This window comes from Protomyctophum bolini (assembly GCF_963924005.1).
Source record: "Protomyctophum bolini genome assembly, chromosome: 18".
NCBI lineage: Eukaryota > Metazoa > Chordata > Actinopteri > Myctophiformes > Myctophidae > Protomyctophum > Protomyctophum bolini.
In genome coordinates this window covers 11,003,727-11,075,588 of record NC_137879.1, presented here as the reverse complement: position 1 = coordinate 11,075,588, position 71,862 = coordinate 11,003,727, and the positions used below count along the sequence as shown (strand labels likewise).

The 71,862-nt window shown below is 42.5% G+C and overlaps 5 protein-coding genes across 5 annotated transcripts; 2 read left to right on the top strand and 3 right to left on the bottom strand.

The window, feature by feature from the left end:
• Window positions 1-3,116: 3,116 nt before the first annotated feature.
• On the bottom strand, window positions 3,117-17,298 carry LOC308332615 (annexin A4-like). The gene is made up of 16 exons (XM_080788598.1): window positions 17,054-17,298; window positions 13,864-14,022; window positions 13,137-13,350; window positions 12,902-12,951; window positions 11,041-11,295; window positions 10,811-10,898; window positions 10,620-10,714; window positions 10,339-10,452; window positions 9,639-9,729; window positions 8,621-8,700; window positions 8,405-8,461; window positions 8,212-8,305; window positions 8,017-8,112; window positions 7,130-7,188; window positions 6,077-6,199; window positions 3,117-4,476 (listed from the first exon to the last, which is right to left on the bottom strand). The coding sequence occupies exons 2-16, from the start codon at window positions 14,011-14,013 to the stop codon at window positions 4,417-4,419; spliced, it is 1,626 nt and encodes a 541-aa protein (XP_080644724.1). The 5' UTR covers window positions 14,014-14,022; window positions 17,054-17,298; the 3' UTR covers window positions 3,117-4,416.
• Window positions 17,299-22,287: 4,989 nt separating this feature from the next.
• On the top strand, window positions 22,288-37,989 carry LOC308332617 (zinc finger CCHC domain-containing protein 24-like). Its single transcript, XM_080788601.1, has 4 exons — window positions 22,288-22,804; window positions 25,168-25,365; window positions 35,086-35,250; window positions 36,639-37,989. Exons 1-4 carry the CDS (start codon window positions 22,586-22,588, stop codon window positions 36,750-36,752), a joined length of 696 nt encoding a protein of 231 aa, XP_080644727.1. The 5' UTR covers window positions 22,288-22,585; the 3' UTR covers window positions 36,753-37,989.
• A 343-nt stretch (window positions 37,990-38,332) lies between these two features.
• LOC308332830 (peptidyl-prolyl cis-trans isomerase-like) lies at window positions 38,333-42,516 on the bottom strand. The gene is made up of 6 exons (XM_080788937.1): window positions 42,275-42,516; window positions 42,066-42,096; window positions 41,299-41,387; window positions 41,045-41,171; window positions 39,064-39,139; window positions 38,333-38,627 (listed from the first exon to the last, which is right to left on the bottom strand). The coding sequence occupies exons 1-6, from the start codon at window positions 42,416-42,418 to the stop codon at window positions 38,495-38,497; spliced, it is 600 nt and encodes a 199-aa protein (XP_080645063.1). The 5' UTR covers window positions 42,419-42,516; the 3' UTR covers window positions 38,333-38,494.
• Window positions 42,517-46,939: 4,423 nt separating this feature from the next.
• Window positions 46,940-50,841, bottom strand: LOC308332618 (peptidyl-prolyl cis-trans isomerase A-like). The gene is made up of 6 exons (XM_080788602.1): window positions 50,588-50,841; window positions 50,369-50,399; window positions 50,181-50,269; window positions 49,957-50,053; window positions 48,101-48,176; window positions 46,940-47,416 (listed from the first exon to the last, which is right to left on the bottom strand). Exons 1-6 carry the CDS (start codon window positions 50,738-50,740, stop codon window positions 47,281-47,283), a joined length of 582 nt encoding a protein of 193 aa, XP_080644728.1. The 5' UTR covers window positions 50,741-50,841; the 3' UTR covers window positions 46,940-47,280.
• A 5,522-nt stretch (window positions 50,842-56,363) lies between these two features.
• Window positions 56,364-60,625, top strand: LOC308333156 (aurora kinase B-like; the record flags this gene model as incomplete). The annotated part of the gene is made up of 6 exons (XM_080789351.1): window positions 56,364-56,389; window positions 56,733-56,921; window positions 57,965-58,103; window positions 59,054-59,202; window positions 59,425-59,599; window positions 60,464-60,625. 6 exons carry the CDS (start codon window positions 56,364-56,366, stop codon window positions 60,623-60,625), a joined length of 840 nt encoding a protein of 279 aa, XP_080645477.1.
• Between the last annotated feature and the right edge of the window lie 11,237 nt (window positions 60,626-71,862).

The window sequence follows — 71,862 nt, the reverse complement described above, 5'->3', positions numbered from 1 at the left end:
TGTTTTGGAATGAGATACTTGCCAATAAGAAGCATAAATTAGCCTGATAGAACAATTGACTTTCAACAGAAAAAGACAACACATCATATTTTCAGTATGAATGCATGGGGGCTTATAGGATGTGAGGGCCCCGGTGTGAGCCCACATACAGCTCATCATCACAGACTGACAGCTGGCCCCAGCGTACGTCCGCCACAACAACTGATGACACAGGGGCTTAAACCACTGGTTTATTGCAGTGGTTCCCAAATTGTGGTCCTGGGACCTTGAGGGAGTTCCAGGGGGTCCCCAGCTAAATAGTTTGGAACCAAATGGACCCTTGTGGGTCTGTAACTCTGAGTGTACAAATGGAACCAACTTTGTACACTCTCAGAGTTAAATTAACATTGATTTTACAATGTAAATTGGCGGACCCCCCCCCCCCCCCCCATCACAAGTCTGAAAATATGTTGTGCCAGGGGGACCCCGTACAAGATTTTGTTGTTACAAATAGCAGATCTACAACCTAGATGTGTAGGTTTGAAATGGTTGAACTGATTAACAAATTTACGCTGGAACCAGCGCAAGGACCCCCTGGGTCACACTCTACCACTGGTGTAAAGTGCACACCCTGCAGCTCTAACAGCTCAGCTATAGTCAAGCCAAGGCCACTCAATAATAATCAACAGTCAAGATATCAGGATCTGCTGGAAATCAAATTTGATCTACCCATGAGTGTAAGCAAAAACAATGACAACCATTTTTTGCGTAGGTAGGCCTATACTGTAGTGACTTGCAAAAAGGACATGAATACCATCGTAGAATATTTATCTCTTGTTGTTGCTGATGTTTTTTCAATTGTTTAAGTGAGCCTCATTAAAAGTAAATTAACTCCCCACAAGGCCAGTAGGCCACAACACAAAACAAAAACAACTACGCCTGAGAGAAACAACAGAGCTAAGACTAGATATTGCTATTTATAGCTCTGTTCCAATGAACTGCAAACTTCAAACCTTTTCCCCTCCACAGATTATGGAGCAACAATACACATGCAGCACAGCACTTATGTAAGCCATATTGCTTCCATCTTTTGTTCATGGAGGTTCAGTTTTAGATCCTTCCAATGAGTTGGGTTGACGTGTTCACTGCATTCATAATCATTACATTTAATTACTGTAAGCTACTTGAATGCAATTTTGAGGTATTATTTTTTGAGGTGTTATTTTACTTTGGTTGGTAGGCCTACGTATTTCCATTTTTTATACTTCACTAAATCTCAGACTCTCAGACGGACAATCGATTATTATAGCCCATCTTTCTACAAACTCACAAGACATTGTTACGCCGTGTGAACTTGTAGATCTGCTATTTTTGAAAGGGTCAGTTTGAGTTTGAGTACTTTTACTATGCATTAAGCATTATGTTGATGCCAATTAAAATATGCCTAATGGTGCCCAAATATATACCTGTTTTGTTCTTTCACTCTAGTAACATTTTTAATAAAGGCATTTTTATATTGTGTATCGTTACTTTTTCTTAAGTAAAAATACTCAGTAGTAGACAGTAGGTCAAGGAGGACAAAATGGAACTTGATTTGAAATGCAAATCTCTCATGTGAGCTCCCAATAAAGAATCCTACCTACTATGAAATGGCTATTAGTGGTACAAAATGACAAATTAATCAATCTGGGCTCAAGGCACAAACAATTTAGTGAATCAATCAAAATCTAAAAAATAAAACAAATCACTATAGTTGGTAAAACAGTGAATACATTCCAATTCTAAATCAAAACTTAATGTTGAACAAGCAATCAAACCATCTACATACAAATGCAATTTGTACGTGAGCTCAGGGAGCCCTCTGCTGGAAAACACAGAGCAGTAAAATGCTGTAAATGAAAATGCCATAATTGCAATATTGAGATGAACAATACTGTATGTAACGATTGAAATTTGTACATATATTGTTCCCAGTGTAAATAAGAGAGATATGTTGTACACTGGCTATAGGATTCCTATACAGGCTTTGGGCCTTCAGCATAAAGAAGCTCTCCTCCCCGAGCTGCAGTCGCCTATACTGAAGAGCCTGGCTGCTCCTCTCCTGGACACTACTGGATGTCTGTCGTCCCCCCCACCCCCCTCGCCCCTTTATGTGTTCAATGTTCACATTTTTTAAATCAATTTAAATGTTTCAATTCAATTTTGTAGATTTTGTAAATTCCTGTATAAATGTGTAAATATGTAAATAATCAGTTTTATATTCCCATTAAAATGTGTTATTGTATTTGCAGCCTTTTAATGTTTGACCACCAGGGGTTTCAGCAGTTCTTGCACTTCTCTCTAAATATGGCTTAATGTCTGAAGTATAAGTAATCTAAACCTTAGACTTGCGTATGTCTGAGATTAAAGCGCAAATAATACAAATATTTAAAGGCATTTTGCTCAGGTCAAAGCGAGGTGTAAAGTTTTTGAATTGGGGTTGACAACCAGAGATTGCCAGGTGCACAGACAATGCAAACTAGCATCTCTCAGGTCTCATTACGGAAATATGATTTTCCTGAGTGACTTAAATAAGTAAGGTAAGCGACACATTGTGCACTTGTGATATTAATCTTAATGATGAGTAATCAGAATCTGCAAAGTAACCTGTCAATTGTAGTACAATTTACCCTGAGGTGTAGTGGAGCAGGAATATAAATGAATCCAGTCATCTGTCATCTCTGGCAGGTGTTTGTAATCTTGAATCTAATCAGTCAGAGCATGTTAGTTCAGTAATGGGGAGATCCAATCAGCAGAGAACTAGATGGCATGATTCCATATTTAGATGCTGTTTAGAAGAGTAGTGGTTCTCAAAGTGGAATCCGGGTTCCTGAGGATGTAACTCTTGAGTGTACACATGGAACCAAAAGTAAGTTTGAGAACCACTTTCTGAGAATCCTGGAAATGCCAAATGTACATTTAGGCAAATCCTTATCTGCTCTCAGCCAGTAGATGGCACCAACACAACACTAGAAAAATTTTTTATTGTGGTATTGAGACTGAGACTGTGTTGCTCTGGTCCATAGCTCAGTCTAATGCCGCTGCAATCCCAACATAGAATCATGCTTATGCAAATACATCACTCCAGTTCACACACACTATGTCAGAGCATTTTATTGAAATGAGTTACAGGTTCATATTGCAGTATAGGCTACATCATCACAACTATGAAATGGCAATTATTAGTGGTACAAAATGACAAATGAATCAAGTTGGGCTCAAGCCAGGCATGAACCATGTAGTGAATCATACTGAATGTAAAAAAAATAAAACAAATCACTAGTTAGTAAAACAGTGAATACATTCCAATTCTAAATCAAAACTTCATGTTGAACAAGCAATCAAACCATCTACATACAAATTCAATTGGTATGATGAGCTCAGGGAGCCCTCTGCTGGCAAACACACAGACCAGTAAAATGCTGTATAAATGAAAACGCCATACTTGCAATATTGAGATGAACAAAATGTAACGATTGAATTTTGTACAATATTGATTCCAGCGTGAATAAGAGAGATATGTTGTGGCTATAGGATTCCTATACAGGCTTTGGGCCTTCAGCATATTCAATACAAGGCAACATTGTGTCAATGAAAGCTGCTGAACATTGACTGAAATATAGATGGCGGTTTAAACAGAATATGCTAAAGAAAATAAAAGCTATAAAAGAAGGTGCTAATTTTTGCAAACGGGACTAAAGCTGTGGTCCGTTAGTTGACACAGAGGCACTTTAAAATTTGTCATTAAACTCTCTCTATATATATAATATCTCGGTGGGCGGCCGGAAACCACCTAACTCCAAAATGTTCATTTTTCAGGAAATAAAGAAAACCATATAGGTATATATTTTTTTAAACAAAGCAATACTGCCTCATCAAAGTAGGTATTATTTGTGACTTTATATATCACTTTTACTTGCATGAGAGGGGGAGAGGTGGTGGGGTTAGCTGCTTTAGCAGTTTGAGGTTCCAATGGAGGTTTTGTCAGAAGCACTTTAATACTTTTCATTGGTTCAATAATCTTTTTAACCAACACAGATGTACAGGGTGTTCAATAGCGTTGATTTATGAAGAAAAAAAATCTAAAACCTCAAAAATGGAGTTAGGTGGTTTCCGACCATGACAGTGACGAATCTTGGCAAACATCTAGCATTATGCAGTAGCACAAAGATTGTACGTGTGTGGAAATGTAGTTAGTTTTGTTCCACTGACATGACACTGACTGATTGTCCCAAGAAGAGGAAAGTGATATACATATTGTGAACTATAACATGCGCGACGGGCTGGTGCTATAAGGACATGGCAAACAACGGTTAAACTATGAAGCATGTAATACGTTGTCCTTATATGGCCGTGGTTATTTCCTCCTTCATGTGTGGCGTGTGTGTGTGTGTGTGTTTAGTCACTTCCACCGCACAGCTTCAGCAGCAGCTTCTTGTAGTCTCCAGAGGTGTCACCCTATTGGGAAGAGAGAGCGGTAAGCAATTTATTATACATTTATGTTTCAATATGTCCGTTGACAAATGTGTCCGTGGCAGGACTTGGCCTTGTCCGTGGCAAATTCTAGATTTTGTTTTTACACACCATCATAATGTTCTTATTTTGCTCATGGGCCGGGGGCTATACTGGGGACGGAACCGTACCGTGGGCGGAGCGGGACGGAAGATAGGTGGCTCCATGGATAACCCGCGCTCGGTGTAGCCTGGTTCCATTGATTATAGTAGCAGAATCCCGCGGACTCCTTCCGCGGCCAGTGTAACCCAGCCGTAAGACACCAGTCAGTCTCCAGGTTTTATTCAGAATATGTATGACACCGATTTACCATGACACTACTGTATGTATGGCACATAAGGAGTCCACTATAGGACTAAGGACAGCGGTTCTCAAACGTTGTATTTTCAAGACTTTAGACCTAGCTCTTCATGTCTTTGTTCCAACCTCGCGTCCCTCACTCACAGGTGTCATTTTGAAGCGATGTCAATTACTTATGACATGTAATGTAAATATGACAGCGAGTGGGATCACTGGTAATGGATTGCATGTCCTGTTGTGTTGTTGTATGTTGTGTTATCTCTACATAGTATTCAATCAATCCAAAATAGGAAAAGATAACACTTATGCCATATCAGAATATAAATTCCTAATGATATCAAGTTTCATAACACCATATTGACTACTTTGTCATAACACCTCCTCCACACTGCCAGCGATGCGATCGAGCGAATGCTGAAATTGCATTAGAATACCGGTACATGTTTTTCAATGAGACTGTCCTGACATACCATGGGCGGAAGTGGTTAAGAGTGTCTTTGGTTATGGTCTTTATAAATATTGAACCAATGAAAAGTATCAAGAAGAGCTTGTGTTAAATTACAACTGCATTGGAACACTTATTTTCAAGTTCCTGAGAAGTAAAAATACAATATGCTTAGTTTTGACAGTTTTATTAAATACTCCTCAGGTAAAAGGACCAGATAGGCAAACTACTGGTAATAGAATCACAAGGGGATCAGCAGCTGGCAACCTCAAGGTAGCAAAGTGCAACACCACATTTGGTCAGTCATCTTCAAATGGGAAGCCTGGATCAACGAGAGGTCTTCTACAGGTCTTCTCAAGAGGGGCGCGACAACGCAAGGGTAAAAAAAAAAAGCTAAACAGAATCCAGGTCTGATGAGTCGCGTGCAGGAAACGAGCACGTGCACAACAAATTCATGGGACCGCGCCCACGTAAATACGCTTGCGTTGTCGCACCACGACTGCTCCGCGCACAAACGCAGGTCTCATTGAAAATGAACTATAGGCGTGTTAAATCGCTTCACATTTGAAAGGCCCTTTACTCAGTAAAAGGGATACACTTGTGGAATGCCCTACCAACTGAAATAAAAAGACTAACTAAAATATTTAATGAAAAGGTTAAACACTGGTTGAAGTCAGGTCAGAGGTGCGAACACTCATGTTAAGCACATTTTAAAATGTTGGATGTAATTTGGGAATGTTTTGTAGTTTTACTTTAGATTAGAGTTTGTAGCTTTTGTATATGCCTAGAGAGCATACGTACCGAGATGGCGGTGTAGAGAGACTTGCCGTAGACCCTCACATACTCCTGCCTGATGTCCAGCATGTCCACCTCGGAGCGGGTCACCATGATACGGATGAGTGTCCTGTCTTTGGTCCCCGCGCCCTGTTAGCATCAATAAATAGGGGGTGCATACATTTGTTAGACATACTAACAGTCCGACAGCCATTAGTCCAACAACACCGTCGCTCCAGACATGCGTGGCCGGTTAAAACTACACCGTGGCCGGTTTAAAACTCACCCGTGGCGGGTTAAAACTAACCCGCGACTCCCGACATGTGTGGCAGGTTACAACTAACCTGTGGCAGGTTAAAACTAACCCGTGGCTTCCTGTGAGGTTATGTTTAGGGTTGAGTGTTGGGTAGGGTGTCGGACTCATGACTGTAGGACTGTTAGCACGTCGGACAAAACACATAAAATACTACCCCATAAAATACTACACATTATTGTCCTGTCTTTGGTCCCCGCTCCCTGTTAGCATAAATACTACACATTACTGTACTCAAAGCAGGGTCCAAACCCCCAGGGGTCTTTGAGGGGGTTCCAGCCGAGCAAAAGTAGTTAGCAAAAGTAACATAGCATCTAAGTCACTTGAATCCTATTTTATACTTAGGCAAATCCAAAAATAGCAGATCGATAAGTTTACAACATGTCGAGAATGCGACGTGGCTCTGAGCTTGTACTATGGATCGGGGGGAAAAAACACATCACATAACTTATGAGGGTCCCTTTCACAAAATCTTTTCAGAAACTGATCCACGGTCAAATACAATTCGATTTGGGGGTCCTTGACATCATGGCAACATTTCGGTCAAAAGACCTTCTTCAGATGCCTGAAGAAGGTCTTTTGACCGAAACGTTGTGTAAATAATCATTTTTTGAATACTTTGAAGTCGTTGATCCCTGCCGTCTATGAGCCGATCAGGTGTGCATAAGACTTTGTTTCCGTCCGAGGTCCTTGACATGAAAATGTTTGAGAACCACTGTTGTTTTACACTGGAATACAAAGACAGTTAGGTAACACAGTGTACGTACCGCCATGGCCTTGTGGAGTCTCTCTGCAAAGTAGGCTGGGGTGTTCCTGATGCATTTCACTGCAAGGTGACAGGAGACATGAGTGTTCAGCAGTGGTGGGAAAAGTACTCACACGTTTTACGGGAACCCATCGTCCAAACAAAATGGATAAACAGCACCCTCTGCCGTTTGTTTCCTCAGAATCTGTTCTTGAGAGATTAGTGGTGTTCAGACACTAAGAACAGTTAAGATGCTTCACTTCAAAACACCACTAACATCATAATGGAACAGTGGAACAGTGATGCTTAGTCCAGTTACCCTTGGTAAACTTGATTTACCAGAACGCATTTCTTCTTCTTCTTCTGTCATCGTCGTACAAGTGATTCAGCCAAACCTCTCTAATGTGCACTTCTCTGAGATTTAGGTCATTTATTTGGACTGGTCAAATGAGTGCTTTCAGTTGAACGAACGCGGTGGCACACACTAAACTCCTCTGTATTAATTTCACTCCGAGTATGTGACAATGTATTGATTGGGTTGATTTTTCCATGCCCAGAGTTGCTTAAACAATGTAGATTTTACAACACAGTGAAAAACCAAAGTTCCAGCATTAATGGAATATATTTTAAACGAAAGGACAGGCTCCACAGAAATCGCTACACATGCACTGAACGAGTCCATGTTTGTGGGTGTGTCACTCCAACACTCTGTATAGAAGAATGACAATGATATGTAACCTTTATTTAACCAGTGAAAAATATATTGAGACAAAAAGTCTCTGCACAGCACTGCTGGCCAAGAGGCTGAAACATGCATACAAGAACAGGACAAACTCCACCAAAGAAGAGCAGACAGACTACCGGACATTGCTGTGAGTTAGTTTACGTGAGTGTACTTGAAGAACTCACCAACTGCCACCATGCCACTCTCCACGTCTCCAGACATCTCCCTGCAGATGCTCTTCTCAATGTCCCGGCCACACATCTGCTGGTACTCGTGGAAGACTGGCGGAGACAACAGTTGCCGGTTATAGTCAAACAATATCGTACATACCACTAAGACATTATTAGTAGTGAAAATAACAGGTACTCCCTGTAGCATACCTGCACGAAGATGAGGCTTACTGCGAGCACATAAGATCGCATTGAACTGAGACTCATCAGTCCCTACTTTATTTTCCCCAGCGCCATACAGTTTCTGTCAGAAGCAAGCACGCACACACAATTACTATCATTGATGCTCTAATGGATGTTGGACGTTCCAAGACAATTATCAGTTTTAAAATATAATCGTCACCTGAGCGTCCTGTTTGGCCATAGCGACATCCACATTTTCCCTCTCATCTCGGTTGCCCTGGAAGAAACCAACAATTTTCGTTTCAATAGGCAGCGCAAACAAATCTTAAATCTAATGCATTACTGCTGCCTGGTCAATAATTCGACGTCGTCCTCCTGAGTCCAGGGCGTTCTTGTTTGAATAATAAACTGCAGCAGAAAGAAACCTAGTACCTACCTGACAGAGGGAAACCAGGAGTCTACGGAAGTGTCCCGAGGTGTCATTGCTGATGGAATCCTCCAGGGTCTTTCCATACTCTGGAGGCAAAAGTAACAATACATCTGATCATCACCTACACAGTATACAACACAGAGTAAAGTCCTCGTTTTGTTACTAGTGTCCTCCATTTGATTTACTTATTAGTTGAGCCATTCAAAGCTTTTTGTACACCAGAGGGCACTAAAACCGCAAAAAAGAAACCTGTGGTGAAACACAGCTGAACTATTTTACACATGTTGTAACTGTCCTGCACTTACTTAAAGGTTAGTATTTTTTGTGTGGCCTTGGTCTTTCCCTGATGGACTGATCGAGGGTAACTCGATCGAGTGCAGGACTGCACGAGTATGTTCAGCTGCAAAATGTGTATTGTCCCACAAATACGTTAAGAATCTAAAACATGTGACCTCTTTTGGTACACAAGTGATGGCAGGGGCTTGGTTTGAAACACAGCAGCTTATTGTGATTGGCATTGCTTATTGTAGGAGCTCTGTGAATCCCACAATGCAGACATTATACTATCCAATTACAATCATGTGGTGAGTACATACATGCTCATCACCTTCCTACCTACATGACTGCCTGCCTAGATATGTCCCAAACCACCCCCTCAGGCCTTCCACTGCTGGCCTGCTCGATGTGCCTAAAACACATGTGACAAACACGAACAAACTCCCACTATACCTTCGACAGGCAGCCTCTGACTTATTTTTAAAGCACAGCTCAAGACCTACTTCTACACTCTTGCTTTTAGTTGAGCTTTTGAAATCCTTGTTGTTATTCATTCCCTCACTGGATTGCCTTATTCACTGCTATTATTTTAATGTTGTTTTATGCCTTTTTTTTCCTTTTCTTCACTGCTCTGTAAAGCACTTTGAGCTGCATTTGATGTCATGAAAAGTACTATACAAATAAAGTATTATTATAGATACCTGAAACAAAAACAGAAATAGATATATAAGAGTGCGGGGACACTCACCAGATTTGTACACCTGATTGATTGCACATATCTCTGCATTGCTGCGAGATGACAGGATCTCGATCAGACAAGCCTCATCAGTCCCTGCACCCTGCACAAGAAAACACATATATACTTTATACACATGTTATACTTTAGCTATTGAAAAATAGCAGATCTACAAGCTCATAGCGAGGCACCGAGTGCCACACTATGAACTTGTAGATCTGCTATAATCTTGAGAATGTGTCGCAAATCATTGAATGTGGCGCAAATCATCTTTGCTTCTGGGGGGTCCCTGGACAACATATGTTCTGATGGGGGTCTGCAGCCAAATACAGATAATTCTGGGGGTCCTTGACATGAAATGGGTTGAGCACCACTGACATAGAAACATTGTTTTTTTTTTAGAAAACTTTTAGGATTTAGAAGATTATTATTTTATTTATCAGCCTCAGTCCTAAAGTCCTTATTGGTCAAGTAATGCAAACCAGCTTGTGTGATAAAGAGAGAGCATACAGTACTGGCTGTTTGCCATCACTCATGATTGAATTTTCCGTGTATCTGATGACGGCATTGTCAGAAGGGACGGAACTTCTTCTGGTCACATTGCGTGATGATGAGTCACACCATTGCTGACGTACCACTGTCTCCCAAAACAAATATTGTAACGTCTACTTAAAAAAAGCCATGGAATTACTGAGCTGCCCTCTGCTCTTACATGTATGGACTCTCTCAGTTCAGACGCATCAAAATGTGCAGACGCCTGCAGCATGGCAACGGCCAGTTTTTCATAGTTTCCAGTCAGCTCCGACTTCAGATCGTGGAATAGATCCTATGTGGAAAAACAAACAGACAGACACTCAAGATATAACTTCCACTTAGAGTTTGGTCAGCCTCTATTTTGTCTATTGTTTGTATTGTTTCTATGGATCCCCTGAGTGTCTGGAATAAAGTTTGAATTGAATGGCCAAAGGAAGCATGTTTAACTGTAACTCCTACCTTCCCATAAGTGGTTTTGTAGGCAGCCACCAGTGGGACCCTCTGCTTACTACTGCGACTTCCCAGAAGTTCAGTGATAGCAGACTCATCAGTGCCTGTTCCAAAGAAAATGTTAATAGTCGTTTTAAAAAAGGGATTGCATGTATTATTAACCCCATTATTCAAATGGGTGCAAGGATATAATTACTGACCAAATCCCTTCATTGCTTTGCGGAGAACTTCAACATCCCTCAGTGGATCAGCTCCTGCATAGTCTTTAATGGAACCCCTGAAACCTCTCTAATCAACAAACATAAGACAAACACACACACTTAAAAAACAATAAAACATTTATAACAGCTTGTTACATATAAAAAGTGCATAATAAAGGTTTGCACTCGCATACAAACATTTGAATCAATCCAAAACTTGAAGTTCGTACATTAACAGGAGAGTGAGGGACAGCAGGGGCACCTCCCCCGTGTCCCGGACTAGTTGCCGGGGCACCGGGGTAACCCGGCATCGGCTGTCCTGGCGCCGGGCCCCCTCCATATCCCTGCGGGGCCCCTCCCGGGCCCCCTCCATATCCCTGTGGGGCCCCTCCCGGGCCCCCTCCATAGCCCTGCTGAGCCCCTCCGTATCCCTGTGGGGCCCCTCCCGCCGGCCCCCCTGGATAACCCTGCGGCGCCCCTCCCGGCTGTAAAAAAAAAGAAGAAGGAAGGGCACTGTCATTAGCGCTATAAGTACACAGTGACATAACTTATCTATAAGAACAAACCAACGGCCATGGTGGGAGGGACTTAGTAGAATGCATGTATGTATAGTAGGTGTTTTTGAACAAATAAAGAGATTTCAAGTCCATATGCTATTAATCTCTCGACAGTGTGAGGTGAGGTGGGTAGATAAGAGATTAAGGCCCAATCCCAATTCCTCCCTTCGTCCTGGCCCTTAGCCCTTGCCCTTGCTTATGCGCGTTCACGTGAGGGGGAAGTGTTATCTCAATTGTCTTTGGATGGAGGGGTAGGGCCGAGGGCGAGGGGTAGAATCCCCTTCGTTTGAAGGGATGTCTCGACGGGACTTAAAACGGAGCAACATCACTGAGGGCTGAAAGGCGGACGAGGTAAGAAGCCTTTTATGTCCTTTATTATGGAAAAATATTATAATAACCAATATTATTTGAATGTATTAACAATCTGCATCGCCAAAAATATCGCAATCTCTAGCAAAGGTTAACGTTACCTCACGTGAACTAACGATATGATACGGCGTTGCATTCATACAACGTTACCCATTTGGCACCGCATCAGCGCTTTATTCTTTTTTATTTATCGCCGGTGCGCCGGTGATACAACTCGGATGCAAGCTAGCTTATTAGCAGGCATCAGTCCGACCCCCCAGACCACGATATGTTAACATTTTCAGCTCTTAAAAGCCGTGAAATAGCCTACTGTACCTACATAACGCTGACGCTGCATAACGTTGGCTACTCGCTGCAGTGATAGCTATGGTTTTATCATGACCAATGTTAAACTAATCCCCACAAGTTGCAAAACTTGTGGGGAGACTAATTAGCAATGCTTGTTGTTTTTTCCCCCAGGCAAACCAGCTATGGAACAGATTGCAAGCTGCTGTGCAGACTGAATGGAGATGAATCACGATGGCATTTTCATTGATAGAAAGTTACTCTGTTCTTAATGATATTAAAAACAATGACCAGTGACCACAGCCCCTTCTTTATATACTGTAAATTGTTTTTCCTTTTCTAACCCTATATCTGTACCCATGCTATACAAACTGTTAATACAATAATCAATTAATCAGGTACAACTGTTGAGCAGGTGTCAGAATGAGCTATATCTAGCTGAATTACATTCTGCATGGTGGGCTACCAACATGAGACAAAATTACAATATATTTATTTCATCATAACCACAGCAATGTTATATTTACGTTCCATCTCTACAGCTTAAATCAAATGGAAAGCAGTTTCCAAAGTGGGTTATGGGCTAAATGATAGTTTGTACACTCAGAGTTAATTGACATTGATATTACAATATAAATTGGGGGTCCTAGAGACAGAAATGCCATCAAAGTACTGGTAGTGAGCTTGCAGATCAGCTATTTTCTGAGAACAGGTTGTATATCAATATCTACAAGGGACCTTCAATATTTAGGGACGTTCCAATTCCTAGGGGGATGATTTATCTCCCTACCCCTTGACACTCATTATGTAGGGACAAGGGGAAGGGGCAAGGGCTGAGGGGTAGGGTTAAAAAACGAATTGGGATTGGGCCCAAATGTACCATTCCAAAGCCGCCTGGCGCTCCGCCTGGTGCTCCGCCCCATCCTCCTCCTGTGGAGACAAGGGATTGGTTACATAAATAATGCTCAAATGGAGGCGGGGTTTCGCTTACAGGCCAACCATTAATTCGTCAATTCGACATATCCTATTACACAGTCAGTTGTTTATGATTGACACTGATTCTGTGAAGGAATAAAAAAGGTTAACAAAAATAAAACGGCGCCATTTAGCCTTACCTCCTGCTGGGGACGGGTAGCCCCCTGCTCCAGGTTGTTGCTGTGGTGGGTATCCCCCAGCTTGGGGAGGGTAGCCCCCCCCGGCCTGGGGTGGGTAGCCCCCGCCTGCCTGCTGAGGGTAGCCCCCTGCCTGGGGAGGGTAGCCGCCTGCCTGGGGAGGGTAGCCGCCTGCTTGTGGAGGGTAGCCCCCGGCTTGGGGTGGGTATCCACCTGCCTGTGGGTAGGGTTGTCACGATCATATTTTACTTGACGATTAATTGCCATACATACAAAAAAATAAAATAAAGTGTGAACCACTTTTCAACCTATGTTCATATAATTGGTCCTCACTAATGTTCATGGTAAAGTAGCACCATTTTCTTCCTACTCCGTTTCTCATAGGAGGGCTGTGGGCAACATCATCCTTAGGCAGATATTTTTAAGATTACACGGGTGGCTTGCTCCCATTATAGAATTGTAACGTTTCAGGAATTGAAAGCCTGCAGCTTGGATTCCCCATCAATAGAGCACCGATGTCTGACGTCACTTTCAGTAGAGGGCACCAATATTTGTGCCCTCTACTGACAGTGACGTCAGGACTTCGGTGCTCTAGGTCTGTCTCTGGAAGTTCAGGTTAGTCACACAGACAGGTAGGAAAATATTGTCCTATTTTATCATGAACATTAATGAACAGTATATGAAGATAGGGTGAAAGAATTGGCATTAGGTAAAGTTGTGACAACTGTACCTGTTGTGGGTAGCCCCCTGGTGCAGGAGGGTATCCCCCAGCTGCTGGAGGGTAGCCCCCTGCTTGGGGTGGGTATGCCCCTGGCTGTGGCGGGTAGCCACCACCTTGAGGATACCCACCAGACTGATCAGGGTACCCCGGATAGCTCATTTTTAGGACCTATAGGGTTGAGAAGGAGATTATAGTCTCAGTTTAGTTACCTTGTTGTAACGTTTCACTCAACTTGCGATACGATTCGAATCATGGACGATACTAGGTTCACGAATCACGATGTCATAAAAACATATTTTATTTAATTTCTCTTACACAAATACAGTATTTTCTTTCTCTTCAAATGTTCGTCTTATCCTCTTTTCAATATGGAAGCAAATGACTGAAAACTTGTTTTACTCAAGATGTAAATGGTCACCAGTTTGAATTTGTTTTTAATTGATTTACGATGTATCGTTAGTCATTACACATTCCCAGATGCAGAAACAATACTGCAGGAAAGAAACATAAATCAAAAATAAATAAATAATAAAGATAGAACAGAGATAAAAAAATAGCTTGCTTAGAAATTGGCCAAACAGTATTTGTGTTAGCAATGTCTAATATAAGAGAAGAAAAAAAAGAGGAGAGGGGAGAAAAAATAAAAGAGGGGAGGGGGGGGGGACCACCTGTGTAGACACCGGTTTACACGACGGACATACAATGCATAAGCCTATGCATTCATCATTCCCTAATTAAAATATCGTTCATCTCTGGGACTTTTTACATGGTCCGTCTGGTTAAAAGAGAAGTAAAGGAGGAATGTATGGAGGAATATTAGTCCCTGGGGGAACACCAAATAGGGCCATTAGCGGGTCGGGTGGGGTGGATACGCCTAATATATCAGAGTAGGATTTAAATATATCTGTCCAGAAATCCACTAACCTGGGGCATGACCAAAACATGTGTGACAGGCCAGCAGCGGGTTGTCTACATCGGTTACATGCATCATGAAATATCTGGAAATATCTGTGCTAGTCTTGCGTTAGTGTAATGAACCCGACGAATGATCTTACATTGTATGAGACTATGTCTAGCACATATTGAGGAACTGTGAACTAGACTCAAAGCGGTCTTCCATGTCGCATCGGGCAGTTCTAACCCCAGGTCCTGCTCCCATGCTCTGCTCTCTGCTGCCTAAGACGGTTATATTTAGAGTTTCTGGGTTCATTGAATTAAGTTCATTATATATTGTTGAAATTACGCCCTTTGTATTTAGGGTTCAGAGAAAGTATAGAGTGCACTGCAGAATGGCTGGGATGGATAGGAAAGTTTGTAAATTGTCTTTGTACAAAGTGTCTGATCTGAAAGTAGCTAAATAGATGGGAGCCGGCCAGCTGGGCAAACGGAATTTAGTATGAGAAATGTGAGAATGGTGCCATAATCCTGTACAGATCTTTAATAGTTCTGATCCCCTTGTCAAACCAGTTTCGGAAGACAGGATCAGTACATGAGGACTCGAACACATCATTACGGTATATTGGAGATAGTAAAGATGGACTTTTGAGACCGAAGTGCCTCCTGAATTGTGTCCAAATTTGAATAGTGTGTGTAACAGGGCGACTACAGGGGTAAGCGGAAGGCCTGAACATATTAGTGAAGAAACAGAGTGCTGAAGAGTGCCGGCAGATTTTTACAGCTCTAGCAGTGATTCTCAGCCATTTTAATTTCAAGGACCCCCAGTTTGACACTAGGCTACAAAGTACGGACCCCCATTTTAGGGCATTTCTATCTCTAGGATGACTTAGACTTAGAGAGAGACCCCAATTTATATTGTAAAATAAATGTTAATTTACCTCTGAGAGCGTACAAATTAATGGCACTCTTTGAGTTACAGACCTATAACTATAAGGGTCCATTTGGTTCCTAACTATCTGTCATTTAGCAGGGGACCCCCTGGAGCTCCCTCATGGACGGGCCCCACTTTGAGAACAAATGTAGCCTATACTGGACTTGGTTTGGTGTGCCTTCCTGTGTTATTTGACTTGCTCTGTTTTCTTTCCTTCTCTAGTACACACACTAACTCTTATTCCTTCCTGTGAAATGTTGAGGGCTTGTTTTACGGTTCGACACTTATGTGATTGTGTGTGTGTGTGTGTCTCTAAGTTTTCTGTTCTCTCAAAGTAGCCTATATACTTCAATTGGTTATGCAAGAATTTGGTGTCATGTCAATTTGAACATATAAATGAGTAACAGAAAGTTGTAACAGAAAGTTGGTTGTTATTATTAGGTGCAGGCCATCAGGCCCCGCCTCGTTTAGGCAAATTAGGCCTGTCATTTCAATGTGGAAAGCCAAAGGCGGGCACCTGTTGCAGTCGTGCAGCAAACAAACAATCGATCAGAAACTATTAATAACATGACACCATTTCCATGATGGGGCAAAGGAAAAGTTTGTTCAAGGACATGCATGTCCTGTATTCCTCTGACACTAGGCAACGCCCTTCCCCCCGCTCATGTACTGTCTGATTACTACCGTCTCTGATCCAACATGAGGCCCACACACACCCAGCAGCCTAGCATAACAGGATTTGCATTTAAAGCTTTCTAGTTCAGTCGAACTGGCTATAGGCCTGTGATTTGTGAATCGCCAGTAGTTTGTAACACAGATTTACCCCCAAGCCATAATCATCTGTACATACGCAACGTTACAGTATGTCGTTTGTCGTCATCCACTCTCTCTGCACTGTCTGTTACATAAGATAGCATCACTGTGCCCTCAGCTGCCACCGCTGAAGTTGCGGACACTCCACTGGTCTATCGTCCTAGCATCCGGGTGACGGCCGTAAACAACATAGATCATTCCGTCAGTCAGTCACTCATCATTCATTCATCACATTCATTCACTGCGGATCTGATTACAGTATCAGGTTATCCGTAGGCACGAGTCAACCGACGTTCCGTTTAGATTGGCTTTGCTTGCCTTTTGAATTCACACACTGTAGCTAACATTAACCTGACCCTGCCTGCCTTCTTCTTCATCGGGCTAACGCCGACGCAGCTATTGTAATCCAGATATTAGTCTGATGCTAGTCAAACCACGTACGTTTCTTACACTTGTTATTAAATGACACGTCAACGATTTACGATGCCAGAGCAGAACGCTATGAACGTTATATGATATCATATAACCAGCACACTTTAAATGGAAAAATACACTTACTGTGGAGGAGAGCAGTATTTCAGCAGAGCAGATCCAGGAAGGGAGATCAACAGTGTGTGTGTTTAGCTATAACGCAGCTAAGTGGGTGGGTCGGACTATGCGGCTCCACAATGTTGTTTCCGTTCTTTTACAATAGCCTATAGTGTAATAACCTTTGAACAGCTTACACTGACATTTCAGAAATCATCAATACTTTATGGTGTCGACCACAGTTAGCAGCACAAACAAACTGGACTTTAATTAATTCCGCTCCTATGCCAGTAATGCCACCAAAATGTGTAACGCCCTACCAACAGTCATTAAGACATGCGAATCCCTTGACTCCTTCAAAACCGCTCTCAAAGGGCACCTATAGCGGCTGCAATTAGAAATTGGCCCCCGTAGAATCCCCACCCACCCACTCTTTTGTTGTGCTTGAAATGTACCCAATTCTTCAATCTGTTAATACATCCTTCAATCAACACTTTACACTTGTATTGAGTGGTGCCAGCAACAGAGTAGCCTACTTGTGCGCTCTGCTTGCGCAAATAATAAACATCCTGTGTTTTTCTAAACATCCTGTGTTTTTCTGAAACTAAGCTTGACGAGTCCACTAAGGACCCAGAGATAGAAATAGAAAACTATACTGTCATTAGGAACGACAGAAACAGGCATGGTGGTGGCGTGTGCATGTATATTCACAAAGACACTGAATATGTTACTCGTACTGAATTACAGCATGATGAAATTGAAACTGTGTGGGTTGAATTAATTTTCAAAAATGCTAAATCAGTACTAGTTGGCACCGTCTATAGACCGCCTGATCAGCACGGGTTCTATGATATTCTTGAGGGGTGCTTAGCTGGGGAGGAATCTGTAGAGAAAATCCTGATTGGCGACTGGAATACGGACATGCATCGTAAGGAAGTGCCTGTGTTTAAATCGTTTAGTCGGCTCTGTGATCTGCATGGTTTCAGCCAGCTAATTACCCAACCCACAAGAGTGTGTGATTCTACTCAAACTGTCATTGATCTCATTCTGACCTCGGACAAATCCAGAATCTCCAAGAAAGGGGTTATTGTATGTGGGCTCAGTGATCATTTTATGATTTTCTGTACCCGCAAAATACAGAAACTAAAATTTGACTGTCACAAAACAGTCATATCTAGGGACCTCAAAACCTACTCTAGTGAGGCCTTTAACCTAGAACTGGAGAGACTGGATTGGTCCGATGTGCTCAGGAGCTCACTAGTCGAAGAAGCATGGCTTGGCTTTAAAACCAAATTTACAACAGTACTAAACAACATGGCTCCTCTGAGAACCATCAGGGTCAAAACCCGCTCGGAGCCATGGATGAATTCGGACATACTGACTGCAATGAAAGCCAGAGACAACAAATGCTCTGAACTTCTTAAATGCAAGTCCAAGCTAGCTAAGCGCTTCGACAGTGATCTCCAAACCAAACTGTGCATCCTTAAAACCCAATGTAACAAGCTAAGAAACGGTGTAATTGCCATGACCAAATCAGCCAAAAGTAACTTTATCAATGATAAAGCCGAGGAAATCAAAAACAATCCTCGGGAGCTCTGGAAGCTACTAAACAACCAACTAGGCTGTGGTCAGAAACTTAAAACCAGGTTTACTAACATAAACATCAAATCAAATAACACCCTCATCACTGACAAGGTTGATGTAGCCAATCACTTGAACATCTTCTTTACAAACATTGCAACAATGCTGGTTAACAAACTGCCCTCCCACTCTGGGCGTTTTGGTGTAGAGCACATCAAAGGCTTCTACAAAAACCTAGGTGTTTGTAAAGATGATTTTAAAATGACAATGGTAACAACTGAGGAGGTACTTAAGAAACTGAGTGCCCTCCAACCCCACAAGGCCACTGGCCATGACAATATTCCCTCCAAATTTCTCAGAGACTCAGCCATTTCCATAGCTCCAGTCATCACCCACATAGTTAACCTCTCCATCAAACAAGGACAGGTCCCCAGAGATTTTAAACTGGCCAAAGTAACCCCCCTGTACAAAAAAGGGAGCAAATTAGAACCCGGCAACTACCGCCCTATTTCTATTCTAAGCTCCATCTCGAAAGTGATGGAAAAAATAGTCTATGAACAGGTTGAAAAGTATCTTGCCACTAATAAATTGTTGTACGAGTTCCAATCTGGTTTCAGAACATCCCACTCCACTGACACATGCCTTCTCTATTTGAGCGACCACATCAAACACGAGGTGGATGCTGGAAAATACTGCGGCATGGTCATGCTGGACCTCCAAAAGGCTTTTGACACCGTGAACCACTCCATACTGGTTAACAAGCTTAAAGCTATTGGTTTTGATAGCACATCAGTGAGCTGGATGCAATCCTACCTGGAGGGGAGAGAACAGATGGTGGAAGTGAACGGAACACTGTCCCCCCCCCTCCCAGTGAGCTGTGGCGTCCCACAAGGAAGCATACTAGGGCCTTTACTGTTCCTAATATATGTAAACGACATGACTTCAGCTTGTGACTGCAACTTGTTCCTGTTCGCAGACGACTCAGCACTGCTGGTCTCGGACAGGAACAAACTGCAGGTTGAAAAGACCCTCAGCTCTGAACTCGGTAGAATCTGCACCTGGCTCGCTGATAACAAACTATCCTTACACCTGGGAAAAACTGAATCCATTCTCTTCGGATCAAATAGTAATCTCAAAAAGGCAGATGGCTTCTTGGTTAGAGTTGGTGATGATATTATCACACGGAAGGATCAAATTACCTACCTAGGTTCCATCCTGGAGGCCAATCTTTCCGGTGATAAGATGGCCACCAACGTAATCAAAAAAGTCAATCAAAGAACAAGATTCCTCTACAGGATCTCCTCACTGGTCGACAAAAACACCTTGAAGACCTTAACAGGAGCCCTTGTACAAGGTTTCTTTGACTATGCATCCACCTCCTGGTACCACAGCACCTCAAAGGCCCTTAAAACAAGGCTCCAGACCTCCCAAAACAAACTGGTCAGGCTCCTACTTGGCCTCACCCCCCGAACCCACCTCACCCCTGCCCACTTTGACAGGCTGGGATGGCTTAGGGTCGACGACAGAGTACAGCATCTTGCAATGGGTCTGGTCCACAAGATTAGATACACCACCAAGATACCCATGTACCTGTCTAAATACTTCCTTAATGTAAACGAAGTCCACACCCACAACACCAGAGGGAGTGCAACAAACCATGTACAACCCAGATTCGGCACAAACAAGGGACTAAATTCTTTTCGCTCCTATGCGACCAAAATGTGGAACGCCCTACCAACAGTCATTAAGACATGTGAATCCCTTGGCTCCTTCAAAACTGCTCTCAAAGGGCACCTACGGATGGCTGCAATTCGAAACTGGCCTCTGTAAAAGCTGAATTTGTATCTGGATTGTACTATGTTTTTGTATGGACGTGGTGTTGGGTGCCTGCACATATGCACACATGGCATCAACGCATGGTGTTGTGTGCAGGCGCCCTACACTCTGTCTTTGTACTATGGATTGTACTATGTTTTTGTATGGACGTGGTGTTGGGTGCCTGCACATATGCACACATGGCATCAACGCATGGTGTTGTGTGCAGGCGCCCTACACTCTGTCTTTCGTTTTCTTTTCTTTTATCCCCCTGTTCCCCTCACTGTATATATACTTTTTTTCCCCTTTTCGCTTCCTATATGATGAATTCCTGTTCTGTTCTTTAACTACATAGAAGTGTCTATTTGTTTGTCTCTAAATGTTTTGATGAATTGAACAATGTGGACCCTGTTGTAAACAAGTGTAAGGCTTAATTGGGTCGTCCACTCACAGTTAACAGTCTTTGTATTGAGTTTGTGCTTGAAATGTACTGTAATTCTGCAAACTGTTAATAAAGATTTCAATCAATCAATCAAAGATGAACAATGCATTAGTAAATTATTACAAACCAATAATATGATTTGGAAATGGACCATTCTGCATAATGATGGGTGCTTAATCACTTTTGCTTTATTTTAATGCTGATATAGATATAGTTTTACTCAAGTGTTTTGTATAGCACTCCCTGAAGCACATGCACAATCATAAACAAATCATAAATGTGACACAAATACACCATGGTTAAAATGCATTTCTGTTTATTTAGTATTTTGATGGCCTGATATGTAGGCCTATTTATTATTTTATTATAATAAGGCTCGGTTTACTTTTTATTATGTTTGATTTACATTTGATATGAAGTAGGCTATTTGTTTTTTAATATATTCTATTTTCTATTTTACAGATATTGTTGGTCTCCTTTGTTTTTGCCAAATTCACTGTATGACACTTGGGGGAAATAAATCATGTTAAATTCTGCATAATTGCGTTGCCTTGTCATCCTGCCTTAATGTAAATGTATATGGTAGAACTATTAAGGGCACAAAAGGTCACACCCAGTCGAGACAGCTGGGGTGTGACACATACACACATAGTAGTATAGAAGTAGGCCTATCAATTTAGAGACTCACACACACACACACACACACACACACACACACACACACACACACACACACACACACGCACGCACGCACACACGCACGCACGCATGCACACACGCACACACACACACACACACACACACACACACACACACACACACACACACACACACACACACACACACACACACAGAATATAATTGTAATTACTCACCATAAACACTAGATGGCAGCAAACTTTAGACGATTGATACCATGACTGATTGATAGCCTACCATAATTTTCCTACTGTTTTTATGATCAAAAGGTGGGCACTATGTTTATTGAACAAGATTATTTCTCACCATGAAACATTAACAAATGTTGATTTTTGTGCACATTAGCATATACCTACCCTAACCCTTTAATTTCATAAGGAACACCAATTTTGTCTACAAATGGAACCAAATTGACATTTGCATTTGTGTACACTCTCAGAGTTAGAGACCAGGGACCAGGGTCCATTGTTTCAAACTATAATATTAATAGTTGAGCCTACTTTAGCTTAAGGGCAGGCAGTATAGCCGCCCTACCCCATCAAGACAATATGAGTCAATGACCCCTTTGGAAGTTGGGGTCCCTGACTCCCCGGGCCCCACTTTGAGAATCACTGGGCTAGTAGGAACCATATTGCCCCCCTGCTGGACCTCCTATTATATGTGTGACTGTGACGTAATAATCGGGACCGGGAGAATATGCAATATGCGAGCAGCGTTCATCCTGCGATCATCAGCCTGGCTGGAGCGCACAGAATTTGGGACTGGCACCGCACATACATTCTGCCCTGTCATGCTTTCACTGCGCTGCCTCCGTGATCGTAACCCAGGGACCACCGGGACGGGGGTCCCGTACGCCGAGCATCTGAAGCGAATGCATTGAAAAAGGATCAATAATCCTACGGATCGCAAGAAAGAAGTGGAATGATTGAGTGAAATCGACTATTCAGAAATACAGCTGTTCTGACGGAGCAGGGCAGAAGCATTTATTTCTTTCTTTCTTGCACAACAACCAAAAAAGGCCAATAATGATGTCGGGTCCCACGTCTGTGTACCACCAGCCCGCACACCAGCTGTTGAACTGGGTCTACATGTCCCTGCAAGACACTCAGAGTACCAACGCTTTTGACGCGTTCAGAACCGAGTCCACTTCTTCCTCCTCTGCACCGGACCTGAACGACGCCAAGCGCCAAGCGGTCGAGCTGAGCTCCAACTATCTCAACAACTTCCTACAGCTGAGGAGTGAGGTACTACTAGAACTTGTGTGTAATGTGTATATAGGCTATGTGTATGTTTGTTCTTGTTGTAAAGCAAAAGTTAAAACCTTAGTGGTCATCAAACAACGAAGAGTGTAAAAACTCTCACAGTTACAAATGGACCAATTACCACAATGTCAATATTTTACTGTGTATTATAGTCTACTTTATTGTAAAGGTTTTCATATCAATTCAAAAGCTTATACAATAAAAAACAGTTGAAAATGGGGAAAGTATATACAGTTGGAGAGTAAACAGAGCTATGTCACATTTCATGTAACATATGAGATTTAGCCTCTCAGACCCAGGACTTTATAGAATATTTTTTGGCATTGGATAAGATTTTGTCCACACTTTGCATGCTGTCTTGATGTTGGTACCATTATAGGAACAACAGCCAAAAGTTAACTTAAGTAGGCCTAATGCAGATGATTAACAATAATTTAATCTATAAGGGTCCATTTGGTTATATCAACTCTCCATCATTTAGCTGGGGACCACCTGGAACCCCCCCAAGGACCACTGGTTGAAAACCACTGGTGTAGTCTACTCTATTGCATGGTGACTGACTGAGTGATGTCTTTCAATATTAAAGGCTTTCCCGTGGATATATTAATATGAATTATTATTATTATTACACGTTAACATTTCATATTGCAGGTTTTTTTCTGCTGCCCATAGGTCCGCTGAAAACCTCACGCTCTGCATTCCTCCATTGGAGTTGCACTGCGGTGACAGAGTGAAGCCCTATAGCATATGAATATGTTTTTTGTACCCAGCCTGTATACTGCCCGTGTGTATTCACACTGTGTCAGTAGTCTGCTGCTGAGGAGGGAGGTATGGCAGGTTGGGAGAGAGAGAGACACACACACACACACACACACACACACACACACACACACACACACACACACACACACACACACACACACACACACACACACACACACACACACACACACACACACACACACACACACACACACACACACACACACACACACACACACACACACACACACACACACACACACAGAGAGAGAGAGAGAGGGGCCTCTGGCAGGGTATTAACCCATTTTTACCTGAGATCAGATTCTCGATTCTTCGATTTTTCAAAAATAGCAGACCTGCTTGTAGATCTGCTATTTTTCAATAGCTAAAGCATAACATAATGCTAACACCAAAACTTCTCCTTTTTTTATTATACAACCACAGCTGTGGTTCAGTTCAGGTGGAGCACCACCCATCACCACCCACCAGGTCATACCAGGCATACCTGGTGGGCGTGTCCACATCAAAACGACATTTTAACAAATACTGTACACCTTTTAGGAAAACGAAATCTTCCTCCTTATAATAATACCCCATGATCATGTTTTAGGGTGGGAAAAAATCACGGCACTTCATCTTTAACCTTGATTTACCGAGTTACAGAAAAAAGCATTAGTTGGTGGTGGCATTTTGCAATCCAGAGTTGTATGATTGTTTGAACTCTTTCATCTGTGCCTGGTTGGTGTTTAGTCGACGGTTTATTAATCGAGGGAAGCGCGTGACCTGATTATAGCAGACTGATGTCTAAGACAAAACATCAGCCTCTGCAACGGACATCACATCACTCTGTTATCCAATCCCAATACAATTCCCTTTCATGACTTGAGAGTAGCCACTGTGTAGCCTGGTTCTTCTTCACGCTTTCTCTCTGGTACCACAGAACCCACATCCTCAAGAGAAACAAACAATGGCGCTGATTGTTATCATCCCCAACTCCCAACAGGACCAGTTGGAGAGAGAGAGAGAGAGAGAACCCCCCCCCCCCCCCCCCCCCCGCACGACAAGGGCATTTTGTTCTGTTAAGGAAATGGACACTATAAGCTTGTAGAGTAAATGTGGCGCATCTGCGGAAATGAAATAACGTCTACTACTGTCTGTCCTCTGTACAGTGGAGAAGAGGACTGCTGGCTCATGACAGTGAAACAATCAGTGTGATGGACTGATAGGGGAATGGCCTTGTCGAAAACTGCTCTTTCATGCAATGTTGCAGATGTGTGGTCCCATGTTTCTGCAGAAATATACAGGGGAATGCTGGAATTTCTCCTCGGTTTTCTTATTTCCTTCTGAAGTTTCACTTGTAGGCGAAAAATGGCACTTCCGCATAATCCGCATACTCTGCACACATACTGTATGATTTGGCCACCCAAACTGTGCACGAAGTTGTGCGCGGCTGTGTGCACAACCTATACAATTTCTCAGTTGTATAGATAGATAGAATTAATCTGAGTTCCCAGAAGTTTTATTTTTCGCCACTCTTTGTTATCAGTGATATATATTCTATATTTTCTTCCTTTCTTTGACAGGCCCTGAACAATTTCTATAAGGGGTCCTCGCCGTACGGGTCCCTCAACAATATCGTGGAGGGCCTCAGCTCGCTGACGGACCATTTCTCCGACCTCTCCATATCCCCAGAGTCGCGCAAGTCCAACAAACGGCCGCCACCAAACTACCTGTGCCACCTTTGTTTCAACAAAGGCCACTACATCAAAGACTGCCCTCAGGTGAGATGTTCAGGATATGGATTCTGACACTTTATGTGTCCTTTCACGCACGCACGCACGCACGCACGCACGCACACACGCACACACACACACACACACACACACACACACACACACACACACACACACACTGTACACACACACACACACACACACACACACAAAAACGCAATTCCGTACATACACTACTAGAAAGAAACCCAAATCTACAGTACAGACTTGCCAATCCGTGTTATTTCATCGTGTTTGGGTGAGACCGGGTTGCACACACGGCACACACAGTGGCTTACTTTGTGTGTCATGTATCATGGGAGCTGTATATCAATTTAATGTATTGAAGAACTGCTCAAGTGCTGCGTTCTAACAGGATTGAAAGCTATTTCCAACTTCCCTCATCATTGCTATAGGTTTTGCTCATCGGTGTTTCATTTTAATTTATTGAACATAAATAATCACATTTTCCAATCAGCAAATCCGAATCTGAGATGTTGGCAGGCTTCTTTCAAAATTCTTTTTCAAAAAGTGAATCGACAGCACATTATTGTATATGCACATATTTGAGTTAGTTGTACCACCACAGGTTGGTAATGAAGAGCAGATGCTAGATTGGATCTGTAAGCCAGCGTTAATGAAAGACGATAGGCTTTTCTGTGGACCTAAGCAAAAAGCTCCACTCTGAATGGGCCTGAAATATTACAACAACCTTTAGTGCACCTGGAGTTGCCTATTGATACATTTTCAAAAGGAAATACCTGACATTTGTCAGATGTAATGAAAATGGATCAAATGATTGATGGGCAGGATGTAAGAGGTATGCAGTGTTAGAAAAAACTTCACGTTGAAGTCCAGTTTCAACTCAAACAGGTAAGTAAAAAGGTAAAATTCTGTATGCACTGTTAAAGTGTAATGGTTTCATTTTGTGAGCCAAATGCAAAACAGATTACTTAATTTGTTCTTCTCATGTGTGGCAATTAAATATCTACTGTATCTGAAAATACAGAGTACCTTCCATATATTATTATAATCTAAAGAATATATTCTCAGAACATCAAACGATCATTTAACAAAAACGTCAGTGGTGGACCCTCAAAATTATTATGTATTTGGCCTCCGACACCCATCTGAAAATATGTTGTTCCAGGGACCCCCAGAAGCAAAGATTTGAGTTAGAAATGTTGGCTATGAAATAATATATATTCAAAGATTTACGCCACATTTTCACGATTTAAAAAAAATAGCAGATCTACAAGCTACATAGCGTGGCACTCGGTCACTTACACTACCTTGATTTTTCTGTGTACTACGACACACACCGGCCTGTGGAATGCCCGTAACAGGCCTCCATACATAGCTGAGTGGATTGGATCGGAGCAGTGAGGGATAGGAATCAGAGAATGTCATGGCTCAGTAAGAATGGAGAAGAAACACACAGGAAATGGGTGCACACAGGGGTCTCCTCTCCGCTTTCACAACCTCTCAGCCCGAGTCACTGAACTCTGAAAGTCTGTCTCTTTTATAAGACAACGTAGTGGGAATCTATGGCAAGTTGTTCTCAAACATTTCAGGGAGGGATCCCCAAATTGATGCGTATATATGTCCGCGGACCCACATCTGAAAGATTTTGTGCCAGGGAGTCAGGGACTCCCATAAGAGAAGATTTGTGTAACCCCCTCCCACTCGCTCCATTCCATTTGAAAATAAATTCATAGTTTTTTAAATAGCCGATCTACAAGGTTGAAACGTGTTTGTAGCACATTCCCAAATTCTGAGGAGAACTTTAGCCAAAAATCAAAGAGGTTTGATTGGTGTAGACTAGAGGGAGAGAAGAAGTACAGACTAAGTATTGACAGTGGTTAATTGTCAGAAAATCGAAATACACATTAACGTGAATCCAACACAACGCTTGACAGTCAGTGCTGTCAAACAAGTATTAGCTTCATCTCTCTCTCAGCTAAGGGGTCTTTGGCCCGAAAAACGTTGAAGACCCGTGGCTTGGGCTATAGTACTCTGAGATATTTACGATTCCCGTCACAGCCCCGCCCATTTAAATGTGCAAAGTCTGGAAGCCATCTCTGCTGGCTTGATGTTCCCCTTTGCTCTCTCTCTCTCTGTTGTAAGGAGGATGATGTCAGACGTTTATCATGTGTTGCTGAGCTTCCAACCCAAAGCAGTGATTAAAGAGCTGCCCTCGCGACAAAGAAGCCCTCAGTTGAAGCTCAGCCGAGTATCCCGTAGTAGCTAATGAACACACTGCTTGTTGTGGCTGTCGGGTGGAATCTGTGGCATTTTGTAGTGTGTTCAAGTCAACTAGTATGTACAGTATAGATTGCTTTACTGTCTGTTGTTGACAGACAGACAGACAGTCTGTGGCACAAGAGTAAGACACAGGTGCACAAAGTGGACATTTAAAATGACAAAATAAGACATCACTCTCTTCAATATCAGTCCCCAATCAGCTGTTTATGTGTCACCTGATGGCTGTTTATTAATATTTACCCAATCATTCTGCATATTGTAATAAACATGTCACCGGTCCAGCCTGTTACACCCCCTAGCCCCAAGGTCGTAACATTCCAGTGACCCTTTACCAATTAAGCTTCTGAACCCAGTGACTGTAAAAGTGAATAACACAAGTGACAATGTGCTGACAGTGAATGGCTGCATGATGGGGAAGGGCTTCTTGGGCTAAATAAGGAGCGCATTGTTTCTGCAGAGGGGCCGGGCAGGCGAACCAAAGGTCAGGAAGTCAGTCGGGCTGTATTGTTGGCTGTGCACTGCGGACGCTGGCCGCAGTCATGCAGTCATCCCTAGGGGGTCTAAACTAAGTACTGCACCCCATGTCTCAGCCGACCGTCCCTCTGCCAGAGAGCCAACTGGTCCCTCTTGCAAAGAGGCAGTGGTCAGATACACAAATCAAATCAGAACATCATGGTTTTGGGAGTCACTCACAGGCACAGCTGAGGCCACGGTGTGTCATTATTTAGGGTTTAATAATGTTTGAATGGAGGGTAGATGACAGGTTTGAATGACTTCAGACAGAGAATCCTTCGGTGAATGAGAGAGGGTTTAGTCCGTGCTGCTTTGAAGTTTGAAGTCCTCTCGTTTCTCACCGCGGTTCACTTGTAACGTTTTTTGTCAAATGATATAAGATATTGGCAAAATTGTGAAAATAGCCGACCTACAAGCTCATAACAACGCCACGCAGTGCGAGACGTTGTGAGAACTAACTAGAACTAAATAAACTAAACAAAATCGAAACTAAATTGAATGCCACAACTCCTTGTCAGGATGGGGGGGGGGGGGGGGAGTTCAAATAATATGATTATTTTGGGGGAATCACGGCTTGAAAACCACTGGTGTAGAAGAGAGCGATACAAGTGGAGTGGTGCGCCTGCCTGGTGACTCTCGACGCTGCATGGCCCATAGAGATTGCGTTGGTCCTTTTGTGTTTGCTGTTGATAAAACATTGTTATCTCTGCCCTGACTCCTGAGCACGGTCTCTGTTGCTCTTGGCTGGGGAGTCTGCTGAGGATGGAGCAGGAGGATGAACGAGATAGAGAGAGAGCGAGAGAGAGAGAGAGAGAGAGAGAGAGAGAGAGAGAGAGAGAGAGAGAGGGAGAGGGAACACTGGAATGTGGCCTAGATCAGTGGTTCCCAAAGTGGGGTCCGGGGTCCTTCAGGGAGTTCCAGGGGGTCCCCCAGCTATGATGGTTAAGAACCAAATGGACCCATGGATATGTAAATGTGTACATTTGTACACTCTCCGAGTTAAACTAACAGTGATTTTACAATATAAATTGGGGGTCCCAGAGATAGAAATGCCATCAAATGGGGGTCCGTAGCCTATTGCATGTCAAACTGGGGATCCTTGAAACAGGTTGAGAATTACTGCTGTAAAAATCTCTTATGGGGGGGCGTTTCCAGCCAGCAGATTTTGGGTCAAAGTGGAGGATAGTGTGAGTGGGGTGTTCAGGGGGGAGTCTTTTGGCATGGCCATACCAGCGCATCCGTCGCTGTGCTGCCAGGCCCAGTTGGGACGCGGGGGGCCGTTGGGTACGTTCCCGCAGCGTTTCCATTGTGGTCCTAACAAACATTTTAAACAGGTTTGAGTGGCCAAAATATAGGGCCGCCGGGTTGTAAGTTGAAAAGAACATAACATAACGCTGAAGAAGAAGAAGACGAAGAAAAGAAGGAAACATCCACACTGCCTATATCTCTGTGTGTCAGTCTGGGCATTGCTCTGGTGTTTTCCTCTCAGTAACACCTATATCTCTGTGTGTGTCAGTCTGGGCATTGCTCTGGTGTTTTCCTCTCAGTAACACCTATATCTCTGTGCATGTCAGTCTGGGAATTGCTCTGGTGTTTTCCTCTCAGTAACACCTATATCTCTGTGCATGTCAGTCTGGGAATTGCTCTGGTGTTTTCCTCTCAGTAACACCTATATCTCTGTGCATGTCAGTCTGGGAATTGCTCTGGTGTTTTCCTCTCAGTAACACCTATATCTCTGTGTGTGTCAGTCTGGGCATTGCTCTGGTGTTTTCCTCTCAGTAACACCTATATCTCTGTGTGTCAGTCTGGGCATTGCTCTGGTGTTTTCCTCTCAGTAACACCTATATCTCTGTGTGTGTCAGTCTGGGCATTGCTCTGGTGTTTTCCTCTCAGTAACACCTATATCTCTGTGTGTGTCAGTCTGGGCATTGCTCTGGTGTTTTCCTCTCAGTAACACCTATATCTCTGTGCATGTCAGTCTGGGCATTGCTCTGGTGTTTTCCTCTCAGTAACACCTATATCTCTGTGCATGTCAGTCTGGGAATTGCTCTGGTGTTTTCCTCTCAGTAACACCTACAGTATATCTCTGTGTGTGTCAGTCTGGGAATTGCTCTGGTGTTTTCCTCTCAGTAACACCTATATCTCTGTGCATGTCAGTCTGGGCATTGCTCTGGTGTTTTCCTCTCAGTAACACCTATATCTCTGTGTGTGTCAGTCTGGGCATTGCTCTGGTGTTTTCCTCTCAGTAACACCTATATCTCTGTGTGTGTCAGTCTGGGCATTGCTCTGGTGTTTTCCTCTCAGTAACACCTATATCTCTGTGTGTGTCAGTCTGGGCATTGCTCTGGTGTTTTCCTCTCAGTAACACCTATATCTCTGTGCGTGTCAGTCTGGGCATTGAGAGAGGTGTTTTCCTCTCAGTAACAGCTGGGCTCTGCTTGTGTGACGTCGAGGGTCCCATGCATCCAGATGAGACAGCCAGGGAGAGAGAGAGAGAGAGAGGGCTTTGGGTTTGTTAGTGTGGTAGTAATTGACCGCACGGTATCCAATGGGTTCGCTGTTCTCATGGTCTTCAGGATGGATTGATGTCCCGCGGGAGTGGAGGGAGAGAGGGGAATGGTGAAAGACAGAGTGTGTGTGTGTGTGTGTGTGTGTGTGTGTGTGTGTGTGTGTGTGTGTGTGTGTGCGTGAGCGCGCACATATGTGCGAGAGAGAGGGGTGTGAGTATGTGAGGGGGGGCTTCCAGGCTTTGGAGAACCCCATTGTTTATCCTGATGGTTTCCAGATGATGGCAGAGGGAGGTGGCTAGCCTCCCGGGCCCTCTCACACACAAGGATCCCAGACCCAAAGATCCATTCCTGGCACAGATTTTTACCTTATTGCCACAAGGAGGTCCCATTTGACCCGGAGAGTGTCTTGTGATAACAGACTAGACTAGAGAGAGTGTGGAGAGAGACTAACCTGGAAATGCACTTGATGGAACACGTGTTGTCATAAATTCAACAAAGTGTGACGCAACGTACATCTTGATCCTAAACCGTTTCACATATGTTGCGGTTTCTACATACAAAGATCTGTGATAGAAGATGGAATAATAATAAAAAATATGCTGAAGGGGGGAGGGGAACATATGGCCCATGTACTCGGCAGCAAGTCATGAAATAATCAAGCCTTCTCAAATAACATTTACATACTATATTAAAAACAGATCCTCTCTGAGATGACGACACACCGTCCTTAAAGGAGTTGCGCAAAAGCTTCGCAAGGCATTGCTGTTGATGGGCAGATGTTTTGTATCATTATGCCAATAAAGCTCCCTTGGGTTGAATTGATAAGTCCCGGAAATGGCGCGCTGTGATTGGCTAGTATAGTCACTTGACGCAACGTGACTTCCGCTTGACCTTCTGCCTTCGTTCCTAGCTTCGTTGGAGACACATCGCTCCAATGAACTTCAGCCACCAATGAGGCATCCTTTTTTGAGAGGCGCTTTGAGGGTGTCCAGCTTTGAGGGAACACAAACATTAAATGCCATGCCATTGACAATGAATGGCCAGGTTTGACACATAGTGTGACATGCCACACCTGTGGCCCATCAACCATCAGCCTCAATGTATATATATATATGCATTGCATTAGATACATACATGATACATTCATATTTATGCCAACCTTTTAAATGTAAGCAAAACAAACAGGGACAACAAAATACCTTATGCCCTGCCCAGTGCCCACTAACCTACCACAGTGCCACACTGTGGCAGAAGCAGCACAGCTCACTCCAGCCTAAACCTTTTCATGTCAAGGACCCCCAAATTGATTCTCAATCCGTTTGATTTCAAGGACCCCCAGTTTTTACATGGATATTAGTCTACAGACCCCCATTTAATGGCATTTCTATCTCTGGGACCCCAATTTATATTGTAAAATCATTGTTAATTTAACTCTCTTGTACACTCTTAGAGTTACAGACCCATAAGGGTCCATTTAGTTCCAAACTATCGTTTAGCTGGGGACCCCCTGGAACTCCCTCAAGAACCCCTGGGGGTCCCTGGACCCCACTTTGGGAACCACTGGTGTACAGTGGTATAATGCAGTAGCCTGGGCAACATTCCTTTTGGGGTTTATGATCCGGTCGGGAGTGGATGATGATATCGCTACGTCATGTTGTAGTATTGTTTTGTAGTCGTCAATCTCCCGGAACTTTCTTTTCCCTCAAACCGATTTTTCGTAGCTGCAGGCTACGAGAGCTTTTATTGTTATTCTTCCGGTTTAAGGGAAAAGGAAGTATACCGGATGATTGTTCCTGCCTGATGACTACAAAACAACATGACGTAGCGATATCATCCGCTCCAGACTGGTTCACACAGCAATTTTGTAACAGGCTTTCCTCAGAGGTGGAAAGCCTGGTGACGCGAGGTTAATAATGCAGTGGTTTTATTTCAATTTCACCCCAGGTTTGGTATGCATTCGGCCACACACAGAGCCCATAACTCTGAGACTCTCTGAGTTAAAGACCTCTCAGAAGAGTCTATTTGGGTTCTATTAATCATTGTGCTGGGGACCCCCTGGAACCCCACGAAGGACCCATGGGGGTCCCCGTACTCCACTTTGAGAACCACTGGTATAAGGAATCCTATTACAGACCCTAATCTGAGGAAAACATCCAATGAACTGCGACGCCACGCATTGCGAACTTGACCTGAGACCAGATACTACAAAATGTCATCTAAATCCTGATCGTTTTCATGTTCAGTGGTGCTCAAACCATTTCAAGTCAATGACCCCCAAAATGATATGTAGTTTTATTATGTCAACCTTCATCAGAAAATATGGTGTGAAAGATTTGCACACGTTATCATGATTTTTCAAAGATAGCAGCTATGCTGTTGTACTGTATATCTGCTATTTAAAGTTTAAAATAACCCTTAGATCTCCATATATGGAGCTTACCTGTTCTGACATACCGTATTATGTTGATCCTTCCCCATCCATCATTCCTCTTCGATGTCTCCCTTTTGACTGATACCTGTCCATTCAAACTCTAGACGGGCCTCCCCCTAAGTTATTAGTGCAGCCATTGTCGGATGTGCGCATTCAATGTGTGAGTTGGGACAAACGCTCAAAGCTGGCCATAGGAGGGGCTAGCGCCGCTCAAAATAAAAGTTCTAACCAAAAACACATCACCTACCCTACCTTTAACTCATACTTCATGTACTTCATACATACTAAATCGTACACATATGGTCTCACTGTGATATCATATCAAAACAAGACTCCCATCCAGTTCAGTACAAACCTGGCTCGTCGCCCCAATTATGACATGCCCTACTTTTCAGCCCAAGTTGCATTTAATTGGATGCAGCCTTGTTGGGAATGATTCTTGTTTATGATTGGTTTAGGGATTCTGTCATTGTGTTATACAAGTGCAAGCCGGGGTTCATCTGGGTTTGATTTCCTTCTCTCTCCGAGTCCTGATTGGCTGGCCAGGGCCAGCTGGGAGGGATGTCATGACAGAGAGCCTGAGGTATTTTCTCCTGTTAGTTTTCAGATGCCTCTCCCATTGGTTCCTTTCCTCCACAGGCTCGAGGAGGCCTCCTTTATGGTCTCTGGTGAGCACAGCTGGAGGGAGGGGAGCTCTCAATCCTAATGGGAAAGTTGAACCTCTTCTATTTTTTTTTGTGTTTCTTATAAAATAAATAATAATAATACTAGGGATTCTATACCTTTTTATTATAGTTGTTGTATCTTTTATCTCAGGGAATCTGTAAAATCCTTTGTTAATTTAACTTCCATGTTGTACACTTTTAGCCTGGCTAATAAGCAAGACTCATATCACACTGTCGAATCCACCGGCAGGCAATTTTCTTTTTTGCCAGGCTGCATGATTCGCGTCTGGTTTATTAGCCAGGCTAGTACACTCTCAGAGTTACAGAACCACAAGGGTCCATTGGGTGGTTTCTTCCCAGTCCCAGACATGAACTTTAAGAACCAGTGAATTAAACCCACTATTGCTCCGCTATATTCCAACAACCTTGCCCTACATAAGCCATTAAAGTGTTATTCTGCCGGGGGTGGAAAATCCCCATGTACACCCGGCCGTGGTATAGTAAGTTAGAATAGCAACTCAGGCCGATACAAATGTGTGGCGACTCCTCCAGGATTAAAAAGTATACCGGTAATGACAAATTTCCCAATGTGGAATATTCCCAACCTTCAAAAAGTAAATTAGTCTGTTTTCCCTCATGCAGTGACAGAACCCCTATATCAGCATCCTATTCCCCACTGCCAGAGTCCTCCCCCTCTGGGCCACCAGCAGACGCCTGCCATCAGTTCCCCTTAGAATCACACCGTGCTTTGAGTTGGCTGCCGGCCAAAGAAAGCCTTGTAGGTCAGTCTCCTACGGTAAAAGGTGACGAGAAGCAAAAGCAGAGCGTTATTCAAAGCCTTTGAGTTTTACACATTGAAACAAAGTTGCCCCATAATATCCTAGTTTGTCGACAGCTTGTAAATGGATGACATTAAGGTGGTAAACATCGTTACCCGATTTGGTGAATGCAAGCATCTGATGTATTCATATTGCTTGATTACTTGGTTGCACCAGTGGTGAAAAGTAACTAAATACATTTACTCAAGCAGTGTTTTTACTTTACTTAAGTATTTCCTTTATTTTATTTTATAAACTGCTATTTTCAAAAAAGGTTTTTGTACTTTAACTAAATTACAAATTGGAATGCATGTTTTACTTGTAATAGAGTATATCTTTCTTAAATTGTGGTAATGCTACAACTTTCATTGTCAATGGCATTTCATGTTTGTGTTGCCACAAATTTACGTAAAATTTCAGGCACGTGAATTCCACCACTGGGTTGCACATCGTGTCAAACAAGTATATCAAGTATAAATCAGGCATTACTTTTTTGTTGTTTGAATAACATTTATTTTGTTCCACAGGCTCGACCAAAGGGTGAAGGTTTGACCCCCTATCAGGGAAAGAAGAGGTGCTTTGGAGAGTACAAATGTCCCAAGTGCAAGAGGAAGTGGATGAGTGGAAACTCCTGGGCCAACATGGGACAGGAATGTATAAAGTGCCACATCAATGTTTACCCTCACAAACAGGTCATTATGATCCATAATCCAATCATTCTAAAAGTTCCAATGTGCTCAAACTCATAATGTTGATAATGTAAGTGCTGGCTCCTCAACCCTAATTTATACCTGAACGTACATTTTCGTGGGGAAATGGATTATGTGGTAGTGGTGTGGAGTGATGGTTGTTTGGTTATTAGAAGGTTCACAGTTCGATCCCCAGCCTCCCCTAGGTTAGTGTCCTTGAGCAAGACACTGAACCCTTGACCCAGAAGGGTCCATTTGGATCCATTTCTACACTCTCAGAGCAGAGGCGTATTTACAATAAGGCGAGGGCAGGCAGCCGTCTGTCCAAGTCTCAATCTCGCCAGTCCTTGAAAACAGTGATTAAAAAGAAAGAGGCAAACTTAGAAAAATGGGAGAGCATGTTGCTTCGACTTGCTCTTCCGTTGACTACATTCGCCCCTCGCCCATTCATGGCCCTGGCGTGTCCATTACGTGGCACGACCCCTCCCATAGACATGCAAATACAACGCCTTTGTGTTCACACACCTTGCTGTCAAAGAACACAAGGGAGATACTGTAACAGCCGTTTAGTCATGTAAGTCATACTACTCATTTTGGGATCACAGAGCCATTCTGTCTATCATTCCGTCATGCACTTAAGCCACTTTGTATTTATTCTGTTTAAAGTAGATACCGGTACTCTTTTATGAGCCGTGTTGTTCTTCAGTAAAACCCCTAGACTTAAACAGTTCGTAACAGATACATTTGACACATTGAATCCCCCACCCACCCGAATGCACATTTATCTGACCAGTCTATGTAACGGTGTCACAAGCCAAAAATAGTGGATAAAAATGGTAAATGATGCATTTATAAAGCGCCCAAAACCGCCCAAATCCAAATCGCTTTGCACTGTGCATTACACTCATCCATTCAGATACTATACTGTACATGTTCATTGTTAACACACCAATGGTAGAGGAAACCATCCAAGGCACCAACTTTAACCTTGTTAAAGAACAATCTGGCCTCTCGCCATTTCCTGTCAGTCTACTATCTCATCAATAAAGGCAAAAAAGGCCCCAAAATAAAAAATAAGAAAAAATTCAACAAACAAGAATGACTCAGTCATAACTGCCTGGTGCAACAAGCTCTTGTAGCGCCCGTTTTCGTTCGTTTCCGACGATCATTTGTTGGTCACTTTGGTTGTTATGGCTTTCCGACTAGCTCATAACATTAGCTTCTGTTGCCACTCGCTCCGCATGGGTTTTGCTTCCATAAGGAGGCAGCCAATCATGACTAGGTTGTCACTAAAGTCGTCTTTACGGTCGCCAGTAGTAGTGCGTAGTAGTCCAGGCACTTTTCAAGCACCTGGCAAAAAAAGACTAACAATCTGTGATTTTGCATTTTAGCGACCTCTGGAGAAACCTGATGGGCTGGATGTGTCCGACCAGAGCAAGGAGCATCCTCAACACCTGTGTGAAAAGTGCAAAGTCCTTGGCTACTATTGCCGCCGTGTACAATGACACTAGCTACTCACCAAATGTTTTACTTAGGTAAAAGTATCAATACTGCAATATAGAAATACTCTGTGAAAAGTCTGGAATTCAAATTGTATTAGTTTTGTACTTATATACTTTAAGTATATTGGCATCAAAATATACTTAAAATGTATACAAATCAAATCAACGCATTGTGAGCTTGTTAGATCGGCTATTTTCAAATGGCCGGAATGAAGTGGTTACCGGTAATGTATGTTTTGTAATAACACAAATCTAGAAAGTAACTAGTAACTAAAGTTAGTGGAGTATTGGAAATACTCCAGTAAAAGCACCTAAAAAAGTACAGCACTGGGTGCCTTGTGCCCACAAAGCCTCCCAAAAGCTTTACCAAGAAGACGACTTGATAAGAACTATCCCCCATAATGTGTGCTTCTTGACAATATGGCACAGTATTCTCAGTTCTCTGTGGTGGAAGGTTTGTACAATACCTCAGCGGAGTCCAATAGTTTTGTTTGCTGCGGTCTTGTAATTTTTTTTAATGGTTTATGATGATGTAAATAGTTATTTTAAGTCTTAATACTGAACAGTGCATCATATCAACTGTGAATTAAGAAAATGTGGATGTTTTTTTCTCACAGGCAACCCGTTGGACCCAAGGGTTTGGACTGAAATGTCCATTTCCACTATGTATATTACAGAAATAACTTTATAGAAAAAAAAAACTGTGTACCATGATATTTGTCTGTATAAAATATGCAACCATTCTTTACTAAAAGGGATAAATTGTGTATCTGTATTATGATCAGTGTTATAGATGGTACCATTTTATATATATTTGAAAAGCCTTATTATTGTTTTGATTATTATTACCGCATCATGCGAAGGATTCCTATAACCAAGTAACGATTATATTTTTTGTTCCAAAGGTTTTAAGAACATTATTGTAGCACCCTCTTCCCCTCCAAGTGTGTGTGTGGAGGGAGATTATATGTACCTACTTCTAGTTCAAGCAAACACCAAAGTGCTCTTTTCAGAGATATAGCCATGTTTACTGGAACAATACTGCACAACACAGAAAGATAATGGAAGGCTGGATGTGCATGCTTTGACGTTTATTTCTTTGTTCTATCAAGTAAACTTCAGATAAAAAGGTGTTTGTGTAAAACACCATTTTATGTGCCTTAGTTTGAGTACCCCATGAAATGGAATTAATGATATTATATATTTGAAAATGTTTGTATTAAAAATATATTCAACAATTTCTTGGCTTTTATACGCGTTAGTTTTTTCTTATGTTCAGTGAATCCTGAGGGGCGGTGTGCAATTATTTAATACAGAAGGATGGTCTTCCTGCTTTCTTTGTCGCACCTCCAACGGTGCCATGGAGGACTATGCATGGCAGGGGCGTCCTCTTCCCTGAGCCAAGCCTAAGCCTGACTGAATACCAGTCAGGCTCTTCACATTAATAATGCAAAAACTGCAATGCAAATATACTAATAGTTCAAAATATGTCTGAATAATCATACACTATACATCCCTTGAGTCGAGTGTTCATCACATCACCCTGCTCAACAGTGTGGAACAGATGAGACAAAACGCGCAAAATCAATTAACTGTATTTTAATATGGTAAAACGTGGCCCTGCTGTCAACAACCAGGGGTGCCACAGTGCACCCTGACCAAACAGTAGAGCCACTGTGCGACTGACCATTTCACAGCAGGGGGTGAGGCCGAGACCATGCCGGCTCGGATCCGCTCAAGATCTATTATAGCTGTCCAGAATCTGTGATACTGATCCTGGCACTCGTCTTCCCAGACCGAGAACCGAATGTCGCGACTTTTTGGATCACATCCATTCCTTCTTTGACGTGGCCAAACACAACATGCTTGCCATCCAACCTAAGGGAAGAATGAAGAGGTTTATTATTATCACTGTAGTCCATACCCGTCCGGGAATATATGCACTCTTTGGTTGATACCCTCATGTATGTACTGTCCATGCATTGCATTTGTATTGCCCCGATCTACACTCTGAGACGTTTATGAACTGACCCTTACAGGTCCATTTGGTTCTGTACTTTGTACACTCACAAGAGTTCTGGTGGTCCCCGGACCTGACAATGAGAACCGGTGCTCTAAATCATCTAATAATTTCCATAAATAAATTAAGAATATAGTACAGAAAAGTGCCGATCCACAAGCTTGCAACGCGGCGAGATGTGAGCTCGATCTGCTATTTTCACTAGTTTGGGTCGATCCCGGGCAAACGTCTAATTTGGGTCTCGAGCTAAAAGGTTTGGGAACCACTGCTCTAGCACGTCGTCTCAGCACATACCACTCTGTTGGAGCCAAGGTGATGAAGAACTGAGATCCATTGGTGTTGCGGCCGGCGTTGGCCATGGACAAAATGCCTAAGACAGAAAGATAAGCAACAGTCAGTGGTGCAGGGATGGATTGACAGGGATAGGCAAATATAAATGGCGCTGGCCCGAAAGTACTAGACCCTCCGGGCCAGTAGAACACACCTTCCACTTGCCCACTTGGGCCAGTAAAATGAATGACATAACCCCAAACACCTATAAGTGCACATTATTTTCCTGTGGTAGTGGCGTTTTGTAATGATTTTGTGAAATTGTCTGGTTAATGAGGGTCAGTTCTTGACTGTTAAAAATAATGTTCCTGGGCAAGTATAGCTACAATAGTTGGGCCAGTGATATTGAAAAAGTCACTGGCCCAGAGGACCTGTGGCAAATTCCCTTTAATGTGGTTAAAGTAACCAATACATTTACTCACACAAATCTAAATATATTAAATCAACAAGATACATGGTGAAATTACACAGCAGTCTTTGTAAATCCAAACCTCATGGTCAAATTGGGCAAAATAGGCAATCTTACAATTTAAGCCACACTGAGTTGATAAAGAATGAGCAGTTCATGGAGACATTACTCGCACAGCACTGCCATCTGGTGGAGAGCAGGAACTATGACAATACTATGAAGACAGCTGGACCAGAGAAGGCTACCTGGGCTACACTCAACATCTGCAAGTTTACAATACACCACTGTCTTAAACCCTATAGACTTCGTTGATAGCTATTTTAGAATGCCAAATAGACTGCCAAATATATGCATTATTGTGTATTTCTCTGCCTTCCATTCAGTCTCATTGTTCACCAATATGAGCCAGAATGAGCTGTCAGCGAATGTATACTATTTGTCTGTCGCCCTTATGTTTAGCGCAGATCCTTATATGGACATTCAGTATAGCATCTCTGTTAAGACAAGACTATGAGTGTCTGAGAATGGGGTTGGGGAGGCTTGTGCCCGGAGGGGCTGCTGGAATAGGCAAGGAGGCCTGTTCCTCACTCTGCTGAATCTTCTTAATACATTCTCAATACTTCACCTTGTCATTCCTTCACCTTTGGAAGATTATTTAATCTACAACAGGTCGCCCGGGCTCTCTACTCCAGTGGTTCCCAAAGTGGGGTCCGGGGACCCCTAGGGGTACTTGAAATAGTTCCAGGGGGTTCCTATCATAATAATCATAATTAGGAACCATATGGGTCTGTAACTCAGAGAATGTACACATTGAATGGTTCCATTTGTACATTCTCATTAGTTAAATTAACATTGATTTTACAATATAAATTGGGGTCTCAGAGATAGAAATGCCATTAAATGGGGGTCCGTATAATGCATGTCAAACTGGGGGTCCTTGAAATTTAACGGGTTGAGAATCACTGCATAACAATCTTCTCTTATGTGGGTCCTTGGAATATCTTTTCAAATGGGGGTCCGCGGGCTAATGAGTGCAAATTTGGGGGTCCTTGCCTTGAAAAAGTTTGGGAACCACTGCTCTACTCTATATGCTAAATCTCTTTGCCGAAAATAGCCAATTGTGAGCTTGTAGATTTGCCATTTTCACCAAATGTTCGCCCCCAGAATAGTGCACTAGAATGCATAATTTGGATTTCACAATAGAGGCTATGCGCGTGACATCAGCATCATACCAGGAAGTTATGCGGGAAATTCCGGGAATGCCTACTGAGTGGCAAAAAACTACTTTCTGGCCTTCACAGCCCTATCCAAACAGAAAAGTCCTATTTGCATACCCTCTATACCACCAATGTATGAACATTGCGGATAGTGTGAAGTCCAAATATACATTCAAATACATACAGTAGGCCTACTGTCTTCAAGTGGAATGCTATAGCTACTATACCCGGCTATAACCTATGAGAAGAGTGCCTGAGGAGGAACAGCTTTTATCTAACCACTGGGCAAAGGTTAAATATACACCAGTCTACTCTGTACCTGCTCCAGCTGGAAAGCCTGGTGCCAGTGGTGTGCTGATGTGCCTCAGAGTGAAGTTCTCATCAGCAAACTTGTTTCCATAGATGGAATTTCCTCCACTTCCGTTGTGGTTGGTGAAATCCCCAGCCTTTAATAATGAAAAACAACACTTTGACACGGTGATATCCACAACACATTATGTTATTAGTTCAGTTACAGTATACCACTTGTGTATTATTGATCGAGGATTCACAACATCTTCATTCATAACTTACCTGGCACATGAACCCGGGAATCACCCTGTGAAAGATGGACCCCTTGTAACCAAAACCTTTCTCTCCAGTGCACAGGGCTCTGAAGTTCTCTGTGAGTAAAACAATAGTAAAGATACAATTTACAATTTAGGCATTTAGCAGACGCTCTTAATCCAGAGTGATTTACATTAAGCAATAACAAAAAGCATGGCATACATCACATAATAAAAAGTAGTTATCATGAAACATTCGTAATTGTGGAGTATCTATGTAAACTATACATACTATATTATATATTATACATGTGCTAAGACTACATAAAATAAAATTCTAGTGCTGTCTAGGTAACATGCTATAAGTCTGTTTAAAATACTATCCAAGTCGTCTTGTTACCATGGTCACATATATTACAAGCTTAATTGCAGGGCCTGCATGGCCTATAGGGCAGGCTATGTGATGCAGCAGCCAATTTGAAATCAATTTAGATAGATTGATTGAAAATTGTATTTCACAGTAGGCCTATGTAGAATGGGTAGGCCTACATTTCAAACGAAAGCATAAGTCAATACAAAAACTTGCTACTTTGTGGAGGAAACCACGATAAAGCACCAAGATTTGTTACAACCATTTTCAATTAATCAGAGATGCAGAACGCAGATGTGACCAATGCTAAATGTTGAACACCGCCTTACATTTAGCATTAGTCGCCTTGAACTTCAAGGCGGGCTAATTGGAAATTTCGGCAACACTAAATGCATGCAATTAAATGCAAAAATGATTAGGCCTACCTGCTGTTATGGGCACAACATCCGCACGCAACTGCAAGAATAAAAAGAGAAATTAAATAAAGTGAGGTGAAATAAGAAATAAGTGTGAGAAAATACTTAAATAATGACATTATTATGTATTCCTAATGGCTACTATCCTGACTTTGCACCGTAGCAATTAGTTATGCCAGTGTTTAGATTATGCAAGAACTGAAGACATACTCACTGACCTCGAAAGTTACTCTTCCTATTGCCGTGCCGTCTACAGCGATGTCAAAGTAAACCACTGGGTTCGCATTGGCCGCGACACCACTGCTGTACATTAGTAACATACATAACACATATAGCTTGATCATCCTATTTGATAAAAGCATCTCTGAAACAGACTGTACAAGTTACTCAACGGCACAAAAAAAGCCACGCGTGCAGCACTGTAGAGTCTGTAGCCTATACGCGTGGCATGAATGGTGAATGCGTGTCATACAGTAGAGTTGTTGTTATAAGCTCTTAGCCTGCATGTTAACCACTCCCCCTTGAAAACGTTGAAATCTGATATCATCAAGGAGGAGTGGTACCCGATTCAATTCAATTCAAAGGGCTTAATTGGCAATGGCATGATAAAAATGCAACAATACAATCAAAACAAAATGTATACAATTGAAAGTCAGAATCTCCAATAATTCAATTTCTGTGTACCAAGATACACACAATGATTAGTCTTTGTGGTTGTGTTCCTTTTGATATTATTGTAACACTTTATTATTTCACTAATTTCTCTAGAGCAGCACTGCCCAAAAGGTAGGCTGTGCAGGTAGACCACATGCCCTAAAAATATATTATTTAAATGTATAAAACAAAACAAAAAACACTTCTATCAAGGTGACTTGATTGACATCAAAAAGGGCCTGCCAGCTTAAACCCACAATGTACTACTTTGTTTTCAAGTATAGAGGGTATGCACATGACATCATCATACCTGGAAGTTATGCGGGAACGCCCACTGAGTAGCAAAAAACTACTTTCTGGCCCTGACAGCCCATTCATCCAAACAGAAATGTCCTATTTGATTGCATTAAACAATGTTAAACTCACCAACATTGCAGCTGTACGAAAAGCTTGAATTATCCTCTTTCTATCTGCAAAGTTTTTGTTTCATAAAAATCCACCATATAATAGAAACGTTATTACGAGCTACTTTCTGTCAAGAAATGCCCTAGTTTGGAAGTGCTTGTTTTCAATAACACAACGTTTTGCTTCCTCCTGCATTATGTGACATTTAGAAACAGGTGGTAGGCCTACGCAGGACGGTTGAGTGATTTCCAACGAGCGCTTCCAAACTCTAACACTCCATGCTGCTCAATGTTTTGCCACTCAGTCTAGATGAGGGGGACGTACGTGTCCTGATGGAAAAATCATGCATGTGCATACTCTCTATTGTCACAAACGTCGGTTTCCGTCATGATAGATTTTCCCCCATTTTATTCTTCAAAACACACTTTTTGATCCTCCACCTAGGCTGACGACAGAGTTTGCTACACTAACATACAACATTCTGCATACACATGTAAAAAGACTTTCCTAATGTCAACAAAGTCCACAACCACATCACCAGAGGGAGTTCATTCAACAAACCACGTGCAACCCAGATTCGTCTCAAACAAGGACTTAAATTCTTCAATCACACAATGGTTACAGATGCGTATCCGTGCTCAGTTGCTCACGGTGCTCCTGAGGGTAAACAGAATCAGTGTCATGGAGGTATATTTTAATCCTGTTAACACTCTTTTGTTAACTCAAAGCTAATAGTTGGATACTGACACGAGGCTATACTTTTCAGGTTGAAGTTTGCACAGATCATTTGCATAGCCACAGGGTAGCATTCCGTAAGACAGCTGTCTTTACACAGGCCCTGATATAATCAGTCGGGTGCATTGCATTGCTTTAGCCCTGACCATTAGGTTCAATGACATATGGCTATTGACAGGACATGTGTTAACAACAATGGGCTGCAGGCTAGGTGTGGAGTGTGGACTCTAATTAAAATTCATTTGCCTCAAGAAAAGGCAATGCCAAGGCTGCAGGAAATTGCACCTGACATCTATTTGGTGCAGCGCACAAGTATATTTGTTGGCCCAAAGGCTAGGCTGAGTCCTTGAATAGCTTATAGTGTGATACGTACATGCAGCCACATTGACCGTGTCCTTAACCGTTCACCAATGTGTGAGTTCACTGAGTTGTCATCTGATAGGTCAGTTTCGTCTGCTTTATCGATCAATAATTGCTCGCATTCAAGGTTAAAGGTTGTACTTTGTTACATCCTGTGTACATATAGAGTAAAACTATTTTTTGTTGGGCTTCCTTCAGACAATGCAACAGCATAGATAACAGCAAACACAGAAAATAAATGGATAGAATAAAGAGTGCAAAAAAGAGTAAAAAGAGTATAATTATGTAGATGTGCGTATTTTCCCTGTAGTAGCAAAGTTAGGTGAGTTTGTGTGAACAATCTTACAGTAGGCTATGTTCCATACTGTATATAGGCTACATCATTAGTGTAGAAAGGTGCAATTCGAGCATAATAGTGCAAGAAGAGGGTGAGGGAGGGGGGGCTAACGCTTTCCTTTGCCCTGTTTCGCTCCGGTTCTTATCAGTTCGTTGGTTAATGTATCTTTTCAAGTATGTTTTTTCATGTATGTTTTCGTACTATTTACTTAATCCTAGTGTCATCTCTCGCCCTTTCCCCTAGAAAGCTCAACCTGACTGTCATGTGCTTGAAGTGTCATCGAACGATACCTCCTCTTACGCTATGAGCTGGTGACAGTGTCACAGCAACAGACTTGACACTGACTGTTCTATATAAAAGCTGTCCATTTTTTGTTGTCTGTACCAATAAGAAGTGGGGTGGGACCACATTCACTTACCTCCCGATCCGATACCTAGGGCTGTATTTTGCGTGTCTTAAGTACCAGGTCTTATTCCCTAACTTGAATAAACTAAAGACCTGGAGGCGTGGTCAATGCTCTTTGGCCACTCAGAATAGCCAAATGGCATTGATCACGCCTCCAGGTCTTTAGTTTACTCAAGTTAGGGAATAAGACCTGGTACTTAAGACACGCAAAATACAGCCCCTAGAGTGCAAATTCGATTTATAAAGCGATTCTTAAATATATTGCGATTTGATTCGATATTGCAATTTATTGTGGGTTTTTTCGCAAGTCACTTTTACTTTTGCTTTACTTTTATTATTCTGTATTCTCTATTTTAAAACAATTCTAAACAATATAGAGACCAGAAAAGTTCAATCATACATTCAATGCAGCCAGATAACATCAGTTATCATCAGTTATCAACATCATGTCTTTCTGACATGAATAAATAAATAAAAAGCGATTCGTTTTACTATCGTGCCGTGGCATTAAAATGTGTTAAATATCCATGAATCGATATTTTTGCCGACCCCTTAAAGAACTATGAGAACCATTTTTTAAAATGGTTTTGCTATGCAATGACTTTTTGCCCCAATCCACGCACTGTTTTGGGTATTGTTCTAAAAACGAACCTAACATCAGCCAACAGCTGAAACGGACCCTCCCAGTGCACGCACACAGAGAGGACCCACCCACCACTGGAATTGTTCGATGTGATGCAGAGAGAGGACCCACCACTGGAACTAGTATAGTGTTCGATGTGATGCAGAGAGGATCCCACCACTGGAACTAGTATAGTGTTCGATGTGATGAGGACCCCCCACACACCTGCCCACACCACCGTCTCACCCCCTGCAAAACATTTTGAAGAGAAAACACCCTGTGTTTAAGTATTAGCAAGTGTCACCATCAAATAAGCACTCATCTAATGCAACTGACAAACAAAAGATAAAAGGGCCGCTGACGGGGCCTTTGCGTCAGCAGCTGCCCCCAGGCTCTGGAATTCTTTGCCTTTTTACATCAGAGCTGAACAGTCTATTATTTACTGCATCAGAGACTGACGTGACGTCTGTGCACAATGGTACGAGATGCATGTTCTGTTCCTGGTTTAATCTCATATAGTTCTCTCTCTCTGTGTGTATTGGTGTGTAAGTGATCAGCAGTCATATAATCTTCTAACTTGATGTGCTCAAAAGGGGCGGTCACTTTTGGAGACCACGTGGCATACTGCAGGCCTCCAGGTGTCACATAGCTCCCGAGCAGCAGCAGTAATAACTCTCACCACTGTAAACCACTATTTGTTTAAAAAGTTATACTTACCAGCATGTGCACTTAAGCCTCTCCAGCTGATCCAAAATGCCGCAGCTCGCTTGGTCTTCAACCAGCCAAAATTCTCACATGTCTCCCCCCTGCTCCGCTCCCTCCACTGGCTCCCGGTCGCTGCCCGCACAGAATACAAAACTCTGATGCTGGCATTCAAAGCAACCAAAGGTATGGCTCCCCCATATCTTGCAAGTATGATTGAACCCTACAAACCCTCCCGCGCACTCAGATCAGCCAACGCAGGGAAGCTGGAAGTACCCTCACTAAAAACACCGGGACAACGCTCCACACGTCCCAAACTCTTCTCCCTTCTGGCTCCAAAACTGTGAAATGCACTTCCCATTGCAGTCAGACAGAACTGCAGCATCACTCCCAATCTTCCGCCGTAGTCTGAAAACCCACCTTTTAATAAATGCTTTTATGTGATGTATTCCCATGCTTTTGTTCTTGCTTAATGTAAGTCGCTCTGGATTAAGAGCGTCTGCTAAATGCCTAAATTGTTCAGTGAATTCAGTGCAAGATATAGACACATAGACAAAGACAATAACAAATGTCCTACTGAATAATCATACTATACTTCCCTTGAGTCTAGTGTTCATCACATCACCCTGCTCAACAGTGTGGAACAGAGACAAAATACAAAGATAAATTATCATATTTTAATATGATGAAATGTAGCCCTGAATGAAATGCATGACGATTACACTTAGTTTTATAATCCCAAATTCACATTAAGTGCTTGTTAAAACACAACCCGTAAAGTATGAAAATTCCACCCAAGAATCCACTAGGTAAACCAAAGTAAAAAAAAAGGAGAAGAAAAGTACTGACTGACACCTTATCCCTGTTAGGTAAACTACTGTCAACAACCAGGGGTGCCGCAGTGCACACTGACCCAACAGTAGAGCCACTGTGCGACTGACCATTTCACATTGAAATCACAGCAGGGGGTGAGGCCGAGACCGTGTCGGCTCTCCGCTCAAGATCTACTTTAGCTCTCCACAATCTGTGACGGTGATTCTCTTGGAGGTTCGCCCAGACCGAGACCCAAAAGCCTCCACTTTCTTAATCACGTCCAATCCCTCCTTGACACTGCCAAAGACAACATGCTTGCCGTCCAGCCTAAGGGAAGAATAGGAGAGGTTTATTATTATTATCATCATCACCACCGCCCCGGACGGTGTCAGAATTCATATTACTCTCTAACCCAGTGATTCTCAATCCTTTTCACTAGGGATATGATTATGATTTTAATACATTTGTGTATTTTATGTAATGATGTTTTATTGTTGTAATGTATACCGACTGCCAGTGTGCCAAAAGATTTCCAATTTATGTAATGGACGATAACATTTTCCAGGGACCAATGAAATAACATGTAAATATCTCCTTTTTTCTGTTTCAATCCCCAGCCGGTTCATACCAAAGACTGGGAGCCAGTGCCTCCCTGCTTGTCACTCAGCATCAAGGGTTGGATAGGGGCAAGTCCCTGTGACATACTAGTGTCATGTCACTCAGCATCAAGGGTTGGATAGGGGCAAGTCCCTGTGACATGTCAAGTGGGTCGGTGTACTCAAGCTGCCTCACGCTACAGAAACGGGAGATAGTCCTGCCCTATGGGCCTCACGGCTTGGCAAGGCTTATTCAAATATATGTGATACCAGAGAAAATAGCAGATCCTCTGTGCTTGTAGATGTGCTATTTGCACTAGTTTGGGTCCCGGGCAAACATCTCATTTATTTTGTTGCGTCTTGAGCTAAAAGGATTGGGAACCACTGTTGCGATGTTTGTCGTCTCAGCACATACCACTCTGTTTTAGCAGTGCAGATGAAGAACTGAGATCCATTGGTGTCGGTCCCAGCGTTGGCCATGGACAAGATGCCTAAGACACAAAGATAAGCAGCAGTCAGTGGTGTAAACTGTAAAGCAGTGATTTTCAACCCTTTTCATATCACGGTTATAGTTATAGTTTAGTTTTCCTGCCAGTCAGTTCTAATTGATCTCAAGAACCAGATAATGGAGCAGGCATGCAAACATAGCTTCTTATCAGTGGACTATTTGGGTGTAAGTAAAATGATAAATAAAACATCCTTCATAGCAAGCTGCACAAATCCATTCAAAATATATCAAATCAACAAGATACGTGGGGAAATTACACAGCCTTGTTTGGACAAAATAGGTCATCTCAAGCAAGCATATGGAGTTGATTATGTTCTGAACATTACATTACTCGCACAACACTTCCATCTGGTGGAGAGCAGGAAGTATGACAAATTGACAATACCACAAAGACAGCTGGGCTACACTCAACAGCTGCAAGATGGACTTTACTGACTGGGGTACGTCACCCAGGGCTGTAACTACCCCTTTCCCCCACGCTAAATAAAAAAAATTGCCAATTGTGAGATTGTAGATCTGCTATTTTCACCAAATATTTGACCCACCCATATTTGACCCCAGAATAGGAACACTACAGTTCATGTGGTTAAAGACATTTGAATGCATAATTTGGATTTCACAATACCAGCAATGTAGGAACATTGTGGATATAGAGGGTATGCGTGTGACATCATCATCATACCAGGAAGTTATGTGGGAACGCCTACTGAGCCCCATACATCCAAACAGAAAAGTCCTATTTGATTGCATTAAATTACTTTAAACAACCTTAAATTTGCCACTCGATCTGCCATTCACTTTATGCATGCTCATACCCTCTATAGTGAAATCCATTGATACATTCAAATAATACATAATGAACTCATTAAGACCTGAGGCAGAGTCTACAAATGCATTCTTAATCAGTAGTTATCAAACCTTTTCGTGCCATGGACCCCCAAAATGTATATATGTTTGGCCACGGATCAAATATTCAAAATGGCACAGATGCTTTCCCGGTTTTAACGGCTTAAAAAATAATACAGCACTGCACTCAGTAGTCAGTACTGTGTGTTCAAGTGGAACGCTACCCCATGCAGGAGAACAGTGACTGAGGAAGAACAGCCTTCATAACCACTGGGCAAAGGTTAGCTTAAATAGATTATTTAGTCAGACGGTGGCCAGTCAACGCCCGTCCGTAGGCACTGGGAAAACATGGTACTGGCTGACTTCATAAGCACTGTAAGCCGTTGTTTCGCGCTCCAACAGTTTTACTTTCCACTCCAAATTATATCCTCTGTAGCTCTGAGGAAATGCCTTTACCTTTTGGATACGATACTGCAAAAAGGGGTTTTCTCCATTCCTCTTGGGAGGGCTCGGTCCATTTCGACCTATGCAGGGAAATCCTGACACAGAACCTCTTCTCTAATACAGTGGTTCCCAAAGTGGGGTCCGGGGACCCCCAGGGGTCCTTGAGGTAGTTCCAGGGGGTCCCCAGCTAAATTATATTTTGGAACCAAACGGACCCTTATGGGTCTGTAACTCTGAGAGTGTACAAATCTTTCTTGTCATTTGTACACTCAGTTAAATTAACATCGATTTTACAATATAAATTGGGGGTCCCAGAGATAGAAATGCCATTAAATGGGGGTCCGTAGACTAATGCATGTCAAACTGAGGGGGGGGTCCTTGAAATTAAACGGGTTGAGAATCTCTGCTAGAGCTGTAAAAATCTTCTCTTATGGGGGTCCCTGAAAATGGGGGTCCACAGTTATACACTGTACCTGCTCCAGTGTGCTTCAGTTTGAAGTTCTCGTCAGGGAACTTCCATCCATAGATAGATTTTCCTCCAGTTCCGTTGTGGTTGGTGAAATCCCCGCCCTTTAATCAGGAAAAACAAAACTTTGACACCATGATATCCACAACACAACAGCATTCCGTTTGTTAGTTTAGTAACTTGTATTGAGGTTGAGGATTCACAAATGTCACATCATTCATGTTAACTTACCTGGCACATGAACTGGGGAATCACCCTGTGAAAGATTGACCCCTTGTAACCAAAGCCGTGATCTCCAGTGCACAGGGCTCTGAAGTTTTCTGTGAGTAAAACAATGGTTAAGATTGTCGTCTTGTCACCTCAGACAATACTCCTCTTTCATGTCAATATGACTGCCATGCAGCCTATAGTAGAGTTACCTGCTGTTTTGGGCACAACATCGGCATTCAACTGCAAGAATAATAATTAAAAAGAGAAATGAAAGACAGTGGAAGAAAAAACGTAACTACAATGACACATTTTAAAACAAATAGCCAATATATGGCCATTACACTAAATTTGCAAAGTGACAATTAGTTATGCTTGTTTAGATTATGTAAGAAGTGAATACATGAGTATAGTGAGCCGTATTCACTGACCTCGAAGGTTACTCTCCCTACTGGCTCGTTGTCTGCAGCAATGTCAAAGTAAACCACCGGGTTCTTGTTGGCCGCTACGGGACCGCTGCTGCACATTCGTGCGGCCGTGAACGCCAACGAACATAGTTTGATCCTGTTCGATATTAAAAGCATGATCTCTCTGAAACAGACAAGTGCTTAAACTCGCGTACAGTTTGTACTGTAACTGTACACATGCATGAGGGTTCATTCAAGCTGTTATTCAGGAAGCACTAGTTCTACTTCCTCATCATCTTTCTTCTTCTTCGGTTGAGTTTTAGGTGTTGCTTTATCGCCATCTACTGAATACTATAGGTTCTACTACACTAGCTTCACAGTGCAAACTATTACAGTACAGTCCAAGTGCATAATGTTGTAATGTTAATAAATAGGTCTACATAAATAAATATATATTTTAGAATATCATATAATGTATCTGTATTGGGAACTGTGAAGGAAGTGACGAATAAGTCTACCGGTATAAAAGGTCAGCTAGGGTAAAAAACCCATAAATCAAACAGTTACTACACTTGACTGGAAGTTCCTTGAGTGGAAGATTAGCGCAAACAAAGGCAACGCTACAAGTCTTCATCATGCAGCAGGTAACTTGTTTTATTTCGATATTCATACCTCTCCCGTGTCATATGAGCGTCGGGAGATATATTTTTTCGGATTGATTTGCTTTGTTCACTCAACAAAAAAAAGAACAAAATAACTAGATTCACTTTGAATTTCCTGTCTGTCGCTAAGCCCAAGACCGTCAGGCCTCAGGGGATGAGCTCCACCACCTCAGCAGCAAACACAAAGTGAGTCAAACATGCTAGCTAACAGTAACAGCCAAGAATGATTTAATTTCATTACTATCAGTAATGATGAATATAGGTAGGCCTACTGTATAAGATTCTGATATGCATTACGATGGTTTGATTGATTGAAATATTTTGCAGAACAGTTTGCAGAATAACAGTACATTTCAAGTAAGCACAAACTCGATACAAAGACTGTTTACTGTGAGTGGACGACCCAATTAAGCATTACATTGTTTACAAGAGGGTCCACCTTGTTCAATTCATCAAAACATTTAGAGACCTACAAATAGACACTTCTACAGTAATTCACTTAAAGCAACATTTTAGTATTTGCATTTTGAGTGATGCCAGACAGACACAGTAGTTTGCAGACTTTGCACATGTTGCCCTACACCCAAACTACATGCCCAGGACAGTGAGGACAGCAACATTGAATTGAGCTGCGGAAGACCATTTGAAAGGGTTTTCTGCCTGGGACCACCATAATAGATTTGACTAGATTTCAAAAATGCAAGCTCCCAATAGCCACCTAATTTGCTCAGGGGGCACAAGCTCTTGGAGGCACATTATAGTCCGTCCGTCCGTTCACATCTCGACATCACATCTCCATATATGGTCACACCTCGTGACATCATGAAGACCCTTAGATCTCCATGGCCTATATGGTTGTCAGTCCATCATGCTTTGTGACATCACGCTCCATATGTCAATCTGATGGATGGATAACCATACATGGAGATGACTGGATCATCACCTAAATCTGCATATATATGGAGCCGGCCAGCAACTCTAAATCTGACCTCAAACCCTTAAAGGCCTATTCATAGTCTGGATTTTCGGTGTTGAGGTGACCACCGCTCCGGTGGTGAGCTGACCACCGGAACTGAAATAACGTTGAGCGGTGGTGAGTAAAAACAGAGAGAAGGGCTGGAGCGGTGGCGGTGGTTTGCTCTTCACCGCAGCTTGTGACGTCATGTTGTAGTTCGGTGGTCACCCCACCACCGTAAATCCAGACTATGTATGAGCCTTAAGGCTCATTCATAGTCGGTGGTGAGGTGACCACCGAACTACAACATGAAGTCACAAGCCGCGGTGAAGAGCAAACCACCACCACCGTCCCAGCCCTTCTCTCTGTTTTTACTCGCCACCGCTCAACGTTATTTCAGCTCCGCTGGTTACCTCACCACCGAAAATCCAGACTATGAATGAGCCTTTAGATCTCCATAGTTCTAATGGGTTTCATTTAGAGCTATGTTACTCTCGACTCCTGGGGCTTGCATGAATGCAGACCAGCCTTTCGTCTTTAGCGTAAATAAAAAGCGTTTTTGCTTCTCACCAAAACAAAGGCGGGTTGTGTCATTAGAAAGCCTAGTTTCCTTAGTGGAAGCACTCTGAGCCCCCCACCACACGTATACACATTACCTTTTGGCCAGAAAGGGATTTTTTTCCCACTGGAGGTAAAATATTCTCTATGAGGCAATATCGGTAGAAGGCGCAGTGGAGTAACTAAAAGTATTTTAGGCTTAGGCACTATATACTTTGTTGTACAACAAATAGCAAAAATAGTTGACCTACAAGCTTGTAGATGTTTGGAAAATTTGAACGATTTAGAAAGCTTTTGCCTATAATGCCATGTTGAAAGTGGTTATCACTTAACATACCTACACCCGCACAGTATAATTGGTATGAAGTGTAACTGTTTTAGTATCCCCACTTAACCCATTAACCTGAGTTTGATTCTACAAATGTTATGTTATGGACTGGCAAAACTTAACTTAAATAATAATCACTTATGGATCCATAAAACATTTATTCAGCTCTTTTGAATCAATGCATTAATTGTATACACTATATTTCACAATTGTATATCTGTTGTATTTCTCAGATACATTTTAGTGTCTCTATGACAAGGAATATTCCAGAGCCTCTTATGAGGCCTTTATAGTCATCTTTGAGATAAACTCCTCTTGTATGTGAACTTGAGACACCACACGACCATGATCCCTACCTCTCATATCACAGGGACAGGTCTTACTTAACCCGTGTTCCCCTACCCCCTTCTGATTGGTTGCATGACTCTCTGGCACCATAGAGCGCCGCAGTGACGTCAGAGCCAGACCCAGAAGTAAAAATCCCATTCACCTGGACCATAGGGAATTCTCGTATCAGCCATAATATCGTAACAATTCCATGTACACTTACCATTGTGGTCGTGGTTGTAAAATGGTTCTATATGCTCCTGTAGAAACCCCAAGCATGCATGCTATCACTCTAGTTTTAGTAAAAACGATCTTTATGCGCGACCTCACGGAGAAGTACTTCATTACCCAGAATGCTAAAGTCCAAACATCCGGTGATGTCGACGTCTGTGATTGGTGGAGGTTGCGGTTTCCGTGGAAATCGTTACTGCCCCCTGTTGACCCGCCATATTAGAACACTAGTATTCTAATACCGTTTACAGGTACATGTGCAGGTACAATGATTTCTTTATCGAATATGTTACGGTATTTTAAAAATGAAGAAAAGAGTGTCCGCCGCGGTGAAAACCACTATGAGTCTGGCCATGTCCTGGCATGTTCTTTTTCACAAGGCCAGCTTATTGGCTCTGTAAGAGCCAGTATGAAGAACAAGACATACAAAGTTATGGTGAGTTCAGAATTAGTAACTAACGTTTATCTCTCTACGTCTACATAAATCAAACTGACTCAAACAATTCATGTTATAGTGGGAATTACAAATTAATTAACGAATTAATAAACAGCAGGGGAGAACACAAGTACCAGCCAGAAGTAACAACATTATTTATGATGACTGATGTTAAAATACAGTAGTGTACAGCAGGAGATCTCACACACACACACACACACACACACACACACACACACCCACACACACACACACACACACACACACACACACACACACACACACACACACACACATTAATATTTTAATGGCCATGCAGTGGGGCATGTACTCAATTTGTTTTAGTAAAAAAAGTAAAAGTATCAATATTGCAATGTAGAAATACTCTGTTAAGTACAGTCAAGGTAATCAGAAGTTACTTGTAGTACTCATTGTGCAGAATGTCATGTTTCACAAGTTATTATATGTATACAATTTATCACAAAACAATGAGACATGTTGTAAGCTTGTAGATTGGCTATAAGTGTATATTTTGTAATAATAACCAAAATCTATAAAGTAACTAACTGCCTGGTAACTAAGGTTTTCAATTAATTGTAGTCGAGTAACACAAAATACATTATACATTATTTAAATCATGAGGTACCTTTGGATTTATATAAAATGTAATGATTAGGTAAGAACATATGCTATCCATTACATTGAAGCTGTGATTGTTATTTTTGTTATCAAGTATCAAACATTGAAGCTGTGATATCATCGTATACGTCTCGTCCATAATGTGAACGCCGACTTGTTCTTCGGGAAAGTGTGGAAACGGCAAATATTGACACCAGGCCGGTGGTTGCAGTCGGGAACAAAGCACTGCACCATACTTATGTTATGGTACAAAAGAACAGATAAACTTTTTAATGTAGACTAGAAACTATAATCAAAGAACAAACACTACACGACTGACGACTCCAGTGCACAACGCGGGCAATTTCTCATTCCAGCCTTCCAGGAAGTGAACGTCAGTCGCAATGCTTCATGGGAGTGTAGTTTCAGCATTTTGGACAAAAAGTATGTACACAGTGTTGTACCCTGCCCCTTTTTTATTCTTTCTGATTATTTATTCGGTGCAAAAAATTTAGTTTATTGTCATGATTTCTCACGACTCGAGTTGGCTTTGTACGAGCCTTAAAAGGTCTTTAAATAAATACGGACTGAATTGGCTATGACTGAAATGAATGGAAAGTTACTTCCTGGGCCGTTCGTCCGTTCTGAGAGGGGGAGGGACTGCGACGCTCTATTGGGGGTCAGCGGTGGTCGAACGGTTTGTGGAGCGGTCTTGATATCGGAAGGTTGCTAGTTCGTATCCCCGGACCGGCACGTTAAAATTACCACCGCTGAAGTGCCCTTGAACAAGGCATTGAACCCCTACCATGACATGTTCTATGAGCAGGGCCTGGCTGTAAACTAGTTCTTGAGCTACCCTGGGTAAACATAGTAACTTTCTTTCTTTCTTAAGTGTGAACCATTATGTGCTCTGTATTCCCTGATGAAGGCTTAACCGCCGAAACGTTGGCTTCATTTTTGTCTTACCTGCTGTCCTAAAAAAATATTGGCACTCTGGCTCTGGCGTGTGCGGCCACCTTCTTGTTTTTTCAAGATCTCCTCTACAGTACAGAATTCACTCCATAAGTTGATCTGACTTCCCATGCCAAAGAAAAGCGCTAGCGCTCGCCCAGCAGTCACCCAGGCGGCTGCGTGCACGTGACCCCGCCCTTGGTCGCTTTTCACCCTCAGGGCTTAATGGTATATTGCTAATGGAAATATTTGTTCTATAGGTATAATTTATTTGGCTCCAATCCAGTATTGCGGTCATTCAATAAATCAATGTAGTATTAGCTCAGAGCTTGTACTCTATCTGCTGTGTTTTTAATAGCCAAAAAATATTAATGGGGCTTAATTTTTCTGCTGATCCCCTGAAGGACTCCTGTCAGTCTTCAGACCCCACTTTGAGAACCACTGGATTATGGTATGGAGTAAAAAAAAATCTGAATCTTAATTTTACTTAACTTAATTTTAGCTTTTGCACACCTACGGGTGCGTAGGAGAGGGTACGGTGCCCCAAAAATGAAAAGGGAACAAACACTGTCTTCAAATGCAGTGACCAACTTTTATTTCAGGGATACAGCAACGTTTCGGCCTATGCAGCCTTCATCAGGCTATCTTTATGTCTAACATAAAAATCTACATTTTTGCTGATGTACAGAAATAATACAAAAGGCTAAATATTCCTTAATCAAATGTATATGACCATGTGGGATACAGGGCCAGGCCAATGGTATATTTTATGAGGAATGAAAAGTCTGTCTGTCACATCACATGCAAAAGCAGAGACGTTTCTGTGGCTACCAAGTGGAGGGTACTTTATTATTATTATTATTATTTTTTAACCGGCCCACATGTGCGTTCCTCGGCCACACGCAGACATCCTTACATTCACAGAAAATTGCTCAATGATAGAACCGCAGTATCTTCAATGAATTGTTAACTGTTAACCCTATTTCGGTTCAACTAAACATCCCTAGTATGGAAGCAATTTGTGTCATATACATTCTTCATAGTGTTGTCCAGTCTGTTGTTCAATCCCCTGATCTCTATTGTCTGTGCATCCTTCTCATCAGGAAATGGACTCTGAATGATTTTGAAATTGGCAAACCGCTGGGTAAGGGCCAGTTCGGGAACGTCTACCTTGCGAGGGAGAAGTCGATGAAATGCACTGTGGTGCTGAAGGTGTTGTTCAAGTCTCAGATCGAAAAAGAGGGCATGGAACATCAACTCAGAAGGGAGATCGAGATTCAGTCCCATCTCAGGTTGGTATTATGTAAATGTTATTAAAAGGATTCCTGCATGGTAACTTGACTTGTTGTCATTTGTACATGTGTGGTCCAGCCCTATAGACTGCGTGAGTAAAATAGACCATTTCTAAAATAAAGATAAATATTTAAGGTCTTTAGGTTATAGCAAGGTATGGCAATTATGTATTACGCCATAATGCTTATTAGCCAGGGATCCTTTTATCAATCCTCCTAATCACTCTCGTAAGATTTTGCACTGCAAAACCAAAACACAATTCAGCACCCGTTTGATCTGTGGACAAACGTCTGATAAGAGAAGTCAGAAACTGAAACTAAAGGAGCGTCTGGCTCCATGATCAGATTTACCAGGTAGACCACTGATTAAAAAAATTAAATTTAACAAGTTTTCTTTTTCTTTTTAAGATATTGTTTTGCGGCTTACGCCTTCTTTTTATAGATTTTTTTGAAGGGACAGACAGTAGGCTGACAGGAAACTGGAGAGAGATGGGGGGGATGACATGCAGTAAAGGCCGTGTCGGGCTCGGGAGTCGAACCCGTGGCACAGGCACACTGCGACTGGATTACCAGTCGGGTGCCCAGACGGTTACGCCACCGCCTGGGCAATTTAACACGTTTAAGTTCATGTTAAAGTATACCATTCAGTACATCTGTATAGGGATGTCAAAGGTCATCAGCATTAATGGGTGGTGAGGAAACTCAAGCTTCTGTAATGTAACATACCCATTCTGCCATGTCGTGGCTCTTGTGCAACCGCAGAGTGTAGTCTTTCTTTACATCAAATTGCAGGTGCCTTCAAACTCTTGCTTTAATTTCATGAATTAGGTTTTTGCTCGGCTCAGACAAGCGACATGTTTTCAGTCCTGACCATCAGTATTTACCATGTGGCTATGCATTAAAATAAGGATTTAAACAACTTAATTGTGTGTGGATGTTGCCATTAGAGGTATTTCTTTGTCTGGTAATGACTGGTAATGCAAATTAAATATTTAACTTCTTCTAACTTTGACTCCTGCAATGTCACTCTTCCCTCTCCTCAGACATCCAAATATCCTTCAGTTCTACAACTATTTTCATGACCGCACACGAATCTTTCTGATCCTTGAGTACGCCGCACGTGGTGAGCTATACAAGCTGCTGCAGAAATGCGTAAAATTTGACGAGCAACGCACTGCCACGGTACGACTCAAACGTTTTAACCACTTAAGCCCTGTATGCAATGTATATACTTTCAGACACATAAGACCATATCCAACAACAGAGGCAGCTAAACTCTTCATGCATGCATGCACACATTTAGCAGATGATTGTCTCATTTTTAAGATCTTAAATGGACTTGCACTGCCACCACTGAAACAGTATAGATCGAAGGGACAGTGGTGACAGTGCAACAACGGCAACTACCAGAGGGGACTGTGCCAATCAGACGTAGTGTGTTTGGTAAAACAGTCTTCTCTGTTAGAGCCTCCCATCACTGGAACAGTCTCCCCACAGAAGTAAGGGAGACCTCCAACTATCTGACCTGTAAATTCAACCTGAAGAGGTGGCTAAAATCAAATCTGTAATCGGAACTATTTAATTTATCACTGGTGTCATTTTTCACTTCACTTCACTTTGTGGATGTTCTGTCCCCTGTACCATGTTTATTTGTTCCTGTATTTTATATTGTACATGTGTTTTTGTATGGATAGTTTTATTTTTAAGAGCCTGCTCGGGGACTACAGATGAAAATTTGCTTCAGGCTAACTCTGGCCCATTAACATTGATGTGACAACTGACATGTTGATTAATGAGCTTTGTCCTTGTCAAATAAATAAATACTTGTCGCACGATGACGAATAATTTATGAAAAACTACTTTCACCTGGCCACTGCAAGGGGTTACTTTAACCATAGCATCCCTTTTCTGGGAGGAACATTCGCTGAACAGTGAACATGGTAGCTCTACTAGCTCACAATGTGTGAGCTTGTAGATCGGGTATTTTTGGCAAAGATTGGTTAAAAACAATATAGAGCCAACTCGGGTCTTTTACCAAGTAAGAGTTTTAAGTGGTTAGTTGTTTTTTGTCGCTAAGTTGATTGAAATGTGACCTATTTATGTAGTCTAATTCTAACATTTTAAATTGTCAGTACATGGAGGAGGTGGCCGACGCACTCAAATATTGCCACGACAATAAAGTCATTCATCGTGACATCAAGCCAGAGAATCTGCTTCTTGGCTTTCAAGGGGAGCTTAAAATCGCAGACTTTGGGTGGTCCGTCCATGCACCATCTTTAAGGTAAGGAATTCACACATAATCCGAGCTACTGTGATGTGATTTGTCCAAAATGTTATTAAAGTAACATTTTGGACAAATCACATCACAGTAGCTGGGGGGGGGGGGGGAGAAACCTCATGTGTCCAAAACTGTTGATTTAATTCAAAGTTGCAGATCTACAAGCCGTGCGGCATTTCGAGCTTGCTAATGCTGTAGTATGTAACATTGCGGTAACATTTGTAGACGACGTACCATGTGTGGGACACTGGACTACCTGCCCCCAGAGATGATCGAGGGCGAACCCCACAATGAGAAGGTGGACTTCTGGTGCATCGGAGTCCTCTGCTACGAATGCCTCGTTGGCACCCCACCTTTTGAACAGCAAAACAGCACAGAAACATACAATAGAATTAAGAAGGTTAACATCTCTTTATTTTTTGGGGGGGTTAGTCCTTTTGACTTAGGGCCGATTCATACTCTTATTTTAGAGCCGAATAAAAGTCGGTTCGGCTCTGTAGTGCCTACAATGTGACGTCATTTGAGGTTCGGGGGGGCGGGTACCGTCCTAAAGTCGGCTCTTCGGTGCTACTGAAAATCTCTGACGAGCCGAAGTAATTTCGGCACTACAGCGCCGAAACAGCGGTAAAATAGGAGTATGAATCGGCCCTTATTCCTCTGGGCTATGAAAGTTTATGGTGTAGCTTACCAGCACTCGTCTTGCCTCCACACTTCCACAGACTATTTATTCATACTATGCCCAGGCTTATTATCCTGCTCTCAAATCGTCACATACAGTTAATATAAAACACATTATTCAGAATTGTTTGTGTGTCACAACCTTGTGGCTGTTGTTTGCGTTAGTTTCTGACGTTCTATCGAGTGATGTTCGAACATTGAAACGTGTCAAATAACTGTAGTAGTATAACTGCGCAGTGTTGGGGTGAGCTCTTCCTACCCCGTCAGTGTGCTCATGCTTCGCTGCTGTGTTGCGCTGCAGCCTGCGTCGCTGCCAGGGATATTTGCCTCTCCCCTTCCCATTGGCCAGAGGGAGCTTTGCTGTTGCTTGCCGTACCATTGGCTAGAAGCAGTCAATCATGTCAGTGTGACTAGGTGGCGATCTTGTCGTCTACATTTCATGAGCTTTCAGGTTTCACCTGACTACAAATAAAACCAATTGTCCCCAAACGTCCTTCTCGGTTATTCATTTACAACGTAATGTATAGAATATTTGTTAGTTGCAGCCCTAAATGGAGACCATATTTAACTTGTTTGATATTTTCAGGTGGACTTGCACTTCCCACCGTATGTGTCGGAGGGAGCCAGGGACCTCATTACAAAGCTTCTGCGCTATCATCCAGAGCAGCGACTGCCCTTGCAGAAAGTCATGGACCACACCTGGGTGCGTGCAAACAGCCAACGAATCCTACCCCCTGCCTTGCGATGAAGACTCTTAATTGTCCATGTTGATAAAATTCACTGATGTGATTTGGTTTTATTTCACATTTGTCCCTGTCAGTATTTGTTTTCTATTAAGTCGACGTAATGTTTTGAGGTCAAATGCTTAGAAAGTTTATTATCCTGTCTGTGTCCTTGAACTAGTAAATAATAAAACTTTATTTGTATAGCACCTTTCATGACATGAAATGCAGCTCAAAGTGCTTTACAGAAAAATGGAGAATAAAATAAAAGCAAGGCAACAACATTAAAAACAAGTAGTAATGCAATACAGTGAGGACATGAATAACAAAAATAAAAAATAAAAGATCATCTTGTGATCAAGTTCTCATTAGTTGTACTTTCAAGTTTCAATAACGTTATTTGAACGTTTCTGTTTTCCTCACAGAATTTTCCCGAGTGAGGGGTGGGAGAGGCTGGACAGCAGACGGCTGGACTTTGAATTTCTCTAACTATAAACTTTCATGACAGCAGACAGCCTAAGTACAAATATAATTTATGAAAAGCTACTACAGTGAAGTCTGTTCACAGAAGTTGTTGTAGGATATGTGGGGATTATCTGACGAGGTACCTTTTGAGTGGGCAAAACCTTACATATACTAAATTGTTTATAGGGTCAATATAAGTAAAATAATATAGCCTTTCCACAGGAGTATCTTTTTATATTTTTCCAAAAAGAATACAAACAGCCAATAGCATATTACAAAGTTATCCCCCTCACTGGTGAAAATTCCAGGAGGAAAAACGGGCAAGCACCGGGGTGAGTTGTCCAGTATTCATCTGAACAGCCAAAGAATTTGGCCCCAACCTACCTACGTGTTCAACGGACCAAAAGGGTGGCTCATCCATGGCTGGTCATGTTGAAGCACAGAAAAGCATTCCTGGTACCAACTGTAGATGGTCATGCTGAGCCTACAGGCTGACGGCACCGTTTTGCAGATGGGTTCACAGATTGTGATGAGCATTGTTTGTCAAGCTCACATCCCAAGTCTGCAGGCCAATCTGAGACCCCATCGGCAAATAAAGGAGAAACTCTACAGAGCCGAACAGCGTTTTCTTTAATGTAACTAACTTCTAATATATGATTCTGAATATTGCTATAATTTCTTTTTTTTAAAGTAAATTTTATTCAAAGAGTATGACATGTCATTTTCACAGACAGAGAATATGACTCTTCGTTTTTTTTACATTTTCTCCCACAACTCCTTTCCCAGTCGTCCCCACCCACCCACCATCTTTCCCCACGAGGCCAGACATACAAACAACATATAAACACATAAACACAGGTATAAAACCAATAGGTTGAGTACAAAACTATACACACTACATACAGTATATACACAGGTATAAAACCAATAGGTAGACAAGATACTAAAATACAAAGAAAGGGATCATATGGTTATGATTAATAAACATTGCTATAATTTCTATCACCTGCTATCGTATTATACATTCTCAAATGTTAGGATTTGGGATATAGGATTAAAAAGCACTTCAGTCATTCTATGGTCATACAATTATGTTCAAATAAAATGGACACAGTTTGGTAAACAAAGGACTACTTCCTCTGGCGGAAGGACTGGAATCTATACCTGAGAGGCGAAGCAATACACGACGTCACAGCTAGGCGTGCCGCGTCACAATTAATAGGCTCTGTCACAGCCGCGCCACTTTTAAAAGCTCCGAGATAAAGATGAGCTTTCAAACGGGACTTGCTTGAAAATTGTATTAAATGTAACAGTTTGTAGAATGGGTAGGCCTATAGGCTATAATATTTACATGAACCGCAGGCCCGCAGCACGCTCGAAGAAGCTGCCAGCCATGAATGAACAGGTTACAGGTAAGTCAGTGCATGGCAGGCTGTAAACAATTAGCCGTTTGCTAGTTTGCTAATTTAGGCGGCAGGCCTAAAGGATGCCGCTTCAGTGACGCAGTTTAACATTCTCTTCTTACATACACCCCCCCCCCCTCTGTCTATTTTATACACAGAATTCCATACCCATGTGATGTGAAATTAATCAAATGATTAACTAAATGCCCAGTTGAAACCTGCTGCCATGATTCCATGCCCAATGTCTGGCAGAGATGGGCTACTCAACTGCGTCTTCACCACCGGAGAGAAGAGCGAGATGGTAGGCTACATGCTTTCCCCCCCAAAGTTTATGCTATATTCTCTGCTTTTTGATGGGGAATAGATAAACCTGTTTCTTTTTTTGTGTATATCCTAATAGCCTCATCATTGCAAGCCTTGTATTGAGAAGAAGATGAGATGCACTTACTTTATTGGAAGACATAAATTATTCTGTGTTCTGTCTAAGACCTAGTTCTTTTGAGATTTTTTTTGTTGCAATGGAAATACAATACATTTTCATACATCTTATGAGTCTTTCTTTCTTTTTATAAGAAATTAGTCAAACAATCTTATAGGATATTTTGGAGTCTCACCAATTTGTATGTGTGTATAGTAATGTCATTTTAACCATAACCCAACGAGGTGGCATTTCATTGAACTTGTGAGTTCAGTGAGTATCAAATTCCATGAATCCCCATGTTATCATTTCCTCATTTTACCACATATCTCTCTCCACTAGATGGCACTAGATAACACCGAATGCATACACCTGTATGTTTATGGAACTCATGGAACTGGCTGTCTAATACAGGGGTTCTCAAACTATGGGTTGGGACCCCCACATGATTGTTGGGGCCTTGGGGGGGTCCCCAGATGACAGTGAAGTGACAATTTAAGGACTTAAGATCTTTTTGACTCATTTCATACATTTGTCAAATAATACAAGAAAGAGGCAATAATTGTCAAATTAGCCACTAGCTAGCTGCTATTTTCACAATATTTATCTGTGGAGTCAACATAAATTAAAATCCTGAACTACAATGCAAGTGAAGTGCTGCGGCCCCCAGTTCAAATATGATTTATTTTGGGGTGTCGTGACTACACACCTGAAAAAAACCCACTTGTCTAATAGGTTAGATTTTTATTTTGATATCTTTTTTTTTGCCTTTTACTGATTATAGTAGTCTGACAGGAAATGGGGAGAGAGATGGGGGGGAATTTGACACAGCAAAGGTTGTTGGGATCGGTACCTACATAGGTGTCCAGAATGCAACTCTGGCCTCTAATAGGTTAGTTTGAGACATGTGGGTAGTACATGTGTACATCTCAGTGGCGTAACTACAATAAGGCGAGGACAGGCCGCCTGTCCAAATCCATTTATGCCCTGGCCAAAATCCATACACTGAGAGAGAAAAGAGAGGACAAACATTACACCAGACCTGAGAACTATTATTGGGCAGCTGATTGGCCATTGCGCGTAGAGCGCGACCCTCAATCACCCATTTGGAATGCAACTGCATGCCTTTTCAGCCTTTGTATCCTACTCGTCTGGCAGGTATACTTTATCTCTTTGAGTGCTTTTGATGCATGGGGGACAACGACGACAACAACACATCTTGCCTGGCCAACATGTAATTCCTGGAAACACCTCTGGTACATCTGTAGTAGACTCACAGTCCGTCTGAAGATTAAACCCACAGGATAAAGGTAGCTTGTTTTGTTTTTGTTTTTGATTGATACAGGAGCACATCCAGGGCGGTCACCATCATGCACCGCTGGTTCCAACTGGACGTCCAACCTGGAGTCGTTGCAGTGATGCCATGTGGTCAGCGTGTCAACAGGTCGGGTCTTGCATGGTAAAGTACCCCCCAGTGGTCTTCTCAAACGTTTTCGTCTCAGTTGCCTCTGTAAATAACTTTTATCATCCACGGCAGTGGTTTTCAACCAGTGGTCCCTGAGGTGTTTCCCAGGTGGTCCCCAGCTAAATGATGGAGAGTCACCATTCACCAAAAATAGCAGTTTGGCAATTTTCTGGCGAGGTTTGGTGGTCTGTCTTAATATTTGTGGTTAAACTGTGATATCAAAGTATTCTGAGGCACCCCATGACTTGTGTCACAGCGCCCTATAGGGTGCCCACTTTGAGAAGCCCTGAAGTAGCCTATATATGGTACACTAGAATCTTGCGTGTCTACGGCATGGTCACGTCTTAACGCCATCGCGTCTGTGTCGCAGTGCGATCCGAGTGAGACACACACACACACACACACACACACACACAGTGTACATTTTGAACGAAGGCAGACAGCGATTTATCTTTGCCCACTGACGTGTTTTCCGTGCTGGGCAGGTTTGATGGATTGTTTTTGAAATGTTTATTTCACAGTATGCCGAATGGGTACATTTCAGTGATTGTATCGGGCCATCGCATCATGAAAAGGGAAACCACAGCTTAGGTGAAAACGCAGAGGTCAAAGTTCAGTGACTTATCACGGCCGCAAAGCACAGGTGTAAACGCCACCTCCGCATACGTCGCAGTTCGGGTGGTCAAGTCTGACAGTTGCACTTTTGAGCAGCGTTAAGGGCTACAGTGCAGCTGTTGAGCTTCACACTGACCACTATAACTATAACAATAACTTTAACAATAGCACAGTACAGTACAGAGTACAGCATTTTCACACAGGTGTGATTTTTCAGACAGTATATAATATACCATAACTCATATTCCCTCACGCACGTGCTCATGCGCAAATATACTCGAGTGAGTGTGTGTTGTTACTAGTAGTACTTTCAATACTAAATTAGTGTGCCATCATATCTATTGTTAACTTGACGTGTAGAGTACTTTGACACTCTCATGGCCAGCGTCGGCCATTGTCACCTCAGTAGCCACGCACACACCAAGCCTTCACATGGAAGTGCTCGGATCTGAAAAAGGAGATTGAAGTATACACATTCCTCCTATCCCCAGCCCCCCAGCGTATCAGATAAGATGGGATCTTTATTTGTCACTGTATGAGACATGCGTGCATCCATTCCATACCAACAAACAGTATCAACAAAGAAAGAAAGAAAGAAACATAAAGGTATCTTTTTTTTTGTTTTGTTTTTGATTGATACAGGAGCACGTCCAGGGCGGTCACCATCATGCACCGCTGGTTCCAACTGGACGTCCAACCTGGAGTCGTTGCAGTGATGCCATGTGGTCAGCGTGTCAACAGGTCGGGCCTTGCATGGTAAAGTACCCCCCAGTGGTCTTCTCAAACGTTTTCGTCTCAGTTGCCTCTGTAAATAACTTTTATCATCCACGGCAGTGGTTTTCAACCAGTGGTCCCTGAGGTGTTTCCCAGGTGGTCCCCAGCTAAATGATGGAGAGTCACCATTCACCAAAAATAGCAGTTTGGCAATTTTTTGGCGAGGTTTGGTGGTCTGTCTTACTATTTGTGGTTAAACTGTGATATCAAAGTATTCTGAGGCACCCCATGACTTGTGTCACAGCGCCCTATAGGGTGCCCACTTTGAGAAGCCCTGAAGTAGCCTATATATGGTACACTAGAATCTTGCGTGTCTACGGCATGGTCACGTCTTAACGCCATCGCGTCTGTGTCGCAGTGCGATCCGAGTGAGACACACACACACACACACACACACACACACACACACACACACAGTGTACATTTTGAACGAAGGCAGACAGCGATTTATCTTTGCCCACTGACGTGTTTTCCGTGCTGGGCAGGTTTGATGGATTGTTTTTGAAATGTTTATTTCACAGTATGCCGAATGGGTACATTTCAGTGATTGTATCGGGCCATCGCATCATGAAAAGGGAAACCACAGCTTAGGTGAAAACGCAGAGGTCAAAGTTCAGTGACTTATCACGGCCGCAAAGCACAGGTGTAAACGGCACCTCCGCATACGTCGCAGTTCGGGTGGTCAAGTCTGACAGTTGCACTTTTGAGCAGCGTTAAGGGCTACAGTGCAGCTGTTGAGCTTCACACTGACCACTATAACTATAACTAACTTTAACAATAGCACAGTACAGTACAGAGTACAGCATTTTCACACAGGTGTGATTTTTCAGACAGTATATAATATACCATAACTCATATTCCCTCACGCACGTGCTCATGCGCAAATATACTCGAGTGAGTGTGTGTTGTTACTAGTAGTACTTTCAATACTAAATTAGTGTGCCATCATATCTATTGTTAACTTGACGTGTAGAGTACTTTGACACTCTCATGGCCAGCGTCGGCCATTGTCACCTCAGTAGCCACGCACACACCAAGCCTTCACATGGAAGTGCTCGGATCTGAAAAAGGAGATTGAAGTATACACATTCCTCCTATCCCCAGCCCCCCAGCGTATCAGATAAGATGGGATCTTTATTTGTCACTGTATGTTGTACATACAACGAAACTTTGTTTGGTGCATCCATTCCACACCAACAAACAGTATCAACAAAGAAAGAAAGAAACACTGGTGCAGCAACACCATGTCATAAACTGTTAGTCCGTCATTGTCAAGTCAGTCTACCGTATTAATACAAACATCTGACTATGATGCACGGTTAAAAATAATAAAATACAAAAATAAAAGGATAGGTAAGGGGGGACCACAGGGAATCTATCATATCATATATTGCACTTGCATCATATAATACATAAATGCAGAGAAGAGAGTTCACATGCGTCTTCAATGTTCAAATAAGGGGGGGCCACGGGGAATCGTATAATATTACACTTGCCCAGTAGCCCACAGTGTGTGTGTGTGTGTGTGTGTGTGTGTGTGTGTGTGTGTGTGTGTGTCGAGTAGTGTTTTCATAGCCTTTGGAAAAAAGCAGTTTGTGGTTACAGAGATTGTACTATTTTGAGTAAAACTACGTACAGTATATAGTGCATGCTGGTATAAAACGCCACTGGTTATTCATTATCATTTACAAATGCCACAGGAAGAGGGTCTACTCTGAACACAGGGACCGATCTTTAAATGTTTCATACTCTTGGAAAAGGGTTATGAACCGTAAATAGTGTTAATTTAACCAACTTGAACTATTTTAAAAAATAAGAAAAGTCAACATTTACGCCCATAATGCCCAAAAAGGGTTAAAAAAGGGGGTGCATACTTAGTTTATAGACTAGTCATTGGTTAGACATGGGTTAAGGTTTAGGTTTAGGTGTGCTGCCCCGTGGGAGGTTAGGATCACTCATCACATTTCACAGCGTATGGTGGCACGGTGTGCAATTATGTGTAAAGATAAAATAAAATGCTCATATTGCCTCCTTTAAAAGGAGATGAGAAGGACGAGTTGAAACACTCAATCACATACACCGGAGCCTTTATAGTCTAATCATCTGCACGCACGCACATTCGTATTACTACATTTCATTGTAAGGGTAAGGAAGGACGTCAACATTTAAGGAGTGCGATTTTTACGAATGCCATTTTCGCAATTTCTTTCCATTTTTAAACCTAACCCTATAGCGACGCCGGTTTTATCAGGCTTGACTCCATTCCTAAACCTATAAACTCTACATGTCTAATCCTGACCCTAAACGGACCCTTAATCTTTTCCTATATTGTTATCCTAACTTGATCATAACTCGTCATATTTAACCTTAAAACAACAGTTTTGTCCTATAGTAGTAGTATAGTAGGCTATAGCGCACACACACGCACGCGTGTGCACACATTTACATACACACATATAGGGAATTCTCTGTGGAGAAATTAAACCTACACATAGATCTGGATAGATCTGGCTGTGCAAACCAGATGTCTCTCATAGGACATACTAGGAATGAGCCGTGCAGGGAGGGACTTCTCATCGATGTCATATCTGTTAGAACCCCCCGTCCTCCGTGCATGGTGCATCTCTAACGTTTGTGTTGCAATCCCTGGGGGTTGTTCTGTGACTGCAGGGTGCTTCCTTTAACTCTATTGACTGTGGCAACATGGCTCACCTAATGAAGAATAAATAATTGATTTGAAATTACAGTCAAAGCTATGGTGAGAGGCCCTGGAATGAAAAAAAAACAACACTCGTGTGAAGTGAGGGACGCTTTTATTTATCATACGTCATCATACATCATCTCATTCTGGCCCTGGAAATAAAATAACTTAGAGAAAGAAAGAATGAATGAATTATGGCAGCGGTTCTCAAAGTTGGATCCGGGAACCCCCCCAGGGGTCCTTGAGGGGGTTCCAGGGAGTCCTATGCAGCTAAATTAATATCCAACCACTTTAACCACAATATCAGCTATTTGAAAACGGCTGAAAAGATGAAATCTCTTTGGACTTTGCCCAAATGCATATTCATTTGAGGGGTCATTTGCATGGAAATGTTTGAGAGCCACTGAATTACGGTATACGAGTGTTGATTTTGACAGCAAATTTTGATTTAGTTTTAGTCATAGTCTTTCGAGTGAAATTCATCTGAAATGTTTTACCGTTAGTCTAGTTCTAGTTGACTAAATATCATGAGATTTTAGTCGACTAAAATGTATTTTGTCAGGCCTTGGTATTGGATGATTTTACACTTGGTTACATGCTTGTAGACCGGCTATTTTCAGTGTAAAAATGACTTATTCCCGATTATCTTGTCCACTAGTCCCTCCCTAACATTTTAGTCTAGTTTTTATTTGTTGACAAATAATTTGTCATTATATTTAGTCATGGTTTTAGTCATCATAGCTTAGTTTCTATTTAGTTTTTATTTAGTTGTCGTCAGTGAAAAAAGTTCGTCGACACACGACATAGTTTTAGTCAACACTGCGGTGTACAGAGCAGTACAGACATATCTCATCCCTATCACCTGACACGTGTATCACTATAGCCGCCACATAATAACATCCCTTCCAGTTATTGTGTTTACTTGTACTGTATATTAATGCATTATGCAGAGCATAGCAAGCAGATCAATGTGACCACCGTCTTTGTGTAATTAACATGAGTAATTGCGGTGCTTAATTTGCAGAGCCACCCAAGGTTCATAATGGGGCTCTGCGAAACACTGACCCATGACAATTGATTGATCCGTCCCTCTCTTAAAACCGTTCTCCTCTTCTAATGACTAAGTAATGAGGAGATAGTGTGTGTGTGTGTGTGTGTGTAGCCTCGCTGGCTATAACGCCACTTTCAATCTCCCTTTCCTGATTGGCTCATTCTCTATCCCCCCCACCACCACGTTTATCCTGCCTCCTCTCCTCTCCTCTCCTCTCCTCTCCTCTCCTCTCCTCTCCTCTCCTCTCCTCTCCTCTCCTCTCCTCTCCTCTCCTCTCCTCTCCTGCCCCCTCCTACCTACTCTCCCCTCCCCTCCTCTCCTCTCCTGCCCTCCTACCTACTCTCCCCTCCTCTCCTCCCCCCTCCTTCTCCTCTGTTCCTCTGCAATGGTGTCAGCTCCTCGCTTGGAGGCTCTGTTCCTTCACTTTATCCTCACTCTCTCTGCCTCTCCCCCGTTCCCCCCCCCCTCTCTCTCTCTCTCTCTCTCTCTCTCTCTCTCTCTCTCTCTCTCTCCCCCCCCCCCCCATCTCTGTGTGTGTCTGCTGCATGCGTGCACTCCTCAGTAATCAGCCACACAGACTCGCCTTTGGTGGCTGGAGACTGATTCAATATTCCACTGGGTAATTTATGCAGAACTAATTCTCTACAGGAATGGAAGGGCTTGGAGGGAGAGAGAGACAGAGTCAGAGAGAGAGAGAGAGGGGAGAAGAAAAAACATAGAGGGGAAGAAATCTGTGGTGAAATAATTATCCCCGGTGTCACTGTAGCAACATTCTGTGAAGTTGCTGTCAATAAAATATTGAACTACACAATCCATTGCAATTTAACCTCAAAAGGATGCTGCAGTGGGGGTTTGGTGGCAGTGTGTGTGCGTGTGTGTGTGTGTGCGTGTGTGTGCATGCGTGCGTGTGTGCATGCATGCGCACGCGTTTTAACACACTTTACCCACCCACCCACTAACGCAACACACACACACACACACACACACACACACACACACTGAGGTGGTGCATGGCTGGTGACGTGTGCTGCCTACAGACTGGACTGGGAACGAAGGGAAGCACATCTCGTAACGTTGCCTGTACTCGTTTAACTTGTCAAAACAGCGGGGCTCCTTGTCTCCTCACATTTGGATTTAGCAGGCTCGAATTAGTGCAAAAAGAAAATGAAAAAGAGGAGGTGTAGGTATAAAAACGAAACGAGGATCGCTTTCCTGTGAGAGCCCTTTCGGTCAGAAGAATACCGATTGCGGTCACTTGTGAGTGACCAACGTGCTTGTACAAGTGGCGTGCCCTAGCTGCGCCGGGCCCGGCCTGTATGTATGTAGCTCGTACATACATGTGCACACTAGGCTTTCGTGGTATTTGTCTTGCAGCTGATGTCATTAAAATTGGATGCACAGCCATTCATTCTTGGCAGGTTCCGGGGGAAGAGACTTAGGAGACACACACACACACGCACACACACACACACACACACACACACACACACACACACACACAGTTGATCATCAATCAGCGCACGGCTTGTCTGAGATGCCATGGATTTGCACCACTCCTCCTCCTTCATGAGCATTTATAATGGATGCAACTGTATCCACCCACAGGCAGGCAAATGCTACTAAGCCACAATTTATATTTTGTCGTAAGGCGGCAGGTGTCGGCGCCCGCCCGCCCCCGAATACAGGCGATCGACAAGCTCACGGCGTGCTGCTTGGAGATCGGCTTTTTTTTCCAGGGGCGGGCTGACACGGTCGTACGGCGGGAGCAATAAATGAAGCGTTACAAGAGGACGAGGTAAAGACTGATCTTGTCTTGGAAGTAATTTTCTGCCTCCCGTACAGCGTTCAATTTTACATTACCTTAAAAATAATGAGCTCCCCGCTCTAGTTACAGTTCCCTGTCCAAGGCCATACTCGATACGCGAAACCGAAATAGGGGAGAGACACCTGAAGGACTCTCGACGACGCGGTGTACCTCTTTAGTGTCTGTCTAATGCCCGTAATTGGCCGCGAACAGACAAGACGGGCCATCTCTGAATTATTACCTGACAGATATGGTTCATCAGTTGTCAGTCACCCTGCACGTGTTGAGCTATCTGTTGTTGTCACCACTCACCACAGCCCATTTCTTTTTCGGACAGATAAACAGTAACACAGGCGGTGTGTTGAATTTGTTGCAGGGGAAAAAAACTGTCCCTATAGAGTGATGCTGTGGAGCTAATGATCATCCTAGACGATTTGAATAATCGGACGCTAGCCTGACGGGTTAGGGAAATGTGGGAATAATTTGCTGCTACGCCCGTTAATGCGCACGAAATCTCCACACATCACCGTAGGAATTCTTTCATTTTTTCTTTTTTTTCCCCACCCC

What these genes read in the sequence shown, in the direction of transcription:
- LOC308332615 (XM_080788598.1), bottom strand. Translation starts at nt 14,013, where the DNA reads ATGAGCTATCCGGGGTACCCTGATCAGTCTGGTGGGTATCCTCAAGGT. An exon ending in CGCCAGGCGGCTTTGGAATG is followed by an intron (nt 11,296 to 12,901) that starts GTACATTTGGGC and finishes TTTTTTTTACAG; the next exon opens with CCGGGAGGGGCGCCGCAGGG. An exon ending in TGGCCAAACAGGACGCTCAG is followed by an intron (nt 8,306 to 8,404) that starts GTGACGATTATA and finishes TGCTTCTGACAG; the next exon opens with AAACTGTATGGCGCTGGGGA.
- LOC308332618 (XM_080788602.1), bottom strand. Translation starts at nt 50,740, where the DNA reads ATGCTTTTAATATCGAACAGGATCAAACTATGTTCGTTGGCGTTCACG. An exon ending in TAGGGAGAGTAACCTTCGAG is followed by an intron (nt 50,400 to 50,587) that starts GTCAGTGAATAC and finishes TTATTCTTGCAG; the next exon opens with TTGAATGCCGATGTTGTGCC. An exon ending in TGTTGTGCCCAAAACAGCAG is followed by an intron (nt 50,270 to 50,368) that starts GTAACTCTACTA and finishes TTTTACTCACAG; the next exon opens with AAAACTTCAGAGCCCTGTGC.
- LOC308332617 (XM_080788601.1), top strand. Translation starts at nt 22,586, where the DNA reads ATGATGTCGGGTCCCACGTCTGTGTACCACCAGCCCGCACACCAGCTG. An exon ending in ACATCAAAGACTGCCCTCAG is followed by an intron (nt 25,366 to 35,085) that starts GTGAGATGTTCA and finishes TTTGTTCCACAG; the next exon opens with GCTCGACCAAAGGGTGAAGG. An exon ending in ATGTTTACCCTCACAAACAG is followed by an intron (nt 35,251 to 36,638) that starts GTCATTATGATC and finishes TTTGCATTTTAG; the next exon opens with CGACCTCTGGAGAAACCTGA.
- LOC308332830 (XM_080788937.1), bottom strand. Translation starts at nt 42,418, where the DNA reads ATGCTTTTATCAAATAGGATGATCAAGCTATATGTGTTATGTATGTTA. An exon ending in AGGCTTTCCAGCTGGAGCAG is followed by an intron (nt 39,140 to 41,044) that starts GTACAGAGTAGA and finishes TTTCTGTCTTAG; the next exon opens with GCATTTTGTCCATGGCCAAC. An exon ending in ACCTTGGCTCCAACAGAGTG is followed by an intron (nt 38,628 to 39,063) that starts GTATGTGCTGAG and finishes TTCTTCCCTTAG; the next exon opens with GTTGGATGGCAAGCATGTTG.